This window comes from Triticum aestivum, chromosome 4A, assembly GCF_018294505.1.
Source record: "Triticum aestivum cultivar Chinese Spring chromosome 4A, IWGSC CS RefSeq v2.1, whole genome shotgun sequence".
NCBI classification, from domain to species: domain Eukaryota; kingdom Viridiplantae; phylum Streptophyta; class Magnoliopsida; order Poales; family Poaceae; genus Triticum; species Triticum aestivum.
In genome coordinates this window covers 153,039,200-153,111,288 of record NC_057803.1, presented here as the reverse complement: position 1 = coordinate 153,111,288, position 72,089 = coordinate 153,039,200, and positions in this window count along the sequence as shown.

Below are 72,089 nucleotides of genomic sequence, written 5' to 3'. Positions count from 1 at the left end.
GGGCATGGAGAGTAATACGGACAGCACGCCGTCTGTCAAAGATTAGTCGATACTAGAGAGGTGATTCATTCCTCTCAACAAACTGGTGGTGAACCATAGCATTAAAGTCTAGGTAAGCATAGGTAATTCAATATCATCTTCACGTATGGCTATACCAAGAAAATTAGCTATGCGGGTTGCATAAATTCCACCAAAGAAATCCGTTAAATCTATTAAGATGCAACCTACGTGCAACAATGGCTCCCAAATTATAAGATTTGTCTCCTAACACAGCACTCCTAAGAATACTGAGGTCAAGAACACACATATGACATGCTTCATCTTTACCATTAATGCATCTGCCTATAAAGAGAGCAAAATAATGTATAGCAGGAAGTTTGCAAACTAGATGACCCCCCTGTTGTGTTCCCAGTGCCAAATATTCTCAAATATTCTAGAAAAAATCATATTTAAATTTCAGGGCATTTGGAGAACTTTTATTTTCAGGGTATTTTTATATTGCATGAATAATCAGATAACAGACAGAAAAATACTTATTTTTATTTTATTTAATATAAACAACAGAAAGTAAAAGTGGGGTACGGAAGGTTGTGCCTTCTAGTTTCATCCATCTCATGCTCATCAAAAGGAATCCACTAACAAGGTTGATCAGGTCTTGTTAACAAACTCATTCCGAATATCATGGAACCGGAGAAATTTCGAATAACACTATGTTACCTCAACGGGGATATGCACATCCCCAATAACAAGAATATCATATTTCTTCTTGACAGTAGGAAGAGGAAATTCAAAACCTCCAAATATAATCGATGGAATTTTTCCAATAGAATTGATACTGTGGACTTGAGGTTATTTCCTCGGAAAGTGTACCGTATGCTCATTACCATTAACATGAAAAGTGACATTGCCTTTAGTGCAATCAATAACAGCCCCTGCAGTGTTCAAAAAGGGTCTTCCAAGAATAATAGACATACTATCGTCCTCGGGAATATCAAGAATAACAAAGTCCGTTAAAATAGTAACGTTTGCAACTACAACAGGCACATCCTCACAAATACCAACAGGTATAGCAGTTGATTTATCAGCCATTTGCAAAGATATTTCAGTAGGTGTCAACTTATTCAAATCAAGTCTAGGATATAAAGAGAGAGGCATAACACTAACACCGGCTCCAAGATCACATAAAGCAGTTTTAACATAATTTCTTTTAATGGAGCATGGTATCGTTGGTACACCGGGTTCTCCTAGTTTCTTAGGTATTCCACCCTCAAAAGTATAATTAGCAAGCATGGTGGAAATTTTAGCTTCCGGTGTCTTTCTTTTATTTGAAACAATATCTTTCATATACTTAGCATAAGGATTCATTTTGAGCATATCAGTTAACCGCATACGCAAAAGGATAGGTCTAATCATTTCAGCAAAGCGCTCAAAATCCTCATCATCCTTTTTCTTGGATGGTTTGGGAGGAAAAGGCATGGGTTTCTGAACCCATGGTTCTCTTTCTTTACCATGTTTCCTAGCAACAAAGTCTTTCTTATCATAACGTTGATTCTTTGATTGTGGTTTATCAAGATCAACAGCAAGTTCAATTTCTACATCATTATCATTGCTAGGTTGAGCATCATCATGAACATTATCATTAACATTATCACTAGTTTCAGGTTCATTACCAGATTGTGTTTCAGCATCAGAAATAGAAATATCATTTGGATTCTTAGGTGTTTCAGTAATAGGTTCACTATAAGCATGCAAAGTCTTATCATTTTTCTTTTTCTTCCTTTTAGAAGGACTAGGTGCATCTACATTATTTCTCTGAGAATCTTGCTCAATTCTCTTAGGGTGGCCTTCAGGATACAAAGGTTCCTGAGTCATTCTACTAGTTCTAGTAGCCACTCTAACAGCATAATCATTATTCTTACTATTCAATTCATTGAGCAAATCATTTTGAGCTTTAAGTACTTGTTCTACTTGAGTGGTAACCATAGAAGCATGTTTACTAATAAGTTTAAGTTCACTTTTAACATTAGCCATATAATCACCCAAGTGCTCAAGCACATTTGAATTGTATTTCAATTATCTACCAAAATAAGCATTAAAATCTTCTTGCTTAGCCATAAATTTATCAATATCATCTAAGCATGGGCTAGCAAACTTAGTAAATGGGATTTCAGCTTTATCATATCTATAGAGAGAATTTACCTTTACTACCTGTGTCGGGTTATCAAGACCATGTGTTTCTTCAATAGGTAATGGATTAAGATCATATGTTTCTTCAACAGGCGGTAAATTAAGACCGTGTATTTCTTCAATAGCAGGTAAATTCTTAACATCTTCAGCTTTAATATCTTTTCTTTCATAGATTTCTTTGCCTCTTGCATATCTTCAGGACTGAGAAATACAATAGCTCTCTTCTTCGGAGTTGGTTTAGGAATAGGCTCAGGAACTGGCTCAGGAGGTGTCCAATTATTTTCATTTCTCAATATATTATTCAATAGGATTTCAGCTTCATCTGGTGTTCTTTCCCTGAAAACGGAACCAACACAACTATCCGGGTAATCTCTGGAAGCATCGGTTAGTCCATTATAAAAGATATCAAGTATTTCATTTTTTTAAGAGGATGATCAGGCAAAGCATTAAGTAACTTGAGAAGCCTCCCACAAGCTTGTGGGACACACTCTTCTTAAATTTGCACAAAATTATATATATCTCTTAAAGCAGCTTGTTTCTTATGAGCAGGGAAATATTTAGCAGAGAAGTAATAAATCATATCCTGGGGACTATGCACACAACCAGGATCAAGAGAATTAAACCATATCTTAGCATCACCCTTTAATGAGAACGGAAATATTTTAAGGATATAAAAGTAGCGAGTTCTCTCATCATTAGTGAACAGGGTAGCTATATCATTTAATTTAGTAAGATGTGCCACAACAGTTTCAGATTCATAGCCATGAAAATGATCAGATTCAACCAAAGTAATTATATCAGGATCAACAGAGAATTAATAATCCTCATCAGTAACACAAATAGGTGAAGTAGCAAAAGAAGGGTCAGGTTTCATTCTAGCATATAGAGATTGCTGATTCCATTTAGCTAATAACCTCTTAAGTTCGTATCTATCTTTGCAAGCTGAAGAAGCTTCTTTATCAAAAACATAACCCTCAGGAATAACAGGCAAGTCTTCATCATCAATTTCATCAGTATTATCAGATTCAATATTTTCATTCTCTCTAGCCCTAGCAAGTTGTTCATCAAGAAATTCACCAAGTGGCACAATAGTATCAAGCATAGAAGTAGTTTCATCATAAGTATCATGCAGAGCATAAGTGGCATCATCAATAACATGCGACATATCAAAACGAATAGCAGAAGCAGGTTTAGGTGTCGCAAGCTTACTCATAACAGAAGGTGAATCAAGTGCAGAGCTAGATGGCACTTCCTTACCTCCCCTCGTAGTTGAGGGATAAATCTTGGTTTTTGGATCTCTCAAGTTCTTCATAATAATAAGCAGATATAAATCCCAAGTGACTCAAAGAATAGAGCTATGCTCCCCGGCAACGACACCAGAAAATAGTCTTGATAACCCACAAGTATAGGGGATCGCAACAGTTTTCGAGGGTAGAGTATTCAACCCAAATTTATTGATTCGACACAAGGGGAGCCGAAGAATATTCTCAAGTATTAGCAGCTGAGTTGTCAATTCAACCACACCTGGAAACTTAATATCTCCAGCAAAGTATTTAGTAGCAAAGTAATATGATAGTAGTGGTAACGGTAGCAAAAGGTAATGATAGCAAAAGTAATGTTTTTGGTATTTTGTAGTGATGATAGCAATAGGAATGGAAAAGTAAATAAGCGAAGAACAATATATGGAAAACTCGTAGGCAATGGATCAGTAATGGAGAATTATGCCGGATGCGGTTCATCATGTAACAGTCATAACCTAGGGTGACACAGAACTAGCTCCAGTTCATTGATATAATGTAGGCATGTATTCCGAATATAGTCATACGTGCTTATGGAAAAGAACTTGCATGACATCTTTTGTCCTACCCTCCCGTGGCAGCGGGGTCCTTACGGAAACTAAGGGATATTAAGGCCTCCTTTTAATAGAGTACCGGAACAAAGCATTAACACATAGTGAATACATGAACTCCTCAAACTACGGTCATCACCGGTAAGTATCCCGATTATTGTCACTTCTGGGTTAACGGATCATAACACATAATAGGTGACTATATACTTGCAAGATAGGATCTAGAACTCTCATATATTGATGAAAACATAATAGGTTCAGATCTGAAATCATGGCACTCGGGCCCTAGTGACAAGCATTAAGCATAGCAAAGTCATAGCAACATCAATCTGAGAACATAGTGGATACTAGGGATCAAACCCTAACAAAACTAACTTGATTACATGATAGATCCCATCCAACCCATCACCGTCCAGCAAGCCTACGATGGAATTACTCACGCACGTCGGTGAGCATCATGAAATTGGTGATGGAGGATGGTTGATGATGACGATGGCGATGAATTCCCCTCTCCGGAGCCCCGGACAGACTCTAGATCAACCCTCCCGAGAGGTTTTAGGGCTTGGCGGCAGCTCCGTATCATAAAACGCGATGATTCCTTCTCTCTGATTTTTTTCTCCTCGAAACAAAATATATAGAGTTGGAGTTGGAGTCGGAGGAGCTCCAGGGGGCCCACGAGGTTGGGGGCGCGCCTTAGGGGGGCAGGCACGCCCCCACCCTCGTGGACAGGTGGTGGCCCCCTGGCCTTCATCTTTTTCAAGTATTTTTTATATTTTCCAAAAAGTTGCTTCGTGAAGTTTCAGGTCATTCCGAGAACTTTTGTTTTTGCACATAAATAACACCATGGTAATTCTGCTGAAAACAGCGTCAGTCCGGGTTAGTTCCATTCAAATCATGCAAGTTAGAGTCCGAAGCAAGGGCAAAAGTGTTTGGAAAAGTAGATACGACGGAGACGTATCAACTGACAAGAGCAATGCAGTGCCCAATATTTTTGTGAGATCCTTGTTGGGGAACGTAGCAGAATTTTAAAATTTTCTACGCATCACCAAGATCAATCTATGGAGTCATCTAGCAACAAGGGAGAGAGGAGTGCATCTACATACCCTTGTAGATCATGAGCGGAAGCGTTCAAGAGAACGGGGTTGATGGAGTCGTACTCGACGTGATCCAAATCACCGAAGATCCTAGTGCCGAACGGACAACACCTCCGCGTTCAACACACGTAAGGAGCGAGGACGTCTCCCGCGCCTTGATCCAGCAAGGAGGAGGGAGAGGTTGAGGAAGAGGGCTCCAACAGCAGCACGACGGTGTGGTGGTGATGAAGCTGCAGTACTCCGGCAGGGCTTCGCCAAGCTCTTATGGAGGAGGAGAGGTGTTGGGGAGGGGAGGGGCTGCGCCTTGGATGTTGTCTGTAGCCCTCCCCTCACCCCTCTATTTATCAGGGAAAGGGGAAGGGGGCCGGCCCCCTCTAGATGAGATCTAGAGGGGGGGCGACCAAGGGAAGGGGGGCTTGCCCCCCAAGCAAGGGGGCACCCCCCCTTAGGGTTTCCCCCAACCCTAGGCGCATGGGCCCTAGGGGGGTGTGGCGCCCCAGCCCACTTGGGCTGGTTCCCTTCTCCATACAACCCATAAGGCCTTCTGGAAGAGGTGGACCCCCGGAACCCCTCCGGTGGCCCCGGTACAATACCGATATGCCCCCGAAACTTTCCGGCGACCATATGACAACTTCCCATATATAAATCTTTACCTCCGGACCATTCCGGAACTCCTCGTGACGTCCGGGATCTCATCCGGGACTCCTAACAACATTCGGTAATTACATACAAGTCTTCCTAACAACCTTAGCGTCACCGAACCTTAAGTGTGTAGACCCTACGGGTTCGGGAGACATGCAGATATGATCGAGACGACTCTTCGGTCAATAACCAATAGCGGGATATGGATACCCATGTTGGCTCCCACATGCTCCACGATGATCTCATTGGATGAACCACGATGTCGAGGATTCAATCAATCCGTATACAATTCCCTTTATCAATCGGTACGTTACTTGTCCGAGACTCGATCGTCGGTATCCCAATACCTTGTTCAGTCTCGTTACCGGCAAGTCACTTTACTCGTACCGTAATGCATGATCCCATGATCAACCACTTGATCACATTGAGCTCATTATGATGATGCATTACCGAGTGGGCTCAGAGATACCTCTCCGTCATACGGAGTGACAAATCCCAGTCTCGATTCGTGCCAACCCAACAGACACTTTCAGAGATACCTGTAATGTACCTTTATAGTCACCCAGCTACATTGTGATGTTTGGCACACCCAAGGCACTCCTACGATATCCGGGAGTTGCACAATCTCATGGTCTAAGGAAATGATACTTGACATTCAGAAAAGCTACAGCAAACGAACTACACGATCTTTGAGCTAAGCTTAGGATTGGGTCTTGTCCATCACATCATTCTCCTAATGATGTGATCCCGTTATCAATGACATCTAATGTCCATAGTCAGGAAACCATGACTATTCTTTGATCAACGAGCTAGTCAACTAGAGGCTCACTAGGGACGTGTTGTGGTCTATGTATTCACACATGTATTACGATTTCCGGATAACACAATTATAGCATGATGTAGCGACCAGACCTCAAACAGTCTGATCTCTGTGCTCCGGTGTCATCCCTGGATCAGTAATGCTGACACCACACAGTAATCGGAGGATTTATAACAGAGTAGCAATCACACACTTATTACATCGAGTGTCTCAAAAGAGAACTTATTACAATAAATATGGCTTAAGGCCATCTAAATACGATAACAGCAGAAGGCTTGGAAGATAAGTGAGTCCATCAACTCCAACGGCATCACTGAGTATAGAACCACGACCTAAAAAAATCCTTAATCGTCGTCTGAAAAGTCTGCAACATTAACGTTGCAGCCCGAAACGGGTCAGCACATGGAATATGCTGGCAATGTAACACATAGAGGGTAATGGAATGAAACAGCTATACTATATGCATATTTGGCTGGTGGAAAGCTCTATGGTTACAGCTTTGCGTAAAGCCAATTTTTCCCTACTTCAAAGGAATATAATTTATTTTTCTATCATGGTAGTTGTTAAACATTGAGAATGGTTGACAGCATTCTCAATCCCAATTAAGCATCATCATTAAACAAAACCCAACAAAATTAATTTAGATTAACATGTTGAGATTCACATGAAAATCCATGTACTAGATACTCAAGATGTCCATAACCGGGGACACAGCTAATCATGATTAGTTTATTACACTCTGTAGAGGTTTGTGCACTTTTCCCCACAAGACTCGATCGCCTTCGTTTGGTTTCTCGCACTACAAGGTGTTTGAGAAGACGGATGACCGAGACATAGTCTTTCAGAAGCGCTAGCACCTTACGATCGGGTAGACCGTACCACCTACATCCCCTACATCTACTAGTCTACCACTGTAAGAGTTCGCATGACTTAGTCAACTATGATAGATCCCATAATAGCTTGTGGCTGCACACGGAAGTTTCTAGCATGAATAATCTCATGATCCCTTTGAGCCTGGGTGGCGGCCCAAAAGAAAACAGGCAAGTCCTGGAATACCCAGGTGCCTCAATCCACCCAGATGTGTGTTTAAGTTGCCACCTTAGATAAACCATTAATTAACCAGACTCACATCTGTCATGGATATCACTCACCCAATCCATGTCTACTAGCATAACATGGCATAATAAGCAAACGTAGAAGTAACTCCCAAAGGTTTGATAATAAACAGGTAATAGGTACTACCTCAACTACTTCCCATCCCACAATTTAATTAGATCCTAATCATGCAATGTGTGAGGATTGATCTAATGCAATAAAACTGGGTAGTAGGAAAGGTATGATCAAAGTGTTACTTGCCTTGCTGATGATCCGAGAAACCTAGCGATTCGAAGTAACAAGCGGCGCACTCCGAGTATTCTATCACAGACAAACAAACCAGCATACAATAAGTACTCATATAATGCACGGGTAAAACTCAAATAAGAGATCTAACCAGAAGGTTCAACTTAAGAACTCCGATTGGCAAAAAGAATCAAATCGAACGAAGCAACGAAAGTCAAACGGCGAAAGAAAACAACTTCGTTCTACTAATCTGGATCTAGGGCAAATTTTTTAGTAGCAAAATCTTGTTTAAGTTGGTTGAACGGATAGAGGGTTTCGAAACGAAACTCCAGGCACTTGAATCGTCTGATTCCAATGAACGAGCGAAAAGATATACTAAAACAAAAATCGGATCAGGAATCGCGATCTGAAAAATCGCGGATTTAATCCGAGAAAAAGAAAAACGACGAACGTTCGCTAGAACGAACAAAAGGACGAACCCTCGCTATTTAAATAAACCGGAAAAACCGATCTATTAAAAAATGAATCTAAAAAAACCGACGGAAAACCGATCGGTTTTCTAAAAAAAATCAGGCACGGATTTCGAGGCAGCGGCGAACCTCGGCGAGCGTGCGGGCGGGGCGACGTGTGGGCGGCGGCGGCGAGCGGCGCGGGCGGGGCGGCGGCTCCGGCGGGGCGGCTCAGGGCTAGGGTTCCCCTGGGGCTGGGCCGGCTTATAAAGCCACCTCGGGCCGGAGTCCTAGCCGGACACGGCCCGTAGGTCGGTTCGTTTTTTATTAACGCATAGAAGAAAAATAAAAAGAAATACTAAACGGACTCCAAAAATTCTGAAATAAATTTTCCGGGGCTTGTAAAATCAAGCCGCACAAGGTGAACATTTATTTAGGACCTAAGTGCAATTTTGAAAAACGCACATTTTTCCTAAATTCAAATAAAACACCGAAAAACTCCGAAATAAAATCGTATTTGATTTTATTATTTGATCCTCAATATTTCTTTATTTTTGGAAATTCATTTTATTCCCTCTCTCATATTTTTGTAATAGAAATAATTGATGATAAAATAAATAAAATCAAATGATCCTATTCTCAAAATTTGAGAAAACTCAAATATGAAAATAACGAAACCCCCAACTCTCTCCGTGGGTCCTTGAGTTGCTTAGGATTTATAGGATCAACCAAAATGCAAAATAAAATATGATATGCATAGATGATCTAATGTATAACATTCCAAATTGAAAATTTGGGATGTTACAAACCTACCCCCCTTAAGATGAATCTCGCCCTCGAGATTCGGGTTGGCTAGAAAATAGGTGAGGGTGGTCCTTGAGAAAATCTTCCTCTCGTTCCCAGGTGGCTTCATCCTCCGTGTGGTGGCTCCACTGAACCTTGCAAAACTTGATAACCTTGCTGCGAGTAACTTGGCTGGCAAGCTCGAGAATCTTAACTGGTTTCTCCTCATAGGTCAAATTGTTATCCAACTGAATAGTTTCCAATGGCACTGTGTCTCTCAAAGGTATGCCAGCCATCTCCGCGTGGCACTTCTTTAACTGAGAAATGTGGAACACATCATGAACTCCTGACAATCCTTCGGGTAATTTCAACTTGTAGGCCACTTCTCCCATATGCTCCAAAACTCGATATGGTCCTACAAATCGTGGCGCTAACTTCCCTTTAACTCCAAAATGATTTGTTCCCCGAAGTGGAGATACTCGAAGATAAGCTCTATCTCTGACTTCATAAATTGTCTCCTTGCGTTTAGAATCTTCATAACTTTTCTGCCTGGACTGGGCTATCCTGAGCCTATCGCGAATCAACTTCACCTTCTGTTCAGACTCTTTAATCAAGTCAGGACCAAACAACTGGCGGTCTCCAACTTCGTCCCATGACAACGGTGTCCTGCACCTCCTTCCATACAAAGCTTCGAAAGGGGCCATCTTCAAACTGGTTTGGTAACTGTTGTTATAAGAGAACTCTGCATATGGCAAATTGTCGTCCCAACTAGATCCATAATCTAGCGCACAAGCTCTCAGCATATCCTCCAAAATCTGATTGACTCTCTCGGTCTGTCCATCTGCCTGTGGATGAAAAGCTGTACTGAATTCTAGCCTGGTTCCCAAGGTTTCGTGCAACTGCTTCCAGAACTTTGAGGTAAACTGGGTTCCTCTATCTGATACGATACTCCTTGGAACTCCATGCAAACATATGATCCTGGTCATGTATATCTTTGCCAACTTAGCACTGTTGTAAGTGGTCTTTACCGGGATGAAAGGAGCTACTTTCGTCAATCGATCAACTACAACCCAAATTGTGTCATAGCCTGAACGGGTCCTGGGTAATCCCGTGATAAAATCCTTGCCTAGCTTATCCCACTTCCATTCGGGTATCGGCAATGGTTGTAACAATCCTGCTGGCTTCTGATGCTCTGCCTTTACTCTCTGACATACATCACAAACTGCTACATACTCCGCAATATCCTTCTTCATTCCGGTCCACCAGAAAATATCCTTCAAATCCAAATACATCTTGGTATTTCCTGGGTGAATTGAATATGGTGAATCGTGTGCCTCTTGCAAAATCAACTTCCTGATCTCCGGGTCATTGGGCACGTAAACACAGTCTTCAAACCATAGGGTGTCGTGCTCATCCTCACAAAATCCTTTAGCTTTTCCTTTACTAAGTTTCTCCTTTATAGCGGCAATCTCTTTGTCAGTCCTTTGAGCTTCTCTGATTCTATCCATCAAAGTTGACTAAATCTCCAATGCGGCTACATAGCCTCTCGGAACTATTTCCAAACATAGTTCACGAAGATTTTCTACTAACTCCTTGGGTATTTCTCCCATCATTAACGTATTGCCATGGCTCTTACGGCTTAAGGCGTCAGCTACTACATTAGCCTTTCCGGGATGGTAATGCAATTTCATATCATAATCCTTGATGAGCTCCAACCATCTCCTTTGCCTGAGATTCAACTCCTTCTGTGTGAAAATGTACTTCAAACTCTTATGATCCATGTACACCTCACAATGGTTTCCAATGAGGAAATGCCTCCATGTTTTCAAAGCATGCACTACGGCTGCTAACTCCAAATCATGCGTGGCATAATTCAACTCATGAGACTTCAGTTGTCTTGAGGCATATGAAACAACTCTCCCTTCCTGCATAAGCACTGCTCCAAGTCCTCGACGTGAAGCGTCGCAATACACCTCATAATCTTTGGTCTGGTCTGGCAAAATCAACACTGGTGAGGTAACCAAACGTTTCTTCAACTCTTGGAAACTAGCCTCACATTCCTCCGTCCATATGAACTTGGTATCTTTCTTTAACAACTCAGTCATAGGCTTCACAATCTTTGAGAAATTCTCAATAAATCTCTGGTAGTACCCTGCGAGTCCAAGAAAACTCCGGATCTCCCCAACGGTAGTTGGTGCTTCCCACTTGGTCACGGTATCAACTTTAGTGGGATCAACTGCTATACCTTCTCCAGATATAACATGTCCGAGGAATCCTACTTCCTTCAACCAAAACTCACATTTGCTGAACTTGGCATATAATTGATGTTCTCTGAGCTTTCCAAGTACCAAATGCAAATGTTCCTTATGTTCCTCTTCATTCTTTGAGTAAACCAGGATATCATCAATGAACACCACGACGAACTTATCCAGAAACTCCATAAACACTTTGTTCATCATGTTCATAAAATAGGCAGGTGCGTTAGTCAGACCAAATGACATAATGGTATACTGGTACAGCCCATACCTGGTGGTAAAAGTTGTCTTCGGAATATCCTGTTCTTGAATCTTCAACTGGTGGTATCCTGATCGCAGATCAATCTTGGAAAATACCTTAGCTCCTTGCAATCGATCGAACAGATCATTGATCATCGGCAGTGGGTACTTGTTCTTGATCGTTACTTCATTCAATCCTCGATAATCAACAACCATCCTTAACGATCCATCCTTCTTCTCCACTAGAAGTACTGGCGATCCCCAAGGTGAAGAACTTGGGTGAATATATCCCTTATCCAGTAACTCCTTAATATGCTTCTTAATTTCCACCAAATCCTTTGCTGGCATCCTATATGGTCTCTTTGATATTGGCCCTGTGCCTGGCAATAGCTCAATCAAAAACTCAATATCTCTATCCAGTGGCATGCCTGGCAACTCCTCTGGAAATACTTCAGGGAAATCCCTTACACTGGTACTTCCTCCTGCACAACTCCTGTTAGGAAATTTACTTGAGTCCTCTTTGGCACATGCCGGGATACATACTTGATCCTTCTCCCTTCTGGGGTGGTAAGCAAAATTGACTTACTAGCACATTCAATATTCCCTTCATACTTTGATAACCAATCCATGCCTAATATCACATCCAATCCTTGGGATTCCAATACTATTAGGTCTGAGGGAAAAACATAGTTACCAATCCTTAATGGTAACCGATCACGCCATAGACTAGCCATATATTCTGCTCCAGGCAAGGTTACTAACATGGATGACCTAAGGGCTTGGGTTGATAGGTTATACTTATCCACAAATCCCCTTGAGATGTATGAATGCGATGCACCAGTGTCAAAAAGAACGAGTGCAGTAAATGACTTAACCAAAAACTTACCTATTATTGCATCAGGCTGAGCTTTAACCTCCTCCACGCTAACGTGGTTCACCTGTCCCCTGTTGAAAGGGTTCGGCTTCTTCCCAGAACTTCCATTGCCATTTTGGCCTTCAGGACATTCATTGGCATAGTGTCCGGTCTTCTGACACTTAAAGCAAGTGACTTGGCTCAGGTCCTTCTTGGCTGGGGTTGATGGGTTGGTGCGATTCTGGCCGTTGCTTGCTCCATTGCCATTACCACTCTTGGTGCCATTGTGATTATGCGAGCTACCTCCTCCATGGATATGCTGAAAATGTCCTCCCGGTCTAGGGGTAAAACGTGGCTTCTGCTGAGCTCCTGAAGTGTACTTTCCTTGTCCATACTTCCTCTTGCGATTCTCAATTTTCTGCTGCTTCCCTTCAATCATAAGAGCATGATCTACCAACTCCTGGTAGTTGTTGAAGGTGGCTACCATCAACTGCATGCTCAACTCATCATTAAGTCCTTCCAGAAACTTCTCCTGCTTAGCTGCATCCGTAGCGACATCATCTGGTGCATAACGTGCTAACTTACTAAAAAGTCCTCCACATACTGGCCAACTGTCCATCCTCCTTGGCGCAAGTTGCGAAACTCACGCTTCTTCATGGCCATAGCTCCTGCTGAAACATGGGCAGTACGAAAAGCCTGCTGAAACTGGTCCCATGTGACAGTGTCGATAGGGAAAGTGGCTGTGAAATTCTCCCACCATGATGCTGCGGGTCCTTCAAGCCGATGTGCGGCAAACTTCACCTTCTCTACATCTGTGCATCTTGCTGTGGTCAACTCTCTAGCTGTCTTGCGGAGCCAATCATCTGCTACTATCGGCTCGGTGCTACTGGAAAACACTAGCGGATTCAACCTAAGAAAACGGGCTAAGTGGTCAACAGGTGGTGGTGGTGGTGGGTTGTCGTTGTTGTTCCCCTGATTCTGATTCTGGACTAGCAACTGCATCAATGTGTTCTGCTGCTGGATCAACTGGATGAGCTCCGGTGGAAAGGCAAATCCGGGGTCACGTCTCAGAGGCATCTGAGGGGTTTAGAAAAGATGAGATGTAAGAATAGAGGGGGTCTAAAGAGAAAACACTAACCATATGCACATGAGGCAAAAACAAATAATTCACTTCATTCAATCAAACAAGGGCATACAATCGATCTATCTATCACAAAAGTGCTCGGACTACTATATTTACATGGTGGACTACTACTACTAATGAGGTGGTCTACTAGAAATATTCTTCGGTTGCAGACTCCATGATATCAGCTCCAGCTTCATCAACATAGTCATCATCGCTACTATCTGGATCCGAGTCGGTGTCGTCAATGTTGATGTAGTCTTCCGGGCTAATCTCCTTGGGTTCTTCGTCTTCCTCCACTGGTGTAGGGCCTCCCATAAATATTCCAATCTTCTTGATTAGGTTGTCATTCTTCTCCACCAATACTTCAATTTCCTCTTCATAATCTTCACATGTAGCCTTGAGTTCTTCCTCCAGTTCCTTGATTCTAGTCTTAGCCTTCTTCAGATCTATCATGTCGGCACACATCTGGTTCTCCTGTCGTTGAATGTGCTGGTTTAACTCCTGGATAAAAGCTGCGATTGATCTATCCTTCCTGGTGCTGATCATCTCCCAGTGCTCATCTCAGCGCCCACAAATCTGGTAGATAGTGTCCTTGGGATCCTTGCGGTAGACTTCTCCAATGCGTCCCATGGCGATGTGAGCTGCCATGCTCTTTCCTAGACTCCAAGTTGGTGCATCAAAAGAAAACTCTATGGGCTTAGTGACTGGCATGAACGTCCTTCCTGGAACTTGAACTTGAATCATCCAGCGCTCTTCTTCAGGTAAAGTGGCATTGTAGGTTCCGGTGAAGCTTGGTACTCCTATATTCAGGTATCTAGTGACTTCCTTCAAGTGACGTCCAAAGGGTGTATCTTCATCCGGTTGCGTGAACTTGTTCCTTGCATCCGCCATCCTAAAGAGTAGAAAAGATGAGAAGTCAGAAGAGAAGAGAGTGAAAAGTGATCTAGGTCTTTTAGCTTAGTGGTTATGTCCTATAGTCAGCGTGTGCTTTGATACCATCTCTGTAGCGACCAGACCTCAAACAGTCTGATCTCTGTGCTCCGGTGTCATCCCTGGATCAGTAATGCTGACACCACACAGTACTCGGAGGATTTATAACAGAGTAGCAATCACACACTTATTACATCGAGTGTCTCAAAAGAGAACTTATTACAATAAATATGGCTTAAGGCCATCTAAATACGATAACAACGGAAGGCTTGGAAGATAAGTGAGTCCATCAACTCCAACGGCATCACTGAGTATAGAACCACGACCTAAAAAACTCCTTAATCATCGTCTGAAAAGTCTGCAACATTAACGTTGCAGCCCGAAACGGGTCAGCACATGGAATATGCTGGCAATGTAACACATAGAGGGTAATGGAATGAAACAGCTATACTATATGCATATTTGGCTGGTGGAAAGCTCTATGGTTACAGCTTTGCGTAAAGCCAATTTTTCCCTACTTCAAAGGAATAAAATTTATTTATCTATCATGGTAGTTGTTAAATATTGAGAATGGTTGACAGCATTCTCAATCCCAATTAAGCATCATCATTAAACAAAACCCAACAAAATTAATTTAGATCAAAGTGTTACTTGCCTTGTTGATGATCCGGGAAACCTAGCGATTCGAAGTAACAAGCGGCGCACTCCGGGTATTCTATCACAGACAAACAAACAAGCATACAATAAGTACTCATCTAATGCACGTGTAAAACTCAAATAAGAGATCTAACCAGAAGGTTCAACTTAAGAACTCCGGTTGGCAAAAAGAATCAAATCGAACGAAGCAACGAAAGTCAAACGGCGAAAGAAAACAACTTCATTCTACTAATCTGGATCTAGCGCAAATTTTTTATTAGCAAAATCTTGTTTAAGTTGGTTAAAGGGATAGAGGGTTTCGAGATGAAACTCCAGGCACTTGAATCGCCTGATTTCGATAAACGAGCGAAAAGATATACTAAAACGAAAATCGGATCAGGAATCGCGATCAGAAAAATCACGGATTTAATCTGAGAAAAAGAAAAACGATGAACGTTCGCTAGAATGAACGAACGGACGAACGCTCGCTATTTAAATAAACCGGAAAAACCGATCTATTTAAAAAAAACTGAATCTAAAAAACCGATGAAAAAACCGACGGAAAACCGATCGGTTTTCTAAAAAAAACTGGGCACGGATTTCGAGGCGGCGACGAACCTCGGCGAGCGTGCGGGCGGGGCGGCGCGTGGGCGGCGGCGGCGGGTGGCGAGCGGCGCGGGCGGGGCGGCTCGGGGCTAGGGTTCCCCCGGGGCTGGGCCGGCTTATAAAGCCACCTTGGGCCGGAGTCCTAGCCGGACACGGCCCGTAGGTCGGTTCGTTTTTATTAACGCAGAGAAGAAAAGTAAAAAGAAATACTAAACGGACTCGAAAAATTCCGAAATAAATTTTCACGGGCTTCTAAAATCAAGCCGCACAAGGTGAACATTTATTTGGGACCTAAATGCAATTTTGAAAAATGCACATTTTTCCTAAATTCAAATAAAACACCGAAAAACTCCGAAATAAAATCTTATTTGATTTTATTATTTGATCCTCAATATTTCTTTATTTTGGGAAAGTCATTTTATTCCCTCTCTCATATTTTTGTAATAGAAATAATTGATGATAAAATAAATAAAATCAAATGATCCTATTCTCAAAATTTGAGAAAACTCAAATATGAAAATAACAAAACCCCAACTCTCTCCGTGGGTCCTTGAGTTGCTTAGGATTTCTAGGATCAACCAAAATGCAAAATAAAATATGATATGCATAGATGATCTAATGTATAACATTCCAAATTGAAAATTTGGGATGTTACACATGAACAATAGACAATTATCATGAACAAAGAAATATAATAATAACCATTTTATTATTGCCTCTAGGGCATATTTCCAAATATCCTATGATCCTTTGAGCAAGGAGATTCATCTGAAATTAGTTTTCATACAAGAGAGAAGGTAAGGCACATGCAGAAATTTAGGAGTTCAAATTTTGAATTGATATCATAGACGGTACCTGACGCTGGGCTCTCAGCAGTTCTAATAGGGGTTTGGCCAGTGGAGTAGGGGTAAAGTGTGGTACAGTTGGGCGTGTGTTCTCTATTGCTGCTGATCTATCGGATTTAACAGGTATCACTACCTTTTCCAAATACCTAGTTTGTACTCCTTGAGGATCTGCACTCACCCTCTTCCTTTTGGACATCTATTACGAAAGAACAACATTTGACTGGAAAAACATAGTGTGACGACACATGGAATAAGTACCGAAAATGGATTGGTATGGCATATACTCATATATGATGCTTAAACTAAGCAGATGGTGTAACAAAGTAGAAGTAATGCAAGAGGTCAGATGCAAAATACGTGTGACCAATACAACCTTGCCAAGTTAGAGCAAGCACCTTGATGGGTGAATAAGATAGGCCATCCTCCACCATGCCAAGTTTGTTAGCCAGTGGATTGTTCCGCAATATTCCTCTCGTGCGCCCATTCTCATATTCATTTTGATAATGTTCAATACCTGACATGCATGAAAACATAAAAACAAGTGAGATTATCTTTGTAGTGCAGAAGTGATTCTAATCCAATATTGCCTCCCTGTAAACACCTTTGTGCTATCTCTGCAATTCTTCTGAGAGATGCCATGCATGTTGTAATTTGGTGTGTGCATTAATATAATGTGGCCTACTACTCAAAATATGAGAGCTCCAGAAGTGATGATACTTCGCAGATGATAGCTTCAACATATAGTAAAGAAGAACAAGTCGACCTGACTTGACAGATTCAAAATATACTAAGGGAGAACAACTCGACTTGACCAGCCAACCGCAAATGTCTCTGCTACTCTCCCCAACAAGGAACATACTTATTAAAGAAGAGAAGATGATCATCTTAAAGAAGAGCAGACGAGCAAGCAGATTGAAGATATTACAAGTCTTTCTATACAATGTCGGTTGCCCACCCATGATGAACCAGAGCGCACAGAGAAATACCATTCCTTCTGGTGTCTCCATATGTGGCTCACATGCATTTCGAAACTAAAGTAGGAACATTTAGCTGACCAATTAAACATCTCCCAGTTTTACTAATATCAACATAACATCATATTTGAATTTGTACAACTAAGCTTGTTTAGCTCTATGGGTGGAGCAGTGCTATTACGACACAAACCACGTAGGTTGATCGTGGTCATCATAAAATGGGGAAACCGTAAGCATGATGAGTATAGTAGTGAGCGTGGTAGTGGGATGGCAGATCTGAAGCTGCAAAACGCACAAAGGGTAGGTAGCAACCGATGTTTGCTTTGAAATAACAACTAAGATTTGGTATGGACAAGAAAGTACAGCAACAAGTGACAAAGAAATGCAATTCTGTTATCTCTCTATATGTCGCGACCAATTAATGTGTCTGTCAACTAATATCAGTATCATATCACAATCATATTTGAACAACTAAGATTTGGAATTTTGAGTGTTGTGTTGTTTAGCTTGAAGGGTGGAGTAATGCTAGTACAATAGAAAGCACCTACGCAGATCATAGTAGAGTAGATAAAAGGGGAAAACCCTAAGCATCAAGAGTAAAATCAGGAAAGTGGAACTAGCTGGACCAGTGGGTGGTGCACATGCTTTTCGAAATGAATATAGGAACATTAGGTAACCAATTAAATGTTCTCTATTTAAGTAATATGAGCATCATATCAGATTCGTATTTCAACACCTAAGCTTTGGAATTATGAGTGGCATGTTGTTTCGCTTGATGGGTTGAGGTCTTGAGGACCAGTGCTAGCACGACATGAAGCACGTACGATGATGGTAGTGAATATAAAGGGGGGAAACCATAAGCTTTACGAGTATAGTGACCGTGCCATGGCGGATCTGAAGGTGCAAACCAGACAAAGCTACTTTGTAACCAATGTTTGCTTTCAACTAGCCAATACGATTTGGTACAGACAAGAAAAGTACAGTAAACAATTTACGATCTATTTTCTGGGTGAGACCAATAACTTAAGCACATATGGAAGGTTACTACCTCTCTCGCGACGCCGTGTAGGCCCCTGCTGATACGTTGAGGGTGCTGCGGATACGATCGCTGTCAGCAGTGCCAAAGAATACTTTAGACGGCAGACAGCCGGGTCGGGGGATAAATCCTGTTGCCGTGGACGAGGCGGACGTAGGAGCGGCAACGACAAGGTGGACGATGGCGCCGATGACGCGATGAAAGGATCCTGGTCCGGCGCTGTGGCTAAGAGACGTCCATCTCTTGCAGTGGACGACGAGGTAGGGGTAGCGGCTCTGGCAAGGTGGAGGATGGGGTGGCGGACGGAGGAGGCTGGCGGCAGTGGGGAGGTTTTTGTGGCACCGACGGTGAATGAATGGGGAAATGGAGGGGGAGGGGGATCTCAAACTTTGGGACGCGCTTGTCTGAAATGTGGAAAAATTACAAAATTACCCCCCATTTAAAATTTGGGACATCACGTCGGTTGGGGATATGACGGTAATCTCGCATCTCCCAAATATTTGCCGGTAGCGATTTTGGGTGAGGAGAGGGTGTTTTGCCGCCCATGGTTGGCGCCCACGGTGTATGAACGGGGCTGACAGGTAGGGCGGTTGTGTCACGTCTGAGGAAGTTACACATCTGCCCCTATTTAAAATATTTGCCTACATCGATTTCGGACTAGAAGAGTTTGTTTTGCCGCCCACTGTGTATGAATGGGGAAATGGAGGGAGAGACACATGTCTTTCGGACGAGCTTGAATCAAATGTGTTTTTCCGCCCACGTTTGGTGCCCATCATGTATGAATGGGCTTAGAGGCGGTCGTGTCACGTCTGATTGAAGTTACTAGTCTACCCCTATCGACAGTAGTGTAAGTCTGGTCGATTAGGATGTCAAGTGTCAGGGGTAGACAGTTATTTCCATCTCGCAAACACTTGCTTCGGGCAGCCCACAAATGATAGTGGGTGTTTAGCCGCTTCGTTCAAAACTTGGGAGAATTAGCATTCAGGCTTACCCTGGGCCCTGGCAACTAAATTCAAATGCAAATTGTATTCAATTACGAATATCCATAGACAATTCTACATTTTATTATTTATTTCTTCAAAACCACGACAAAAATTTATTCCACCTTTATATATGATTATGACTTGGAAATGCCATGATCTTCGAATTCAGTAGGTTGGATACACCTTGAGTCAAATAGTTATTTCATCCAATATAACATGCTCACATGAACCTTATGTCAATCATACAAGTACTGAGGATTACCTCGCCTAAAAAATTCGGATCATTACAACACATGGACAACATACAGGGTCTTACAACATAATCCATTCAAAGACATGACACAACATGCAAGTACAATAATCTAATGACAATTTCAACTGGTATCTAAGAAGAACTGGGATTACCCTGGGCTTTAGTTAGCAGAAACAGCAGGACCTCCTCCGTCTTCAAATGCAACATTCTTACTTCCTCCAATTCTTGGGTTGCTTGCATAATGCGTACAACTAATTGCCTAATTTCTAGCCTCAAGATCGAGATTACCTCATTCATGGCAGCCACACCATCTCTTTCTGCCTCTAGTAGAGCCTCAAGAACTATAATATTTGTGCTCAGACTACTCTCCAGCGGTGTTGCCTCTGAACTGCTACCATCTGGTAACATGGATGGCACACTGCTTCCACAAATAGATTCTGGGGTTGTACATTGTGTCCTAGTGTGAACGACATCCTGAAAGGTTTCCACTGGACATAAGTAAGAGATAGTTATCACATGATCCAGGCAGTAAGCTTACATGGTAGACGACATACGAATTATTGCCGAGCATGGCAAGCTATATTTAAATGGCTCGAAGCAGCATCAACTGAAAAGAAATTAAAATGGTAAGATAAAACTAGGGATGTAAGTGGCAAATAAATGACATCCGCCAGTCCCATCAAGTTAGTTTTTGCTAGCGCCCTAGTTCATTTCCTTTAAAAAACAAAAACTCTTTTGAACTATCATACCACTAGTGGACTTTAATTGGGATTAAACGGTACCCAGTTGACATCCCTAGTTGAAAGGGAGTGTACCACCGCTGTATTTAAGTTGCCAAGGCATCTAAGCAGTTGAAATAATCTAAGAAAGCACTTAACAATGTGGCCTCATATAAACTACGAAGACAATCTTGTGATGATGTTCATAGGAAAAGGTATGGAGTCAAATGAACTAGGCATGCATTTATTTACGATAGTACAGCAGGCACTGCTGACATATAGGCCAACTCAGGTATAGCCTAACAAGTAACAAACAAGCATTCAGATCAAGCAATATAGCAAAGCAGGCAACTAAACTATTTGTAATTCTGTAGGATTATAGGTTGAGGGCACAAGCCAAGAAAGCAGCCCACACGCATTACATTTCACACGTACTAAAATACACTGGCTTACCATATGTTGCTGTGAGCCTCGCTGCTGTTGCAATATTCTTTGAAGATATCGTTAGCATCCCGTGGTTGCAAATCTAGTTGTTATAGTTTATTCTGCACCCTCTATTTAGGTAAAATTAATTTTAATCGCATGCACTGGTTCGAATTGATCATCAATGGTTCATCTAAACTAATGAAAGAAGGGTGTGTGCTTACCCAATAATATATGTGCTTCACTCTATTTTTATGCTTGTTCGAGGTGCCAACCCCAAAAGAACAAATATTTTGCTTGATTGGGTTGGCAGCTCCATAATCAATAGAAGCATCAAATTAGTCATGCAACTTGGGAAGATCAGGAACACACAAAAAAGTAATGAACAGAGGCTCGAAGCAGTGATGTAATAGCTAGCATAAGAAAATGTAGGGTAAAATGAACAAAAAGCAGCGGAACCACATGCTGGTTTGCTGATGTGTAATTAAGCATAGAGAACATGAAGCAGTCTGATGGAACCAACATGTGGCATCAGAACAACACCATTATCATAAATATAGCATACAAGTAAAATAGTAGGCAATGATATCTAGGAAGTACAGTAATACTTAGGACAAAACTAAAGCATTGTAACTATATGTACACTGGTTTGTAATTTAGCACATATAACATGTTCACTTCCAGAAGTATGGCCCTACAAGTGCAAGCAGAATAACACGTCTCATGAAAAATTGAATGATGCCCTGAAGAAATTCAAAGGTGCGGTGCTTATGCTAAGAAAGTGAGCGTAGGCGCTGGCCGTTTGATAATAGTAGCTGATTCTCGATGGCGTATGGGTATCGTTGTCACACTTGATAGCTAAGGATCGTCGATGGTGCTCGTGTTGCGGTTGAGTTTGCGCCGACTATCGCTATTGCTGAAGTGGCTCCAGTGCTTCGGTTGCGATGCCTGTCGACATACAAGAAAGCTCATCTGTGGTAAGTGAACAGTTCCATGATAAAGAGAAAAACCAAAGGAGTACAAATGAAAATAAACTGATTAGGCTGCAGCGTCAGGAAAGCAGGCTGGTGGAGTTGAATATGACGTATGTGGAGTGGGTCCAGTGCAGTGGACGAAGGCATCGGCGGGCGAGGTGTACAATGCTTTCGCTGAGGCGGATCTGTTGCGGCGGACGAGGGCTTGTATGAAGGGCCAGCGATGGGGCGGGCGAGGGAGTGAGTGAAGGGCCTACATTGTGGTGGACGAGGGCGCCGGTTAAGCAGATCCGGTGCGGTGGACCATGATGGCGGTCAAGGAGATCTGGAGCGGTGGACAAGCCAGTCGCTGAAGCGGCTCCGGTGAAGTGGTGAGTTGGTAGTTGGGGGTTCCAAGGTGCGGAAGGTAGATTCGGCGGGGTGTGAGGTCCACCACTGCGACGGAGGACTAGATTCGGCGGCTTGCCATGGTTGGGGGGTCGGGGAGGGGAAGGGTTCCGGGGAAGAATGTTGGGGGCAAAGAGGGGAAAACAATGGAGTTACCAAAGCAGCCCTTTTCCGTTCATGCGGCAGGGGTAAAACAGGAATATCACAGGGCTAAACTTTCGGGCGGCAGATATTTCGACGGGAGTGGGAAGTTTAAAAGCTTTTGGCGCTTGAAATTATAAGTGTTCTGCTCTTGTACGGCCGACTATGATATCATGGCCAAGAATTTATTTGTTTTCCATGCAAAAAAGTGCAAGTTTTGAAAATCAATGTCTCCAACTCGAAACTTAGATTGTTCATTCAATTCAAATATGGATCATTGATCTAGTACAAGCAAATACCATCATACGGTCCAATTCAAATGAAATTCCAAATGTGTTTATCCTAAATATGATGACAAAAGCAAAAATACATATGTGTATGAATAAAGTGGATGATTATAAAGTTTGAACATGCCCGTATGAGTATATCTCTAGGTTTGATATATGAATTTGAAATCATGAAATCCCGGCTTAAATAATGTACCTCCGTTTAAATGAATTACAAAAACTAATGATAGAGTCGAATTCCAAAATTCCAATCTTAGGTTTGTAATTCTGGTACTTCAAGGTATATCATGCATGTTCAAAAGTATCGTCATCTCATAGTCCAAACTGTGAAACAAATTGATCAACCATGGGTGCACACACTATTGACCATATATATCTCAATTACGGTAAAGTTCGTCAAATATAGACACCTCACTCTTTATCTGAAGCCAACCCCCCCCCCCCCCACACACACACACAAGTCGTTCTCTCCCCCAGACACGAACACACGAGCACATTAACACCCCCCTTTCTTCTAAAGTCCAGACCCCAATATAGGTCTCTATCACTTTGTCTCTCGGGCATGCACACATCTCTTCCCCCACTCTCTAGGTCTCCCGGCATCTCTATTTCCCAAGCACACACATTATGTAGAGTGTATCTTTCCCATACACACAAAACGTCGCCCCCAAACGTCTATCTCCCTAGTTATGTGGTTCTCGCACACTCACCTCACACACCACCTGAAGGAAATATGCCCTAGAGGAAATAATAAAGTTATTATTTATTTCCTTATTTCATGATAAATGTTTATTATTCATGCTAGAATTGTATTAACCGAAAACATAATACATGTGTGAATACATAGACAAATAGAGTGTCACTAGTATGCCTCTACTTGACTAGCTCGTTAGTCAAAGATGGTTATGTTTCCTAACCATAGACATGAGTTGTCATTTGAGAAATGGGATCACATCATTAGGAGAATGATGTGATTGACTTGACCCATTCTGTTAGCTTAGCACTTGATCGTTTTAGTTTACTACTACTGCTTTCTTCATGACTTATACATGTTCCTATGACTATGAGATTATGCAACTCCCGATTACTAGAGGAACACTTTGTGTGCTACCAAACGTCACAACTTAACTGGGTGATTATAAAGGTGCTCTACAGGTGTCTCCGATGGTACTTGTTGAGTTGGCATAGATCGAGATTAGGATTTGTCACTCCGATTGTCGGAGAGGTATCTTTGGGCCCTCTCGGTAATGCACATCACTATAAGCCTTGCAAGCAATGCAACTAATGAGTTAGTTGCGGGATCATGCATTACGGAATGAGTAAAGAGACTTTCCGGTAACGAGATTGAGCTAGGTATTGAGATACCGACGATCGAATCTTGGGCAAGTGACATACCGATGACAAAGGGAACAACATATGTTGTTATGCGGTTTGATCGATAAAGATCTTCGTAGAATATGTAGGAGCCAATATGAACATCCAGGTTCCGCTATTGGTTATTGACTAGAGACGTGTCTCGGTCATGTCTACATAGTTCTCGAACCCATAGGGTCCGCACGCTTAACGTTTGGTGACGATCAGTATTATGAGTTTATGTGATTTGATGTACCGAAGGTAGTTCCGAGTCTCAGATGTGATCACGGACATGACGAGGAGTCTCGAAATGGTCGAGACATAAAGATTGATATATTGGACGACTATATTCGGATACAGGAAGTGTTCCGGGTGATTTCGGAGAAAACCGGAGTGCCGGAGGGTTACCGGTACCCCCCCGGGAGAAGTAATGGGCCACATGGGCCTTAGTGGAGAGAGAGAGAGAGGGCCGGCCAGGGCAGGCCGCGCGCCCCTCCCCCTCTGGTCCGAATTGGACTAGGGAAGGGGGCGGCGCCCCCCTTTCCTTCTCCCTCTCCTCCTTCCTTTCCCCCTCCTAGTAGGAGTAGGAAAGGGGAGTCCTACTCCTACTAGGAGGAGGACTCCTCCTCCTGGCGCGCCCTGCAAGGGCCTGCCGGCCTCCCCCTTTGCTCCTTTATATACGGGGGCAGGGGGCACCCTAGGACACACAAGTTGATTGTTCCAAGCCGTGTGCGGTGCCCCCCTCCACCATAATCCACCTCGATCATATCGTAGAGGTGCTTAGGCGAAGCCCTGCGTCGGTAGTAACATCATCACCGTCATCACGCCGTCGTGCTGACGGAACTCTCCTGTGAAGCTCTGCTGGATCGGAGTACGTGGGACGTCATCGAGCCTAATGTGTGCTGAAGTCGGAGGTGTCGTACGTTCGGTACTTGGATCGGTCGGATCGTGAAGACGTACGACTACAACAACCACGTCCTCATAACGCTTCCGCTTACAGTCTACGAGGGTACGTGGACGATACTATTCTCTCTTGTTGCTATGCATCACCATGATCTTGCGTGTGCGTAGGAATTTTTTTTGAAATTACTACGTTCCCCAACAATGGCATCTGAGCCAGGTTTATGCGTAGATGTTATATGCACGAGTAGAACACAAGTGAGTTGTGGGCGATACAAGTCATATTGCTTACTAGCATGTCATACTTTGGTTCGGTGGTATTGTTGGATGAAGCGAACCGGACCGACATTACGCGTACGCTTACGCGAGAATGGTTCTACCGACATGCTTTGCACACAGGTGGCTGGCGGGTGTCAGTTCTCCAACTTTAGTTGAACCGAGTATGACTATGCCCGGTCCTTGTTGAAGGTTAAAACAACACTAACTTGACGAAATATCATTGTGGTTTTGATGCATAGGGAAGAATGGTTCTCTCTCAGCCCGTAGCAGCCACGTAAAACTTGCAAAAACAAAGTAGAGGACGTCTAACTTGTTTTTGCAGGGCATGTTGTGATGTGACATCGTCAAGGCATGATGCTATATTTTATTGTATGAGATGATCATGTTTTGTAACAGAGTTATCGGCAACTGGCAGGAGCCATTTGGTTGTTGCTTTATTGTATGCAATGCAATCGCCCTGTAATTGCTTTACTTTATCACTAAATGGTAGTGATAGTCGTAGAAGCAATATTTGGCGAGACGACAACGATGCTACGATGGAGATCAAGGTGTCGCGCCGGTGACGATGGTGATCATGACGGTGCTTTGGGGAAGGAGATCAAAGGCACACGATGATGATGGCCATATCATATCACTTATATTGATTGCATGTGATGTCTATCCTTTATGCATCTTATTCTGCTTGATTGACGGTAGCATTATGAGATGATCTCTCACTAAATTTCAAGGTACAAGTGTTCTCCCTGAGTATGCACCATTGCCAAAGTTCGTCATGCCAAGACACCACGTGATGATCGTGTGTGATAAGCTCTATGTTTACATACAATGGGTGCAAGCCAGTTTTGCACACGCAGAAATACTCGGGTTAAACTTGACGAGCGTAGCATATGCAGATATGGCCTCGAAACACTAAGACCAAAAGGTCGAGCATGAATCATATAGTAGATATGATCAACATAGTGATGTTCACCATTGAAAACTACTCCACTTCACGTGATGATCGGTCATGGTTTAGTTGATTTGGATCACGTAATCACTTAGATGATTAAAGGGATGTCTATCTAAGTGGGAGTCCTTAAATATGATTAATTGAACTTTAATTTATCATGAACTTAGTACCTGATAGTATTTTGCTTGTCTATGTTGTTGTGGATAGATGGCCCATGTTGTTGTTCCGTTGAATTTTAATGCATTCCTTGAGAAAGCAAAGTTGAAAGATGATGGTAGAAATTACACGGAGTGGATCTGTAACTTGAGGATTATCCTCATTGCTGCACATAAGAATTACATCCTGGAAGGACCACTCGGTGCCAAGCCTGCTGCGGGAGCAACGCCAGATGTTATGAACATCTAGCAAAGCAAAGCTGATGACTACTCGATAGTTCAGCGTGCCATGCTTTACGGCTTATGTAACATCCCAAATTTTCAATTTGGTATGTTTTACAATTTTAGCTAAGCATCTATGCATATTGTTTGAAATTGAGTGGCTTTTGATTTTTTTTCAGAGGCAATTGAGTTTCTTTTTTGAATTTGAACATGATTGGCAATTGAAATTTATTTCAAAAAAATGCCTGACAAATACTTGAGCAAAAGTATGAGATAAGTAAACATGACACTCCAAAAATGTCAGAAGAAAGATATGGCCAAAAAGTTTGAATTCAAATTTGAATTTTATTTGGGATTTCCAGAAAATGTTTTTTTAGTTTGTGTTTTGCCTCTGGAAAAATGTCCACGTTGTAGGATTTTTTCCCCTGAGAATTTCGATATATATATATATGACCTATATAAAAGTACTACAAATTTCTTTATATTTTCTTTTTCCTCTCTGCCTTAATTCAAAAAGAAAAAGAAAACCCCCGAGCTGGCCAGGCCAACTGGCCCAGCCAGCCACCCGACGCGGCCCAGCAGCGAGCCGAGCCGCAGCCCAGCCGCGCGCACGCCCGAAGCCTCTCGATCTCGGTCACCCGATCGCCCCCTCTCTGCTTTCTCTCTCTAACCACGGGGCCCGCGCCATCCCCAACCTCCCGATCCTCCCACGCCAGAATCTCGCTCGCACTTGACGCCCTTGACGTCTGCGCTCTCCCAAAACCCTACCCCGAGCCTTCCCCTCGCGCAAGAAACCTGCCCTATAAAAGGTCAGGCCTCTCCTCTTCCGACCCCCCCCCAAAACCTATCCCAACTCCACCCATAGCTCACGCCATCACCGTTTCGATCTCGCTGCCGCCACTACAGTTCATCGCCGCCACCGCCGCCTGTGAGTAACCCCTCGACCTCCAAGCTCCACCACGCGAACTGCCTCATCCTCCCACACCCCTGACATCCTTTTGATCTCCCTCAACGCCTACAGGAAGCCGCCCGAGCACCGTCGCTCTTCGCCGAAGATGCAGCTCACCAGGACCCCACCGTCGACGTCCCGACCGTTTACGTCGTCCCCGAGCGACCTTGACATCACCACCGCCTCCGCAACACTCCGCCGCCTCGCCCCGACATCTTCGCCGACCTCCCTGACCCCCGGAGCCGCTCCCCGCCGTCCGATCTGCTATCCATGGCCTAGATCACACGAAGAGTTTTTTTAGTAAATTGGTTTAGTTTCAGTTTGTTCCCGGTTAGGTTGGTTTATTTTAAGTTGCGGTTTTGTTAGACCGACCGCGTGGTTTATTTCTATTTAGCCGCGGGCACAATTTAGTTAGTTTCGCTTGATCGTTAGATAGGCCCAGTAGCGCGTGTTGTTTTTTTGTTTAGTTTTATTTTTCATTTCTGTTTTTATCAGAATAGTTTCTGTTTTGGAAAATCTATATATTTTAGGTTGTTTTATATTTTTAGTTGATTCTTTTTTTGTTAGTTTAACAATTTCTTGTAGTTTCTGCAGAAAATAGATTCGGCCATGTTTAAGTTTATAAAAATAGTTTTATATTAATTTTAGTCAGATTAGTTTTTCTACTATAAATTGAGCTAGAATTATTATTTTTAGGTGATTCTTTTTGTCCCTGCTTTGTTTTGACCTTGCCTAGCAGTAGGGATTTATTTGGGTATTTTTAGTCTTTATTAAAATTAGTTTTACCCAAAAATAAGCTTTTCTAGTTTTTTAGCTTGCTGCTGTTTTCTGTTGTTCTAGTTAATTTAGGATTTTATTTTACCTCTATTATAGTTTATTTTAGATTAGTTTCTATAGTTACCAAGGGTGAAATTTTATTTACAGAAAAATAAAATGTTTATTTTATTTTCTTGTTAGTTGTTGGTTTGGAGTTCTTCGAGTTTTCTTTGGTTTTGGTTTGAGTGCTTGTGTGATTTCCTTTAGCTTGCAGTTATGATATTTAGTGGAATATTTATTTGTGCTATTGTTTGACTCGATAGAATTTCCGGAGTGCGAAGCTTGCTATCTCGAGTCACTAGCGTTTGAAGACCGTCAGCCAGGCAAGTCATTTGATCATGTTTTACAATACCTATGATTTTGTTGCATTAGAATTATTCCTCCCCACCATGCATGCAATAGGAGAATTTTAAGTTAGTTCTTGAGTAGTATCATGAGGTAGGATGAACCCAATACCCCTTTACCATTGCCCGAGACAATGTAGTTTACTTTGCTATGCTCGTAGACGGGGTTGGTTGAGAGATTCATAGGGGAGATGTGAGAATCAAGATGATGACAACCCCATGACTTCAAGCTCAAGGTGGACTTCAAATTCATTACTGGGTGGAGGACGGTTGACGGGCACCCGGGAGGAATCAGCGGATGGCTGGGATGCATGGAGAAGCGCCATGACATCTTGCAGAAAGCTTCACCCAGCCATGAAGAGACGGATGGATACCCCTTGACTGGAAGCTTACTTGTGCAGCCGCAAGCCATTATGGGCTCTGGCTGGGTTGACCTTAGGCGTGACTCTGGACGGACGGTGCCAACAGATGTAGAAGAATGATAGGACATGGATGGGCACCGACAGTGCCCAGAGAAACTCTACGGAAGACCCTCTTTCGTTCGTCCCGTCTTCAAACACCAGGCAGTGCGAGGACATAAAGGAGGGAACGAATCTTGCGGGTAAAGTTCACAAGACTCTGCAAAGTAACAACCCAATCGATTAGCCGTGTCCCCGGTTACGGACAGATGAGCCTCTGGAAATTGGAGTAATTCGGAAATCTCAACACTAAACATAATTAATTAATTGATGGGTTATTTAATGATTTCGGGTATGAGACACTGGTTGGCGGAACCATCTCATTAACAACCAACATTTTCTAGAAATTGCAAACAAGTCATTTGTTGTAGGAAAAAACTGGCTTTTTTGCAAAAACATAAAACTTAGAGCCCCATAGCCAAATTGCATATAGTGTTAGCAATTTTATTGTTGTTCTCTCTTCATGACTTGCCGGCATATTCAAAATGCCAACCTACACGGTTGCAACGTCTTATGTTGCAGAGGAGTTTTCCGACTAGGAGTGAGGCTACGATCCACGCTTGGCGATTGCCCTTTGGAGTCGGATGGACTCGCTATTCATCTACGCTTCCGCAGCTTTATTTAGTTTATTTCTCATGAGTTGGCCTTCGGCCGAATTTATTATGATGTAATAAAGACTCGATATGAGAATCGTGTAATAAATTCAGGTGTGACTGAACTTTGAATCTTTTCATCAATGTACTGTGTGTGCCAGCATGATCTTGGGATGGTACAGCTACACAGAGACTTGACCGATTTTGGGTCGGGTCGTTACAGCTTAGAACCGGGACTTCAACGATGTTTTGAACGTCACGGAGCATATGAGATGTTCCAGGAGTTGAAGTTAATATTTCAAGCAAATGCCTGAATTGAGAGATATGAAGTCTCCAATAAGTTCTACAGCTGCAAGATGGAGGAGAATAGTTCTATTAGTGAACATATACTCAGAATGTCTGGGTACCATAACCACTTGACTCAACTGGGGGTTAATCTTCCTGTTGATAGTGTCATTGACAGAGTTCTTCAATCACTGCCACCAAGCTACATGAGCTTCGTGATGAACTATAATATGCAAGGGATGGATAAGACGATTCCTGAGCTCTTCGCAATGCTAATCAAGAAGGAGCATCAAGTGTTGATGGTCAACAAGACCACCAGTTTCAAGAAAAAGGGTAAAGGGAAGAAGAAAGGGAACTTCAAGAAGAACGACAAACAAGTTGCTGCTCAAGAGAAGAAACCCAAGTCTGGACCTAAGCATGAGACTGAGTGCTTCTACTACAAAGGGACTGGTCACTGGAAGCGGAACTGCCCCAAGTATTTGGCGGATAAGAAGGATGGAAAGGTGAACAATGGTATATGTGATATACATGTTATTGATGTGTACCTTACCAAAGCTCGCAATAGCACCTGGGTATTTGATACTGGTTCTGTTGCTAATATTTGCAACTCGTAATAGGGACTACAGATTAAGCGAAGATTGGCTAAGGATGAGGTGACGATGCACGTGGGACATTGCTCCAACGTTGATGTGATCACCGTCGGCACGCTACCTCTACATCTACCTTCGGGATTAGTTTTAGCCCTGAATAATTGTTATTTGGTGCCAGCATTGAGCATGAACATTATATCTGGATCTTGTTTGATGCGAGACGATTATTCATTTAAATCAGAGAATAATGGTTGTTCTATTTATATGAGTAATATCTTTTATGGTCATGCACCCTTGAAGAGTGGTCTATTTTTAATGAATCTCGATAGTAGTGATACACATATTCATAATGTGGAAGCCAAAAGATGCAGAGTTGATAATGATAGTGCAACTTATTTGTGGCACTGCCGTTTAGGTCATATTGGTGTAAAGCGCAGGAAGAAACTCCATTCTGATGGACTTTTGGAATCACTTGATTATGAATTACTTGGTACTTGCGAACCATGCCTCATGGGAAAGATGACTAAAACGCCGTTCTCCCGAACTGTGGAGCGAGCAATAGATTTGTTGGAAATCATACATACTGATGTATGTGGTCCGGTGAATATTGAGGCTCGCGGCGGGTATCGTTATTTTCTCACCTTCGCAGATGATTTGGGCAGATATGGGTATATCTACTTGATGAAACATAAGTCTAAAACATTTGAAAAGTTTAAAGAATTTCAAAGTGAAGTGGAAAATCATCGTACCAAGAAAATAAAGTTTCTATGATCTGATCGTGGAGGAGAATATTTGAGTTACGAGTTTGGTCTTCATTTGAAACATTGCGGAATAGTTTCGCAACTCACGCCATCCGGAACACCACAGCGTAATGGTGTGTCCGAACATCGTAATCGTACTTTACTAGATATGGTGTGATCTATGATGTCTCTTACTGATTTACCGCTATCATTTTGGGGTTATGCTTTAGAGACAGCTGCATTCATGTTAAATAGGGCACCATCTAAATCCGTTGAGACAACGCTGAACTATGGTTTGGCAAGAAACCAAAGTTGTCATTTCTTAAAGTTTGGGGCTGCGATGCTTATGTGAAAAAGCTTCAACCTGATAAGCTCGAACCTAAATCGGAGAAATGCGTCTTCATAGGATACCCAAAGGAGATTGTTGGGTACACCTTCTATCACAGATCCGAAGGCAAGACATTTGTTGCTAAGAATGGATCCTTTCTAGAGAGGGAGTTTCTCTCGAAAGAAGTGAGTGGGAGGAAAGTAGAAGTTGATGAGGTAACTGTACCTGCTCCCTTATTGGAAAGTAGTCCATCACAGAAACCAGTTCCTGTGACACCTACACCAATTAGTGAGGAAGCCAATGATGATGATCATGAAACTTCAGATCAAGTTACTACCAAACCTCGTAGGTCAACCATAGCAAGATCCGCACCAGAGTGGTATGGTAATCCTGTTCTGGAGGTCATGTTACTTGACAATGATGAACCTACGAACTATGAGGAAGCGATGATGAGGCCCAGATTCCGCAAAATGGCTTGAGGCCATGAAATCTGAGATGGGATCCATGTATGAGAACAAAGTGTGGACTTTGGTTGACTTGCCCGATGATCGGCAAGCCTTCGAGAATAAATGGATCTTCAAGAAGAAGACTGACGCTGATGGTAACATTACTGTCTACAAAGCTCGACTTGTTGCGAAAGGTTTTCGACAAGTTCAAGGAGTTGACTATGATGAGACCTTCTCACCCGTAGCGATGCTTAAGTCCGCCCGAATCATGTTAGCAATTGCCGCATTTTATGATTATGAAATTTGGCAAATGGATGTGAAGACTGCATTCCTGAATGGATTTCTGGAAGAAGAGTTGTATATGATGCAACCTGAAGGTTTTATCGATCCAAAGGGTGCTAACAAAGTGTGCAAGCTCCAGTGATCCATTTATGGACTGGTGCAAGCCTCTCAGAGTTGGAATGAACGTTTTGATAGTGTGATCAAAGCATATGGTTTTATACAGACTTTTGGAGAAGCCTGTATTTACAAGAAAGTGAGTGGGAGCTCTGTAGCATTTCTAATATTATATGTGGATGACATATTGTTGATTGGAAATGATATAGAATTTCTGGATAGCATAAAAGGATACTTGAATAAGAGTTTTTCAATGAAAGACCTCGGTGAAGCTGCTTATATATTGGGCATCAAGATCTATAGAGATAGATCAAGATGCTTAATTGGACTTCCACAAAGCACATACCTTGATAAAGTTTTGAAGAAGTTCAAAATGGATCAAGCTAAGAAAGGGTTCTTGCCTGTGTTACAAGGTGTGAAGTTGAGTAAGACTCAATGCCCGACCACTGCAGAAGATAGAGAGAAAATGAAAAGTGTTCCCTATGCTTCAGCCATAGGCTCTATCATGTATGCAATGCTGTGTACCAGACCTGATGTGTGCCTTTCTATTAGTTTAGCAGGGAGGTACCAAAGTAATCCAGGAGTGGATCACTGGATAGCAGTCGAGAACATCCTGAAATACCTAAAAGGACTAAGGATATGTTTCTCGTTTATGGAGGTGACAAAGAGCTTGTCATAAATGGTTACGTCGATGCTAGCTTTGACAGTGATCCGGACGATTCTAAATCGCAAACCAGATACATGTTTATATTGAATGGTGGAGCTGTCAGTTGGCGCAGTTCTAAACAAAGCGTCGTGGCGGAATCTAAACAAAGCGGAGTACATAGCTGCTTCGGAAGCAGCAAATGAAGGAGTCTATATGAAGGAGTTCATATCCGATCTAGGTGTCATACCTAGTGCATCGGGTCCAATGAAAATCTTTTGTGACAATATTGGTGCAATTGCCTTGGCAAAGGAATCTAGATTTCACAAGAGAACCAAACACATCAAGAGACGCTTCAATTCCATCCGCGATCAAGTCCAGGTGGGAGACATAGAGATTTGCAAGATGCATACGGATCTGAATGTTGTAGACACGTTGACTAAGACTCTCTCACGAGCAAAACATGATCAACACCAAGGCTCCATGGGTGTTAGAATCATTATTGTGTAATCTAGATTATTGACTCTAGTGCAAGTGGGAGACTGAAGGAAATATGCCCTAGAGGCAATAATAAAGTTATTATTTATTTCCTTATTTCATGATAAATGTTTATTATTCATGCTAGAATTGTATTAATCGGAAACATAATACATGTGTGGATACATAGACAAACAGAGTGTCACTAGTATGCCTCTACTTGACTAGCTCATTAGTCAAAGACGGTTATGTTTCCTAACCATAGACATGAGTTGTCATTTGAGAAATGGGATCACATCATTAGGAGAATGCTGTGATTGACTTGACCCATTCCGTTAGCTTAGCACTTGATCATTTTAGTTTTCTGCTATTGCTTTCTTCATGACTTATACATGTTCCTATGACTATGAGATTATGCAACTCCCGATTACCGGAGGAACACTTTGTGTGCTACCAAACGTCACAACGTAACTGGGTGATTATAAAGGTGCTCTACAGGTGTCTTCGATGGTACTTGTTTAGTTGGCATAGATCGAGATTAGGATTTGTCACTCCGATTGTTGGAGAGGTATCTCTGGGCCCTCTCGATAATGCACATCACTATAAGCCTTGCAAGCAATGCAACTAATGAGTTAGTTGCGGGATGATGCATTACGGAATGAGTAGAGAGACTTGCCAGTATAACAATATTGAGCTAGGTATTGAGATACGAACGATCGAATCTCAGGAAAGTAACTTACCAATGACATAGGGAACAACGTATGTTGTTATGCGGTTTGACCGATAAACATCTTCGTAGAATATGTAGGAGCCAATATGAACATCCGGGTTCTGCTATTGGTTATTGACCGGAGACCTGTCTTGGTCATGTCTACATAGTTCTCGAACTCGTAGGGTCCGCACGCTTAACGTTCGGTGACGATCGGTATTATGAGTTTATGTGATTTGATGTACCGAAGGTAGTTCGGAGTCTCAGATGTGATCACGGACATGACGAGGAGTCTCGAAATGGTCAAGACATAAAGATTGATATATTGAACGACTATATTCGGATACCAGAAGTGTTCCGGGTGATTTTGGAGAAAACCGAAGTGTCGGAGGGTTATCGGAACCCCCCTGGAGAAGTAATGGGCCACATGGGCCTTAGTGGAGAGAGATAGGGCCGGACAGGGCAGGCCGCGCGCCCTCCCCCTCTGGTCCGAATTGGACTAGGGAAGGGGGTGGTGACCCCCCTTTCCTTCTCCCTCTCCTCCTTCCTTTCCCCCTCCTAGTAGGAGTAGGAAAGGGGAGTCCTACTCCTACTAGGAGGAGGACTCCTCCTCCTGGAGCGCCCTTCAAGGGCCGGCTGGCCTCCCCCTTGCTCCTTTATATTCGGGGGCAGGGGGCACCCTAGGACACACAAGTTGATTGTTCCAAGCCGTGTGCGGTGCCCCCCTCCACCATAATCCACCTCGATCATATCATAGCGGTGCTTAGGTGAAGCCCTGCGTTGGTAGCAACATCATCACCGTCATCACGCCGTCATGCTGACGGAACTCTCCTGTGAAGCTCTGCTGGATCGGGGTTCGTGGGACGTCATCGAGCTGAACTCGGAGGTGCCGTACGTTCGGTACTTGGATCGGTCGGATCGTGAAGACGTACGACTACATCAACCGCGTTCTCATAACGCTTCCGCTTACGGTCTACGAGGGTACGTGGACGATAATCTCCTCTCTCGTTGCTATGCATCACCATGATCTTGCATGTGTGTAGGAAGTTTTTTGAAATTACTACGTTCCCCAACACCACCCCACTACAAACAATCACACTTTGTCTCCTTGTGCACCACTCTCATCTTTCTATCTTTCCCACATGCGGACTCGCCCAGCTCCTTGCCTGTATACATATATGCCGTGATTCTTTTCATAGCTCCCTAATGGATCATCATTCTCAATCTCGCACGTTGTTCTCTACACCATCTATTCTAGATCTCCCATGAAGTCCCTATCACACACACGATGACTCGCTTCCCTTGCGTCCCCGTACATAGGCCACTTTCGAACAACATCAACATTGGCTCCCTATCTATACGCCACTTCTGCACACAAATGACCCCTCTCTCTCCCCCTCTCTTCCTCTCTCTCTCTCCCCCCTCTCTCTCTCTCTGTGTGTGTGTCACGCCCAATATGCGACTCTATCCCAAAGGAACTCGAAGGTCCCACCATGGATAGAAGCGCGTATTGGAGACGCTTTTGCAAGGTGGATATCATTACATCATACCATTACATAATAGTTGGGGATACATACAAAGCGCATACAAATGCCACATTAATACATCAAACATCATATATGAGAACAACATCCGACTATGAATGAAACACAAACCGAAACTCAAACAACGTCCACCCTGCTAGCCCAGGCTGCCAACCAGGAACCTAACCCAAGATCAACGAAGAAGACGAAGAACTCCAAAACAAGCAAACATCGCTCTCACGTCATGATCATCGCATTACCAGTACCTGCAACTGTGGTGTAGTAATCTGTGAGCCACGAGGACTCAGCAATCCCATTACCATGGGTATCAATACTAGTAAAGCTTAAAGGGTAAGGAAGGGGTAAGGTGGTGAGGTTCCAATAGCGACTAAGCAAAGTATGGTGGCTAACTTACGAGTGCAAGAGTAAGATGAGAAACTACACAAACGATCGCAAACTAGTAATGATCAAAAAGTGATCCTGAACTACTTACGTTCAAACATAACCCAACCGTGTTCTCCTCTTGAACTTCCCCGAAAAGAGACAATCATGGTTACGCACGCGGTTGGTGTATTTTAATTGGGTTTACTTCAAGTCCACTACAACCGGATATTAACAAATTCCCATCTGCCACATAACCGCGGGTACGACTCTCGAAAGTTTAAACTCTGCAGGGGTGTCCCAACTTAGCCCATGACAAGCTCACTATCCATGGAGACAATCCTCCATCGCGGGACCCTCCGATCAGGCTCGGAATCCCGGTGCACAAGACATTTCGACAATGGTAAAACTAATCCAGCGAGACCTCCGGGCATGCCGACACCTAGATAGTAGCCGCGCGTATCTCGTCTCAGGCCACGTCCGGATGGGTCAGTCTATAGGTATATACCAAATACCTCGAGTTTCCCCGAGGCGGCCCCGCAGTCTGCCCGTTTGGTACCAACACCATCAACACTCTCCCCCCTGCTATGTAGAAAGAATCCTCGGGTTCATGACGCCCTATGCCAATTAATTATTTAGTTCAAGTATTATCATGGCAAATGTTAAAACCAATGTTCGGCCTTGCTGGAAGAGTTTTATTCAAAGCGAAATGTCAAGAGGGGCCCATAAACCCTCACCGTGTTATGGACACAAAAATCAAGGACCATAACACCGGTATGATGGAAACTAGGGCGACAATAGTGGAACAAAACACCAGGCATAAGGTCGAGCCTTCCACCCTTTACCAAGTATATAGATGCATTAATTAAATAAGAGATATTGTGATATCCCATGATATCCATGTCCCAACATGGAACAACCTGCAACTGCACCTGCAACTAGCAACACTATAAGAGGGGCTGAGCAAAACGGTAACATAGCCAAACAACGGTTTGCTAGGAAGGGTAAAAAGGTTAGAGGCTATCATTGCAATTTGGGAGGCTTGATAAACAAGTGGTATGTAGCGTGACATAGTGATAGCATCGAGACAACTAGCATAGCAAAGATAGTAGTGAGATCCAAGGTGGCGGTCATCTTGCCTGAAATCCCGCTAGGAAGAAGAACGCGTCCATGAAGAAGACGATCCCACGTAGTCGAACGAATCCTCACAATCGCAACGAAACAGGAACTACCGAGAACGAGCACAACCGGAAAGAAGCAAACAACATGGTAAACACACAACACAAGAACATGGCATGATGCTCATACAAGTATGATGCATGACAAGGCTACATGATGCTACTCATGGAAAGAGATGATGCATACAAGAACATCACATCAAAGCAAGTTTAAATGAGGCCAAAATCAACACATAACACTTTCAGAAACTCCCCATGCACAAATTTAGAAATTGGTCAAGATCTGAACAAAAAATTAAGTTAAAGTTTTTAAACAACAAATTAAAGTGCACCAAGATGATCTACATGGTTTTCTAGTCAAGTTACACATAAAGTTCATTTAATTCGGAGCTACGACCTAGAAGATATGAGCAAAACAAGTTAAACATGGCATCGATGCAAAAACAAGCAAAACAACATCACAAACACTCCAAAACATGGATGCAACAAGGTAACATGAAACTACATGCAAAACTAAGCAAGTTTCATATAGAGCATGCTCAAAACGGAGCAACAGTTCAACACATACACTCAAAACAAGTTTCAAATACAATCTACCCAAAACAGCAACTAAGCATTTTGCAGTCAAGGAAACAACATGCTACAGGAAACATATAGACGCAAACTTGATATGAACTCAAAGTATAGATTACATGCTTCAAATAACATTAAGGTTCAAGTTCATAGGCATCAGGATTAATCCAAGATGATCAATGCAAAAAACAACTTGATCACACAGATTATGACTTAGTGAAAAACAAAGCATATGCATGAGCAGAGTTTATACGATGGCATGTTGGAGGCAAGAAGTAATTAAGCTATAGTACAAGAACATGGCAAGCAAAAGCATGACATGCTTGTACATAACATGGACATCAAAACATGTCAACTAGGCATCTCCAGATTATGCATGAAATTGATGGTAGCATCAAGATAACATGGCAACACAATGTAACATTTACAGACTTAGCAAAAAATCACCAAGTCTTAGAAAACAACAAACATCAAGTACCCTACTTTGCATGCTTGTGCTAGTCACCACAAGGCACATAAAAATACATGGATGGCACCACTATAAAGATGGCATGAAGATGCTCCAAAAACATGTTGACATGATACTCAAAAGATAAACACACAAAATGCTATGAAAAAGACAAATCAGCAAGTTACAACAATTTTCAGCAGATTATATCATTTAGCACTTTTGCAACAATGATTAAGGCATCAAGATTAATAGTAACATGCAAACAAACTACATCACCATGTAGAGCACTCAGAGATGAACAATTTGATATATCATACATGCAAAATGGAGCAATATGCACAATGTTATGCCATGATGGAGATGCACACATAATATGATTTTTCTAGGGACTTAGAGAAAATTCAACCTCGCGAAAAACTAGACGAGGTCATGCGGGACGAGCAGATCCGGGACGCGGGGGGCGTTTGGTTGGTGGAGGTGGTGGATCTGGTCCACCTAACCAGATCCGGGCGGGGGAGGACACCGGGGAGGGAGGCGGCGGTCGGCGACGTCGGCAACCTCCGACGAGGTGGCATGGTGGATGGGGAGGCGCGGGGTGACGAGATTCGGCGGGATTCGACGCCGGCGTGGCTGGACGGCGAGGCGAGGCGGAGCAGCAAGGTCGGTGGCACGGCGGCGGAGCACGACGGCGGCGAAGGTGTGGGTGGCGTGCGGCGGAGGAGCGAGCGGCGCGGGCGAGCAGGCACGGGGACGCGGCTCGGGCCCAGAGCCGGCCCGGGGCGGGCCGGTCGTGGGCCGAGCGGGCTGTCGCGGTGGGAGGCTGGAGACAGCGACGTGGCGGTTGCAGATTAGATGAGGGCAGCGGCTAGACGTGTCCGGCCATCGGCGGACATGTCCGGCGGCGCGGAGGAGGTGGGAGCTAGGGTTTCGCCCGAATAATGCAGGGGGGCCTTTATATAGATTCTGGGAGCTTGGAGAGGGCTATTAAGGTGCGGTTTTCGCCCACACGATCATGATCCAATGACGGAGAGCATGGAGGGGGTTTAGATGGGCTAGTGGTCTGTTGTGAAGGGGTGTTGGGCTGCAAAGAGAAGGAGGGTTTCAGTTAACGCGGTTAACCGTTGGGGCATCAAACAACCTCCAAATGGAACGAAATTTGACAGGCGGTCTACCAGTGATGTACCAAGACCACTCGACAAATCTCGGCCCATTCCGATAATGTTTTTCTCCCTCTCACAAAATGAGAGCTGGAAGGTGCGGCGGGTGCATGCGAGTGTCGGATATCGAAACAGACAACAGAGAGAATGACCGGATGCAAGTTTTTTTTAAAACATGCAGTTGCAATGCACATGATGACATGTCAAAGATGCAACACGCAAGCAAATGACATGGCAACGACAACGAATAACTAGAAGACACCTGACGCATCGGACTCGGGGCATTACTCTCTCTCTCTCTCTCTCTCTCTTCGTCGCTAGCTCTCTCCCTCTATCTCTCTCTCGCTCTCACTCCCCTCTCCCACACACACTCGATGTCTCTTCCAAATAGTCTGCTCCCCGCCCGCACCCATGCTATCCCGCTACAACACATGCCTTTGTCTCTCTTTGACACACATGCCACACCATTCCCCCTTCCCTATACTAGGTTTACATCATTAGTGGTCTCTCTACTCCACATACACACACTCCCTCTCACACACAAATGCACGCACAAACACACACAGACACGCGCAAACACCCATCTATCTGGATCCTTCTTTTAAGACACACACCTTTGCATATTCTCTCCAGCTGTAGGTATGTATATACCCCCCTCTCTAGCTCAGATGCACACCAAAATTCTCCATCTCTCTAACTCACACATCTCTGCCCATGTACACATGTGTATCTCACACACTCACTCTCTGATTATGTCTATGTGTCTCCACATTACACAACACAAAGCCCCACGTACATGTCTCTCTCTATCCTCCACACACGGAGACACAAAGAATCTCTTATCATTGCCTCAGTCTCTACACATATCACACACGCACAATGTCTCTTTCTCTCTCGCACACATGCTCAACAAAGGTTTTCCCGTGAATAACTTACCGTCTATTCATCAACAATCGTGGCAGTACGGCGAACACAAGACGCGAACAAGAATAAATCTACACGTGCGTAGACCACCTAGTATGACTACTAGGACTAGAGCAAGCCGAAAGCGCGCCGCCATCACCCCATCCTTACCGGCGACTGGAAAACCTTTGTTTTACACAGTCGAGAAGTCATTGTGCTAAGGCCCCACATGCTGAGCCATTGAATAGAATGTAGATCCTAATTCACGGAAACAAGTATCGATAATACGTTTGTATCTCCATACTTATATTTCTTCTCTTATAAAAAATCGAGTTGGCGATGATGGTACACATGCCATCTTGCAATATAGACCGTCCGATCTATATCTGACGGATAGAAATTAAACTAAAAGATACCCGCACCTCTCTCCACATTTGCAGACAAGGCCTTCCCTCGTTCATCCTTATCTCCAACAACCTCATTGTTCAGCAATTAAAAAAGGAAGCCTCTGGAACAACTGGCATGTTGGTCGCTGCCGGCGCCGTCCATCCCCATGCCTCTGCTTAGTCCGACCACCAATCACCACCACGCCCCACTCCTCTTCACCTTATCTCCTCTTTCTCGAGATATCATTAGTTTTACAGATGGGATTACTCCAGCATGGGTCAATCACAACAGGTGTTTTATAAAAAAAATGCATCTTGATGTTCCGTGCAATGCACGAACATCTTGCTAGTACTCCTACAAAAGACTTAGTTGGTGATGATAGTGTGTCTGCCATCCGTCATTTCTGACCATTAGATCTACATCTAACGACTGTGAGGTAAGTTGTTTCCTTTTCTCACCAACATCCCACTTCTCTACCAATTTGTAGAAAAACCCATAATTAGTATCTTAAAACCAACCACATCCCTCCCTCACCTCACCAAAACAACCCAAGGAATGCATTCTGGTGAAACATAATATATCTCTAGTGATATATGTATACCAAAATTAGAGTGTTTCTATAAAGTTTGTGAATAAGTATTATTCTAATTATGATCCGTTGCAACGCACGTGAACATTGCTAGTATTTCCATCCATGCAAAAAATGCTAGTATTTCCATAGTTTCGAGTTTTCCATCAAGATATTAGTCACTCATGGTTGATATTTAGTTTCAATCATGTACACATAGGCACTATGTAACTAGCATTGCTTATTGGCTTCCAAAGCTTAACTTTCACTCCTACTTACAGTATGTAGAGTATTTAAAAAAACTACCACTTTCAACCAGCCCTAGGAAGAAACTATTGTACAAAAATAGCAAAAACATACCAAAAATTTCTTAATCCGCGCCAAAAACTACTACTTAGTGCCGAGTAGGCTCGTTTAAACCCGTTTATGACAGGGTTGGCCCACATGTCCGTGCTGACGAGGCAGCTTAAACCAACACGTTTTGTTTAACCATTGACACGAGGGACCCACATCTGACCTTCTATCCTGTTATTCCCCCTCAAATCATTATTTTTTTTGAACATTACTTCAAACAGTATTGATGCGTGTTCATCGGTGGCGCCGGTGATGAGAGAGTTGGCCGCCGCTCTGCCGGACGGGCCGGACACCGCGCTGGCCTCCGCACGGGTTGGCAGGCTGGCCCGAGCAAGCCGTCATGCTAGCCTTCGCTCGAGACAGATGGTCGGCTTAGTGCGGCGTGCGTGAGCAAGTCGCCGCATCGCCATGCCAATCTAGCTAGCAAACCTTGTAGACAAGCAGCTGGATGCATCCAGCAGGGTGTGTGCTATCTTGGCTAGCTAGCGGTCGCGAGCATCGGGTGTAGCTGGCATCCGGGCTGCCGCAAGATGGGCTCCGCACCGCCGGCAGTTTTGACCTTGCCTTCTGCCGGCGGTGGTAGCTGCGTCCCATGGCCAAGGATGACTAGGTGGACGAGCCGGAGGTAGGAGGTCACTCGGGGATTTTTGTGCATACTGACATGTAGGTCCCACAAGTCATAACGTCTAACTTTCCGGTCTAATAGAAAGAATTGACTTAAGGGGCAGCATGGGTTGAAACATGCCTGTAATGGCACTTTGTAGAGTAGTCGTTTCTTGGTAGGGTTGGTCGGTAAGTGCATGTACAATGGTTGATAAGGTAGTCTTATCTTAAATATGCCATGTATGCAAGTGGTAGTAGTTTCTTGGCATTATTAGTGGTTTCTTGGCATTATCAGTGGTTTCTTGTAAGGAACAATGTACTAGCGACAAAAGGCTATTCTAGGTTGTGTTGTACTCCAACAAGTACTAATAGTGTTCGCCGGAGTGTATAGCTCATTTTGTGGGTTCAATCCCGGCCGAACGCACGACGGCCTTTTAAAAAGTAGTAACTTCACTGCAAGCCAATATTGTACACTGGTAGTTTGAGTTTTGAAGTCAAATGGACGCGTCGCACCACAATCTGGGTGCACTGGATAGCCCAGCCATGTGAACAGGTTTTCCCTCCCATCATCTCATGGCTCGCGTGCTCGCCCTAGCCGCACCTCGCTTACAGCTTCCTCATCAGCTAGCATATTCAAACTAGCACCTCCCAATTAAGCCCGAGGAGCCGAAAAGGCCTGCCGCGGCATTGAGAACTGTGCAATATGGCTCTGTACATAAAGTGCTAGTACTCTACTACTCTGTAGCTTATGGCGTTGCACACATGGAGTTCACTCCATTATCGGCTCTATAAAAGAAATTCATCTTGATGTGATTTTTTTGTTTTAAAATGGAGGCAAAATATTTGCCTCATCTCATTCATAAAGAAGAAACAACTAACAAAGTTCGACAAGATACATTACACCTCCACAAATGGAAGCAAAAATCCTAGTCTCGTTGTATCAAATAACTCAAATGTTCTGCCCCCGTAGTAACTGTCGCTGATAAGCAGGCTGCTAGTGTGTGCATGAGAGAAGTGGCTGAGTAGGCCAGCTACGCGCTTGAATAGAGGATCGAGAGTACCCACTACGAAGGTGTACTTTCCCTGCATTGATAGCATAGCGATGGTTCTGGAGAACAGTAGTACCCTCCACTTCCAACTGTAGCTCCGTGGCCCTGAGATTCAAGAGTTCAAAAGTAGTGCACTATACTAGAAGTACAGTACATCGCACTACTAGTTGAGAAAGTAGTACTAGTACTGCTACAGTACGAGTACGTAGTAAATAATGGCCTCAACCCTTCGCTAAGGAACGGTCGAGGAGCTACAGTTGGGAGGGGCGAGGCCCTATGGTTACTACGCTCTTATCTCCTCCTTGCCAGTTCCACTCCCCCCAAAGAGAAGGCAGTTCGTCGCTGCTCCCATGGATTCGCCAGGCAGTTCTCCTCCTCGTCAGGGCTGGGAGACCTTGGACGACAATCCTCTAGGAGAAATCGCACGCTGCTCCGATGTCCTCGCCGCCGCAAGACTCGGTGCTTCCTGCACCAACTTTTTAAAGACGGTGCTTAAACAGGCTTGGGAAAAGGCCATGCTTGTTGGTCTTCCAAGCGTCCTCGAGGAGAAGGTTCTTCTATGCGACAATCCTTCAAACACTCCACCGCTTCCTAGCCATGGTTGCACGTTGACTCCGCTAGAGTTGCCGACGTTGAGAGGTAGTCGGATTTTGTCTGACGAGAAGGTCAGTCACGGAGTTTGATCATGTAGTACTTAGTTATTCCATTTCCATCCCGTAATTTCTCCGCTGCCCACCGTCTTATATATAGGTCTTGGTCGGTGCCAACGAAGATTGTCTTGCATACCTCCGGCCGGATACCACCATCATTTTGCACAACATCCACAGCAGTGCGGCCGTTCCCGTAGACCCCTTCTCCACCATGGGGATCGGCCTTTCGGACTGGCTGGGCTTGAATACGTATGATGAAGCCTACATGAGATTGAAGAAGATAGCAATTGCAGACCCACCGACAAAGTGACGCGGCTACGACGATTACTATTTCATTGCGGTGTTCGACATAAGGATTGCCATCAATGCAAGAGGCAGTAACGGCAGAGGCTGGCGCATGTTGGCTGCGGCAGATTTGTACCCCTACACGTTCAAAGACGCCGTGCGCCATCTAGGCCGCATCTTCGCGGTGATGAACCAGGGGACTTGTTTCATCTGGTTGCCATCCCTAATGGTACTCCATTATTTTGCAGGGACCAGTCATCCCTCGATCAGAATAAGATCGCCGATCCTGGATGTGCATTTGTATCCGCGGTTCGGTCTAACCTGGAACCTTGTAGCTGACTTCGGCATATTGGTATCAACTATCTTAGCAGTCGTTACCCATAGTACCACTGAGGTGCAACATGGTCACACAATCTACCATGATCGGATCGTCACCATCTACCTAGGTATTCCATTTTCTCATTGTTGTGTGTTGAGTAGTAGAGTAGTAGTACTTGTTAGTTATTTTCTTTTCTTGACTGGGACATGTTTACTGTACTAGTAGTACAATTTAGTATTATACTTTTTAACCCTCTCGCCTTATCTTTTATTGTTGTACTACTCACTAGTACTAGTAGGAGTACTTTTTACCTTGGAGGACGCGTATAGCTAGCTAGGCCCTTGAAGACTTGAACCCACTAGCTCCCACTATTTTTGTTTTTCCGTGTCTTACTATCTCATCCATGTAGCCAAGAGTGGCTATTTATAATAAGTCGGTTCTTTTACTTCCTCTATACTGGAGTAGTACTATTTGCTGCACAGTATTACTGATCGCCATATTTGAGCACAACATTATTATGCATGGACCTTGACTATGTACGTCACCATGTGTCCAGATATGAGATGCCGCGTGTACCAGATGAACGGCGCTGAGTTTGACCTCTGTGATGCTACGTGGGTGCCGAGGAACACTCTTGGAGAGTACTCGCTTTTCATTGAGGACAGCTACCCCATTGTGAAGCAGATGCCACCGTCGATGCACGACACCGAAGGCCTGCCGTTCATGAAGCATGGTTGTGTCTTCAGTGTGCACCGCCGGATGAACGACATGCTGGGACACGCTATCCCTGATTTATGCTGCTTTAGCTTGGATGAGTCTCCATCGTGTGGAACCGGACTAGAAAGCTACGACAATGATTCCCATTGCCCACTGCTATGGATCATGCCATCCATGAAGAACACCTAGGATTGGGACCTGGAGGAGGACATGTAGCCCATCTATAACGTGTAAGTGGAGTATGGTAAATTGTGAATGGTAGCGCTGTGAATATATGTAGACTAGTCGTGCACAAATTTATGACATGAAGTGGGGATGAACTTGTGTGGCATACTGGCATTTGTACTTTATAATTTATTACCAGTAAATGTGTTATGTGTACGTACAACTTGTGTGGTTGTTGCATGGGCTCCAACACGCTCTTTGAGAAAAAAAGGTGGCACAACTTTGGATATAGGTGACGTGGCGGCATCATACAGTAGCGTCGTTCGCTATAGTTGTAGTATACTCCAACTAGGACGATAACTTCTATAAAACCTTGTGCTTGGCTCTTTGCCTCTTTGGGAGGTTCAACAGTTCATACTCGTGTGAACCTTGCACTTGGCTCTTCGCCTCTTCGGAAGGTCCAACAATGATGATACTACAGTACAATATGCTTCTGGCAATCTGACACCGATTGAACTATTGCGCGTCCACTGCGAGGGTGAGGGCGAGGGAGAGGGAGAGGGCACTATAGTCAAAACCCTCTCCTCGTCCTGTGAGACACCGCACGCGTGGGCGAGGGAGAGGCGTAGTAAGCAAGCTTCTCCTCATTCGATGAGTTGACGGGACACATCAAAGCAGTACTAGTACTAGTCCATACCGCGTCCTTTCTGGTTAATATGGCTTAATTTGAAACGAGAAAAATACACTGGCGATTAATGTATGTAACAATATGCTCTTTAAGGTCACTATATAGTTTTGCGGTGATTATACGATCACTAGCTCATCGTAGAGCACCGTATTGCACCCTACTGACCAGCCACATAGTCGACGTGGCACTTTGGTGACTGGTTAAATTGTCACCTGGTTTTTGGGTCCCACCTGTTAGTTGACAGAGCAAAGAAATCAGTTAAACAAAACTTTACGCACGCGTGACAGGAGTCCAACCCTTAGCGCGAACCACCCTGGCTGTGTATGTGAGTGCATGCACGTGTACTCCCTCGGTCTTCCGACAAAGAGTGTACATCGGCTAAAAAACAAAGAGTGTATATCTACACTTCCAATGCATTTAGCCTTTAATCTAATCGGCATTGATTGACTAATGCACCAACTTATGCTCTAGCTATAGTCTACATGTCTATCCTTAATTACAGCATGCAACAACCTTCATTTAATCTTCATAGTGGGAGTAAATTCAGCAGTAACACCCAGTCCAACTCATCAAATTTGCTTATGTGGGAATGAGTTAATGAGGAGAGAGGTAGTTTGAGTAACTTAGCTAGTTACTGTAATGTCACATGTCCCAATGCAATATGAGTCTATAACCTAGTAATAAATGAAGATTTGCATGTTACCACACTTATGTTACTACCCACTGTAAAGGTAGTAACATAGTCTAGGGATATGTGTATGTTACTACTCCCTCCATCATAGTTTATAAGGCACACTTCCGTTTACATGCATTTCCAGAATATGTGAGGTTTAAGGCGCGTTGGCATTTACTATTTAGAGTAGTTAATTAGACTAGTATACTAGGCAGGCGTACTTGGCCGCATGCATAGTGGGAACGGGTGGGTGTGCACACGGGTGGGAATTGGTCTCCACCACTGCATGCATGCGGACGGCTCATTTACTAGCCGGGTGGTTTACTATGCATTGATTTCTCAGCTAATTAGGCGTTGTGCTTTAATTTACGCAGGTATTTTTCAGTTGAGAGGAAAGGAAACTAGAGCCAATCGTGGATCACCTTGGTCCCAGAGATTCCTGATGTGCGCCTTATAAACTGTGACGGGGGGAGTAGTGTATGTTACTCTCCACTGTGGGTAGTCTCAATGGTCGCATGCACACATAAGTCTGCTACTTTTGGGCGTTAATTATGCCCTGGTTAATGTGTAAATCTCTATATGTATAGTCTTTCACGGACATAGGGAGTAGATTGAGCACTTGAGCGTGAGCATGTGTGTTGCGTCGTGTGCTGTGTGCCGCATGGGTGCGTGAGTATTGTGTGCGTCCATGTGTACGTGTGAGTGTTGCATATTGCATGCATGCATGCATGAGGCTTTTACTCCCTCCCATTGAAATGTTGATATTTCAAGCTTCATTAAAACATTGCATGCAAGAATTAAGAGATAACTCACCAATGCGTGTAAAAGTTCTGGTCATTTGTTCCTGACGCATGTATTCCAATTAATACGTTCGTAAAGACAATTTTCTTGGGGGAAATGAGCCCATTATTGAGTAATTTTGGAAAAAATATGCAGGCACTCATCATTTACTAATACATTGGTTGATGATTTTTTATTGACCTGTATATAAACCTCCGTCCTGATTTAATGGTCCCCTTCGTACTTAGTCCAAAATTTTGACCGTAAATTTAACTAACAAAGTGTCAATGCATGTCACAAAAAACTATACCATTGAAAACTATGTTCAAATATGAATCCAGTGACATGATTTTTGGTGAAATGCATTAACATTTTATTAGTTAAATACTCCCTCCGTCTAGGTGTATAAGTCACTTTAAGAAAACCAAATAATCCCAAAACACTTAGGCGTGGTGCATTAACTCCCACCTTGTTTCTTGACATATCAACCAATAAGATATGTGGGCGTGCATGTTTTCAATGACTCGAGACTACCAAACACGACATGCGCTAGTTAGTTCATTGCATGCAATGCTATTAATTAGCAAATAAACATTAAGTTCTCTTGTTTTTCCCTCCTTGGTCACGGTGCACAACCAAAGATGACTTATTCACCTGGACAGAGGGAGTAGATGGTCAAAGTTTGACACAAAATTAATGCATTGGTAAACATAATTATTTGAGGCAAACGAGTGCATTAATTGAGTGTTCTTGCAAACTACAAAAATTATTCCACCACTCACTATCTACCTTGGTTGATGAGATTTTTGAATTGAGCCCTACTAGTACTCCTACATTATTGGCACTAGGTGCCTTGGCCAATGTTTCATCTTGTTGGACAGGATGAGTGTAGGGGCATAGGGATATTGTAGATAGGAAGTCTTCGCGATCCATTCTACCCCATCTCGGTGAGAGTGTAACATCCCAAATTTTCAATTTGGAATGTTATACACTAGATCATCATTGCATATCATATTTTATTGCATTTTGGTTGATCCTAGAAAATTCTACGAAACTCAAGGACCCTCGGAGAGAGTTGGGGATTTCATTATTTTCATATTTGAGTTTTTCTCAAATTTTGAAAATAGGATCATTTGATTTTATTTATTTTATCTTCAATTATTTCTATTACAAAAAAATATGAGAGAGGGAATAAAATGACTTTCCCAAAATAAAGAAATACTGAGGATTTAATAAAAAAATCAAATAAGATTTTATTTTGGTTTTATTTGCTATTTTATTTGAATTTAGGAAAATTACGCGTTTTTCAAAATTTCATTTAGGCCCCAAATAAATGTTCATCCTTTGTGGCTTAATTCTACAAGCCGGGGAAAATTTATTTCAGGATTTTTGCAGTCCGTTTAGTATTCCTTTTGTTTTTTCTGAGCATAATTATTTTAAAAAAAAGTCCGAACCGACTCTGGGCCGTAACCGGCCAGGACTCTGCCTGGCCGGGCCTTTTTATAGCGCCACCGAGGCCCGAGGCCAGCCCAGCCGCGCCCCGCCCCAAACCCTAACCCTAGAGCGCCGCCGCCGCCCCACGCCGCTGCCGCCGCCCCCGCCGCCGGACCGCCGCCGGAGGTAGCTTTTCTCGCCGCCGGTTTTTTTTTAAAACTGATCGGTTTTCCATCGGTTTGTTCAGTTTTTTAGTTTCGGTTTTTTTAATAGATTGGTTTTTCCGGTTTATTTAATTAGCGAGCGTTCGCCCGTTCGTTCGTTTTAACGAATGTTCGTCGTTTTTCTTTTTCTCGGATTAAATCCGTGATTTTTCTGATCGCGATTCCTGATCCGATTTTCGTTTTAGTCTAACTTTTTGCTCGTTTATCGGAATCAGGCGATTCAAGCGCCTGGAGTTTCGTCTCGAAACCCTCTTTCCGTTTAACCAACTCGAACAAGTTTTTGCCACTGTAAAAATTGCCCTAGATCCAGAATAGTAAACGAAGCCTGTTTCTTATGTCGTTTGTCTTTCGTTGCTTCGTTCGATTTGATTCTTTTTGCCAACTGGAGTTCTTAAGTTGAACTTTCTGGTTAGATCTCTTATTCGAGTTTTACCTATGCATTAGTTGAGTACTTATTGTATGCTTGTTTTTTGCGTTTGAGTACCCGGAGTGCGCCGCTTGCTACTTCGAATCGCTAGGTTTTGCGGATCATCAGCAAGGCAAGTAACACTTTGATCATACTTCCAACTACCTAGTTTTTATTGCATTAGATCAACCAACACACATTGCATGATTATGATCTAATTAAATTGTGGGTTTGGGAAGTAGTAGATGAGGTAGTACCTATTACCTGTTTTATTATCAAACCTTTGGGAGTTACTTCTATGTTTGCTTATTATGCCATGCTATGCTAGTAGACGTGGATTGGGTGAGTGTATCCATGACAGATGTGAGATTGTTAATTTAATGGTTTATCTAAGGTGGAAACTTAAATACACATCTGGATGGATTGAGGCACCTGGGTATTCCAGCGATTGCCTGTTTTTCTTTTGGACCACCACCCAGGCTCAAAGGGATCATGAGATTATTCATGCTAGAAACTTCCGTGTGCAGCCACAAGCTACTATGGGCTCTAGCATAGTTGAGTAGGTTATGCGAACTCTTACAGTGGTAGACTAGCAGATGTAGGGGAAAGTAGGTGTAACGGTCTACCCGATCATAAGGTGCTAGCGCTTCTGAAAGACTATGTCTCGGTCATCCGTTTCTCAAACACCATGTAGTGCGAGAAATTAAACGGAGGCGATCGAGTCTTGTGGGGAAAAGTGCGCAAACCTCTGCAGAGTGTATAAACTAATCATGGTTAGCCGTGTCCCCGGTTATGGACATCTTGAGTATCTAGTACTTGGATTATCATGTGAATCTCATCATGTTACTCTAAAATTAATTTTGTTGGGTTTTGTTTAATGATGATGCTTAATTGGGATTGAGAATGCTGTCAACCATTCTCAATGTTTAACAACCACCATGATAGTTAAATAAAATTTATTCCTTTGCAGTAGGGAAAAATTGGCTTTACGCAAAACTGTAACCATAGAGCTTTCCACCAGCCAAATATGCATATAGTATAGCCTTATTCTTTCATTGCTCTCTATGTGTTATATTGCCAGCATATTCCATGTGCTGACCCGTTTTGGGATGCAACGTTAATGTTGCAGACTTTTCAGACGATGATTAAGGTGCTTTTAGGTCTTGGTTCTATACACAGTGATGCCGTTGGAGTTGATGGACTCACTTACCTTCCAAGCCTTCCGCTGTTATCGTTATTAGATGGCCTTAAGCCATATTTACTGTAATAAGTTCTCTTTGAGACACTCGATGTAATAAGTGTGTGATTGCTACTCTGTTATAAATCCTTCAAGTACTGTGTGGTGTCGGCATTACTGATCCAGGGATGACACCTGAGCACAAAGATTGGACCGTTTGAGGTCTGGTCGCTACAAGATGGTATCAGAGCACACGCTGACTGTAGGACACGACCACTAATCTAAAAGACCTAGATCACTACTCACTCTCTTCTCATTCTGACTTCTCATCTTTTCTACTCTTTTAGGATGGCAGATGCAAGGAACAAGTTCACGCAACCGTATGAAGATACACCCTTTGGACGACACTTGAAGGAAGTCACTAGATATCTGAACATAGGAGTACCAAGTTTCACCAGAACCTACAACGCCACTCTACCTGAAGAAGAGCGCTGGATGATTCAAGTTCAAGTTCTAGGAAGGACGTTCATGCCTGTCACTAAGCCCATAGAGTTTTCTTTTGATGCACCAACTTGGAGTCTAGGAAAGAGCATGGCAGCTCACATCTCCATGGGACGCATTGGAGAAGTTTACCGCAATGATCTCAAGGATACTATCTACCATATTTGTGGGCGTCGAGATGAGCACTGGGAGACGATCAGCACCAGGAAGGATAGATCAGTTGCAGCTTTTATCCAGGAGTTAAACCAACACATTCGACGTCAGGAGAACCAGATGTGCGCCGACATGATAGATCTGAAGAAGGCGAGGACAAGAATCAAGGAACTGGAGGAAGAACTCAAGGCTACACGTGAAGACTATGAAGAGGAAATCGAAGTATTAGTGGAGAAGAATGACAATCTGATCAAGAATATCGGAATATTCATGGGAGGCCCTACACCAGTAGAAGAAGACGAACAACACAAGGAGATTTGCCCGGAAGACTACATCATCATCGACGACACTGACTCAGATCCAGACGATAGTGATGATGACTATGTTGATGAAGCTGGAGCAGATATCATGGAGTCTGCAACCGAAGAATATTTCTAGTAGACCACCCCATCAGTAGTAGTAGTCCACCATGTAAATATAGTAGTCCAAGCACTTTTGCGATAGTTAGACCGATTGTATGCCCTTGTTTGATTGATTGAATGAAGTGAATTGGTTGCTTTTGCCTCATGTGCATATGGGTAGTATTTTCTCTTTAGACCCCCTCTATTCTTAAATCTCATCTTTTCTAAACCCTCAGATGCCTCCGAGACATAACCCCGGATTTACCTTCCCACCGGAGCTCACCCAGTTGATCCAGCAGCAGAACACATTGATGCAGTTGCTAGTCCAGAATCAGAATTAGGGGAACAACAACAACAACAACCCACCAGCACCACCACCACCTGTTGATCACTTAGCCTATTTTCTTAGGCTGAATCCGCTGGTGTTTTCCAGTAGCACCGATCCGATAGTAGCAGATGATTGGCTCCGCAAGACAGCTAGAGAGTTGACCACAGTAGGATGCACAGATGCAGAAAAGGTGAAGTTTGCCGCACATCAGCTGGATGGACCCGCAGCATCATGGTGGGAGAATTTCACAGCCACTTCCCCTGTCGACACTGTCACGTGGGACCAGTTTCAGCAAGCTTTTCGTACTGCCCATGTTTCAGCAGGAGCTATGGCCATGAAGAAGCGAGAGTTTCACAACTTGCGCCAAGGAGGACGGACAGTTGGCCGGTATGTGGAGGACTTTATTAAGTTAGCACGTTATGCCCTAGATGACGTTGCTACGGATGCAACTAAGCAGGAGAAGTTTCTGGAAGGACTGAATAATGAGTTTAGCATGCAGTTGATGGTAGCAACCTTCAACAACTACCAGGAGTTGGTAGACCGTGCTCTCATGATTGAAGGGAAGCAGCAGCAGATTGAGAACCGCAAGAGGAAGTATGGACAAGGGAAGTACAATTCAGGAGCTTAGCAGAAGCCATGTTTTACCCCTAGACCGGGAGGACATCTTCAGCATACCCATGGAGGAGGTAGCTCGCACAACCATAATGGCACCAAGGATGGTAATGGGAATGGAGGAAGCAACGACCAGAACCGCACCAACCCATCAACCCCAGCCAAGAGAGACCTGAGCCAAGTCACTTGTTTCAAGTGCCAGAAGACCGGACATTATGCCAACGAATGTCCTGAATCACAGAATGGTAATGGCAATGGAAGCTCTGGAAAGAAGCCAAACCCTTTCAATAGGGGACAGGTGAACCACGTTAACATGGAGGAGGTTGAAGAGTAGCCGAATGCAGTAATCGGTAAGTTTTTGGTTAAGTCATTTACTGCACTTGTTCTTTTTGATACTGGTGCATCACATTCATACATATCAAGGGAATTTGTGGATAAGTATAACCTGCCCACCAAAGTTCTTAGAACACCAATGTTAGTAAGCTCACTCGGAGTGGAGTATATGGCTAGCCAAGGATGTTTTCAAGTGCCATTGAGTATAGGTAGGCATGTGTTTCCCGCGGATTTAATCATTTTGGAATCACAAGGTTTGGATATAATTTTGGGTATGGATTGGCTGCCGATGTATGGAGGAAACATCGATTGCGCCAGTAAGTCAATTTTGCTCACCACCCAAGAAGGAAGAAGGATCAAGTATGTATCCCAGCATGTGCCAAAGAGGAATCAGGTAAATTGTTTAACAGGAGTTGTGCAGGAGGAAGTACCAGTGGTGAAGGATTTCCCGGATGTATTTCCAGAATATTTGCCAGGCATGCCACCGGATAGAGATATAGAGTTTTTGATTGAGCTTTTGCCAGGCACAGGGCCAATATCAAAGAGACCATATAGGATGCCCGCAAAGGATTTGGTGGAGATTAAGAAGCAGATTAAGTAGTTACTGGATAAAGGTTATATTCGCCCAATTTCTTCGCCTTGGGGATCTCTAGTACTTCTAGTGGAGAAGAAGGATGGATCATTAAGGATGGTTGTTGATTATCGAGGATTGAATGAAGTAACCATCAAGAACAAGTACCCACTACCGATGATCAATGATCTGTTTGATCAGTTGCAAGGAGCTAAGGTATTTTCCAAGATCGATCTGTGATCAGGATACCACCAGTTGAAGATTCGAGAACATGATATACCTAAGACGGCTTTTACCACCAGGTATGGGTTGTAAGAGTATACCGTTATGTCATTTGGTCTGACTAACACACCTGCATATTTTATGAACATGATGAACAAGGTGTTTATGGAGTTTCTGGATAAGTTCGTCGTAGTGTTCATTGATGATATCCTGGTTTACTCGAAGAAGGAAGAGGAGCATAAGGAGCATTTGCGTTTGGTTCTTGGAAAACTCAGAGAACATCAATTATATGCCAAATTTAGCAAATGTGAGTTTTGGTTGAGGGAAGTTGGATTTCTCGAACACGTTATATCTGGAGAAGGTATATCAGTAGATCCCACTAAGGTTGACACTGTGACAAATTGGGAAGCCCCAACAACGGTTGGAGAGATCCGGAGTTTTCTTGGACTCGCAGGATACTACCGAAGATTCATTGAGAATTTCTCAAAGATTGCGAAGCCTATGACGGAGTTGTTAAAGAAAGATACCAAGTTCATATGAACTGGAATGTGAGGCTAGTTTCCAGGAGTTGAAGAAACGTTTAGTTACCTCACCAGTGTTGATTTTGCCAGATCAGACCAAGGATTATGAGGTGTATTGTGACGCTTCACGTCGAGGACTTGGGGCAGTGCTTATGCAGGAAGGAAGAGTTGTTTCCTATGCCTCACGACAACTCAAACCTCATGAGTTGAATTATGCTACGCATGATTTGGAGTTAGCAGCCATAGTGCATGCGTTGAAGACATGGAGACACTTTCTCATTGGAAACCATTGTGAGGTATACATGGATCACAAGAGTTTGAAGTATATTTTCACGTAGAAGGAGTTGAATCTCAGGCAAAGGAGATGGTTGGAGCTCATCAAGGATTATGATATAAAAATGCATTATCACCTCGGAAAGGCTAACGTAGTAGCTGACGCGTTGAGCCGTAAAAGCCATGTCAACACCATAATGACGGGAGATTTACCAAGGGAGTTAGCCGAAAATCTTCGTGAGCTATGTTTGGAGATAGTTTCGAGAGGCTATGTAGCAGCATTGGAGATTCAGTCTACTTTGATGGATAAGATCAGAGAAGCCCAGAAGACTGACAAGGAGATTGCCTCTATAAAGGAGAAAATGAGAAAAGGAAAAGCTAAGGGATTTCGTGAGGATGCGAACGATACCTTATGGTTTGAAGACCGTGTTTATGTGCCTAATGATTCGGAGATCAGGAATTTAATTCTGCAAGAGGCCCATGATTCACCATATTCGATTCACCCAGGCAATACCAAGATGTATTTGGATTTGAAGGATATCTTCTGGTGGACCAGAATGAAGAAGGATATTGCGGAGTATGTAGCAGTTTGTGATGTATGTCAGAGAGTAAAGGCTGAGCATCAGAAGCCAGCAGGATTACTACAGCCATTGCCGATACCCGAGTGGAAGTGGGATAAGTTAGGCATGGATTTTATTACAGGATTACCCAGAACTCGTTCAGGCTATGAATCGATATGGGTTGTAGTCGATCGTTTGACAAAGGTAGCTCATTTCATTCCAGTGAAGACTACCTATACCAGTGTAAAGTTGGCAAAGATATACATGACCAGAATCGTATGTCTACATGGAGTTCCAAGGAGCGTTGTATCAGATAGAGGAACTCAATTTACCTCAAAGTTCTGGAATCAGTTGCATGAAACTTTGGGTACCAGACTAGAATTTAGTACAGCTTTCCATCCGAAGACAGATGGACAGACCGAGAGAGTTAATCAGATTTTGGAGGATATGCTGAGAGTTTGTGCGCTAGATTACGGATCTAGTTGGGATGAGAATTTGCCATATGCAGAGTTCTCTTACAACAACAGTTATCAATCCAGCTTGAAGATGGCCCCTTTCGAAGCCTTGTACGGAAGGAGGTGCTGGACCCCATTGTCTTGGGATGAAGTTGGAGACCTCCAGTTGTTTGGTCCGGATCTGATTAAGGAGTCTGAACAGAAAGTAAAATTGATTCGCGATAGGCTCAAGGTAGCCCAGTCCAGGCAGAAGAGCTACGCAGATTCAAAACGCAAGGAGACAGTTTACGATGTCAGAGACCGAGTTTATCTTCGAGTATCACCACTTCGAGGAGTTAAGCGCTTTGGAGTTAAGGGAAAGTTAGCGCCATGTTTTGTAGGCCCATACAAAGTTATGGAGCGTATGGGAGAAGTAGCCTATAAGTTGGAGTAGCCCGAAGGATTGTCAGGAGTTCACGACGTATTCCATGTTTCCCAGTTGAAGAAGTGCCACGCAGAGATGGATGACATACCGCTGAGAGATATAGTGCCACTGGAAGCGATTCAGTTGGACAGTGATTTGACCCATGAGGAGAAACCAATTAAGATTCTAGAGTATGCCAGTCGAGTCACCCACAGCAAGGTTATCAAGTTTTGCAAAGTTCAGTGGAGCCACCACACGGAGGATGAAGCCACCTGAGAGCGAGAGGAAGAATTGCTGAAGAACTACCTTCACCTATTTTCTAGCCAACCCAAATCTCGAGGGCGAGATTCATCTTAAGGGGGGTAGGTTTGTAACATCCCAAATTTTCAATTTGGAATGTTATACACTAGATCATCATTTCATATCATATTTTATTGCATTTTGGTTGATCCTAGAAAATTCTACGCAACTCAAGGACCCTCGGAGAGAGTTGGGGATTTCGTTATTTTCATATTTGAGTTTTTCTCAAATTTTGAAAATAGGATCATTTAATTTAATTTATTTTATCTTCAGTTATTTCTATTACAAAAAAATATGAGAGAGGGAATAAAATGACTTTCCCAAAATAAATAAATACTGAGGATTTAATAAAAAATCAAATAATATTTTATTTTAGTTTTATTTGCTATTTTTATTTGAATTTAGGAAAAATGCGCGTTTTCAAAATTGCATTTAGGCCCCAAATAAATGTTCATCCTGTGCGGCTTGATTTTAGAAGCCGGGGAAAATTTATTTCGGGATTTTTGGAGCCCGTTTAGTATTCCTTTTGTTTTTTTCTGAGTGTAACTATTTTAAAAAAAGTCTCAACCGACTCTTGGCCGTAACCGGCCAGGACTCCGCCTGGCCGGGCCTTTTTATAGCGCCGCCGAGGCCCGAGGCTAGCCCACCCGCGCCCCGCCCCAAATCCTAACCCTAGAGCGCCGCCGCCGCCGCCCCGCCGCCGGACCGCCGCTGCCTCGCCTCGCCGCCGCTGGAGGTAGCTTTTCTCGCCACCATTTTTTTTTGAAAACCGATCGGTTTTCCGTCGGTTTGTTCAGTTTTTTTTAGTTTCGGTTTATTTCAATAGATCGCTTTTTCCGGTTTATTTAATTAGCGAGCGTTAGCCCGTTCGTTCGTTTTAACGAACGTTCGTCGCTTTTCTTTTTCTCGGATTAAATCCGCGATTTTTCTGATCGCGATTCCTGATCCGATTTTCGTTTTAGTCTAACTTTTTGCTCATTTATCGGAATCAGGCGATTCAAGCACCTAGAGTTTCGTCTTGAAACTCTCTTTCCGTTTAACCAACTCAAACAAGTTTTTGCCACTGTAAAAATTGCCCTAGATCCAGAATAGTAAATGAAGCCTGTTTCTTTTGTCGTTTGTCTTTCGTTGCTTCATTCAATTTGATTCTTTTTGCCAACCGGAGTTTTTAAGTTGAACTTTCTGGTTAGATCTCTTATTCGAGTTTTACCTGTGCATTAGTTGACTACTTATTGTATGCTTGTTGTTTGCGATAGAGTACCCGGAGTGCGCCGCTTGCTACTTCGAATCGCTAGGTTTTGCGGATCATCAGCAAGGCAAGTAACACTTTGATCATACTTCCAACTACCCAGTTTTTATTGCATTAGATCAACCCTCACACATTGCATGATTAGGATCGAATTAAATTGTGGGTTTGGGAAGTAGTAGATGAGGTAGTACCTATTACCTGTTTTATTATCAAATCTTTGGGAGTTACTTCTACGTTTGCTTATTATGCCATGCTATGCTAGTAGACGTGGATTGGGTGAGTGTATCCATGATAGATGTGAGATTGTTAATTTAATGGTTTATCTAAGGTGGAAACTTAAATACACATCTGGGTGGATTGAGGCACCTGGGTATTCCAGCGATTGTCTGTTTTTCTTTTGGACCGCCACCCAGGCTCAAAGGGATCATGAGATTATTCATGCTAGAAACTTCCGTGTGCAGCCACAAGCTACTATGGGCTCTAGCATAGTTGAGTAGGTTGTGCGAACTCTTATAGTGGTAGACTAGAAGATGTAGGGGAAAGTAGGTGCAATGGTCTACCCGATCGTAAGGTGCTAGCGCTTCTGAAAGACTATGTCTCGGTCATCCATTTCTCAAACACCATGTAGTGCGAGAAATTAAATGGAGGTGATCGAGTCTTGTGGGGAAAAGTGTGCAAACCTCTGCAGGGTGTATAAACTAATCATGGTTAGCCGTGTCCCTGGTTATGGACATCTTGAGTATCTAGTACTTGGATTATCGTGTGAATCTCATCATGTTACTCTAAAATTAATTTTGTTGGGTTTTGTTTAATGATGATGCTTAATTGGGATTGAGAATGCTGTCAACCATTCTCAATGTTTAACAACCACCATGATAGTTAAATAAAATTTATTCCTTTACAGTAGGGAAAAATTGGCTTTACGAAAAACTGTAACCATAGAACTTTCCACCAGCCAAATATGCATATAGTATAGCCTTATTCTTTCATTGCTCTCTATGTGTTACATTGCCAGCATATTCCATGTGCTGACCCGTTTTGGGCTGCAACGTTAATGTTGCAGACTTTTCAGATGACGATTAAGGTCCTTTTAGGTCGTGGTTCTATACTCAGTGATGCCGTTGGAGTTGGACTCACTTACCTCCCAAGCCTTCCGCTGTTATCGTTATTAGATGGCCTTAAGCCATATTTATTGTAATAGTTCTCTTTTGAGACACTCGATGTAATAAGTGTGTGATTGCTACTCTGTTATAAATCCTTCAAGTACTGTGTGGTGTCAGCATTACTGATCCAGGGATGACACCTGAGCACAGAGATTGGACCGTTTGAGGTCTGGTTGCTACAGAGAGAGAACTATTCAACTAGTCTGCACAGTGAAGTGACAATACACGCTGCAGTAGATGGGACACTTAATTAATAAGCTGAACCAGCGTGTTGGTGTTACTAAATCAGCCTTACCCAATACTGCCATCATGTTTGCCAATGGAGCACGCTTCCGCAAATACGCCTACGCACCTCTCTCCTCCATTAAGTGACATATGGGCCCTCTTGAGGTAGTCCCACATATCATCGGCGTAACTATTTACACTCCGAAGGACGGTATATCCTGGTAGTAGTACTAGGTGAATTAAGATTTAATGCACTTTCTTCCCCGTCTTTCACTCTTCTTCCTCCTCTCTTCCCATCGTCGGCCGCACACCATTTCCCCCCGCTCACTGCTCGCCCGCCCGCGCCATCTTCCTTGGTAGCTCGCGCGTACCATATCCCCCCCCCCCGCTCACTGCTCAGCCACACACGCCATCTTCTTCGCTCGCCCGCCCGAATCGACTTCCTCGCTGGCTCGCAGGCACCGAAAACACCAATCACTCAACACCCTAAAAACCCTATGACAGAACATGTCGGATTTCGGGTTCCGGCAAAACCTTGAGGTTCAAACACTAGGGTGCACACGAAGATCTCCCCCCTCTAGCTCTCGCCCTCACCACAATCTCAAGTCTTAGCGCGTCGAACTCGCAAAACAAAGGGACACAAGATTTATACTGGTTCGGGCCACCATTGCGGTGTAATACCCTACTCCAGTGTGGTGTGGTGGATTGCCTCATGGTCTGAGGATGAATAGTTACAAGGGGAAGAACGACCTCCTGAGGAGAGGTGTTCTTGTGCTTGGCGAGCTTGTGTGGTGTCTGGTGGTATGAATGATCCTCCCTCCTTGCTAAGGTGGTGGCTAGTCCTATTTATAGAGGCCCTGGTCCTCTTCCCAAATATTCAGCAGGAAGGGATCCCACAACGGCCAAGTTTGAAGGGGGGCAACTAGTACTAGTTATCTTGACAAAAGTAGTCTTGGTCGTCATGGCTTACGTCACGGGGACACTGCATGCGCTGGCGCCCGCCTGGCCTTGGTCGTCATGGCTTACGTCATGGGGACCTCGCGAGGTCTCCCTTGCCTTGATCTCTTCGCCCCTCGCGATCCAGCCTAGTGAGGCTGCCCCCGAGGAGGTCTTGCATCGTCCGCCTCCCGAGGCTTGGCCCCTTGCGAGGGTATTGAATGCTTGCTGGTGAAGATCGGTCGCACAAGGCCGTTGGTGGAGCCACACCGTGGGCCGCAGGCAGGAAAGTCTTGGGACCCCCGTTCCCAGAACGTCGATAGTAGCCCCCGGGCCCAAGGCGTGCTCGGACTTGGCTTCAAGGCGAAGCCAAAGGGCAAGTGCAGGGAGCCGCGGGCCCTAACAGTCGACGCCCTTGGTTGACGTGCGGCGGTTGATTGGACATGGGCGTCCCCGCTTCCCCACGCTGCCTCGGCAACTGCCCGACTTGACGAGTCCTTGCTGCATGCAGAAAAAGATAATTATTACTTTAGATCGTGGAGGCCGGCGGTTGGCCTTCCCTTGGCTATAAATGGGAAGGGGGAGCCCCTGTGACCCATCTCTTCCTTCGCTTCTCCCGCTCCTTCTTCTTCCTCGCTTCATCGCTTGCTGCATCAACCATGGCGCCGATACGAAGGTTCTCAACCACGGAGAAGGGAAAGACCCCACTCGACGAGCCCGAGCCACTTCCGCCGAAGAAGAGGTTGTCCCACCATCGCGAAGTAGTCGTGAGGCCGGAGGTGTCGAGGCCATGGTATGAGAAGCCACCTCCTGGCTATTCGCTGCCCCTGTATGCCCAAGCCGAGAGCTCCGGAGGGAGGAGCGGCGAACAACGCCGTCCTCGCCGTGGTCGTGGTCACCGCGCCGCGGTGGCACACGCCGCCGCCCCAGGAGCCCACGTCGCAGACTCCTCGCGCGAATTCGTGCTGTGGGCGATGATGCCTCTGCGCACTTGGATTCACTTCCTGCAGTTCTTCACTGCCGAGATGTCGCTGAGGGCCCCACTCAAGCTTTGGCTGCAGCACGCCGACTACGACGCCCCGGCGATTGGGGCGGAGGTTGAAGCCGTCTCCTCTAGGAGGATCTTCATGACTCGCGGCTGGGACGAGGTCGCTCGAGTCTGTTGTGTAGAAGGCGCCCTCGCCATCCACTTTGAGTACGATGGCACCTCCACGATGTTCTTCAAGGTCTTCAACGAGGAAGGCCGCCACTTGGAGTGCTGCCCTGAAGGGGGTCGCCAGGACGGCGCAGCGGCGGGCGCCGAGCCTGCCGCTGGCCTCGCCAGCAGCTCCTCCAGTGATAGCGGTGACTCCTGGTGGTCCAGCGACTCTCCCGAGCTTGACGACACTCCGGAGACAAGCGACAACAGCTACGTGCCCCTGAGCTCTCGCCGCGCTCGGAGCAAGGCCGCGGCGTCCGGCCACCGCCGTCGCTGATCTAGATGAGGTTGGCGCCGGCCTCCGGAAGCCCACTGTTGATGATGGTGTCGATGGTGTTTGGCGCGCATAGATAGGGCCTCTAGAAACTTCCTTCTTGTGTTCCCTACGAGGAATCAAGACGGACCCCGTGGGGGCGTGTAAAGGGCATGTAATGTCTTTTGTTGATATTATCCTCATTATGAAAATTTGTGAACGCATGTCCTGCTTCGACTCGGTCTCCCCTTTCCAACCCCGCGGCAGCTTGGTGCTCTACGCCGACAGGTCCCGGTCCCCAGGCAGGCTGCAGCCGTCGCTGGTATGCCAGGTCGCGATGCCATGGTCAAGGCCAGGAGGTGAGTGGCCCAAGGTCCATTAAGAGCTCCTGAGGCACGATGCTCAAGAGGTCCCCCTTAGCACGCAAGCAGCCACGTGAGGATGGGAAAGGGAGGCGATGTTGCTGCAGCAGGGCAGCGAAAGGCGAGAATCTTATGCCATAGCGCTCAGACGACCTGGGTGCGGGACTTATCTTGGTAGCCCGGAGTTGCTTCCTCGTGTCGTGCCAGACTCGTGTGTCAACGGCCATAGAGTAGCCAGGTTAGGTCCGTGCAAGCCTCCCCCCTTCTCTGCGCTCTTCTACGTGCTCTACGTCCTCAGGTCCCGGCCCTCGAGTGAGCTCAGCCGCTGCTGGTATGCCAGGTCGCGGTGCCGTGGTCAAGGCCAGGGGGTGAGGGCTAGAGAGCCAATAAGAGCAATTGAATCACGATGCTCAGGAGCCTCCCTTTTAAGCACACGTGAATTGCATGGGAGAAGAGGGAGCCCGCGGTACCGCCCGCTGTAGTCCTCAGGAGGTTCCTGCAAGTTAGCGCGAGGAAGGACACAAAATGACGCTATGGTTGCTGGTCTGCCACTGGTTGCTTCGCAAGGAGGTGAAGGCACTGAGGGTCCAGTGAGGTGACGTGCGCGGGCGGGCCGCGAGCTAGAGCTCGACCGCTCAGATTTGTTAGCGTTGCAGGGACGAACCCGAGCACAAGGGCAGTGCCGGCATGAGAGGCTCCCATGGCGGGCGATAATCAAGCGGGTAGTGACGATAGGTAGCTTATGCATGGAAAGCAAACTAGCTGAGGTAAATGCAAGGATGATACATGCCACTGGGTCGGGCCTGAGCGGCCTGGGGAAGGTGCATCCCGGGGGGCGCCCCCAGTAGGGTAAACTAAAGATGCAAGTGGATACATGCCACAGGGACAGGCCCATGTGACCTGGGAATAATGTAGCCCGGGGGGCGCTCCCAGCTGAATGAACTTGGAAACTGTCACCTGGTTTGGTTGTCGAAGGAGTGTTGGGGTAGCTGAAGGCGCGCGCTGAAGAAGTTGCTCCTCACGAGCCGTCGAGACCCTGAGCCTCGGGAGGCTCTGGGGGCTCAGGCGGCCTCCTGAGGACCGTCTCCATCTCCACCAGGACCGCGTGATGCATGGCTCCTTGGGTCGCCAAGATGCTCCATAGATTGCGCTGGAAGGCGGCTGCGGCGCTCGGCAGGCCGAACGACATGCGCACATAGCTGTGAGGTGGACCCTCACACCGACCAGCACACGAAGACCAGAATCGCTCCTGAGACGCGGCCCTGTTGAGCCCTGGGATGTCGATGCAGACGCGCAGCTCACCACCCTCGCCCGGGTAGGGAGCTACACTAGGTGTCGGGGGTTTGGTGCGACATATGCCAATGGATGGCTTATCATGGTGGGGGCGAGTAGAACGTCGTCGGTGCCTGGAAACGGGATGAGGCGAAGACATGCTCGCCGGCGAATCTTACCCAACTTCGGGGCTCTCCGGGGAGATAATACCCCTACTGCTGCTCTGCGGGGTCTCCGCATGATCACTATGGCCAAGTGTTTACACGGTCGCTCCTTGAGCTGTTTCTGCTGGTAGAAGAGGGCAAGGCTAGCTCTCTCCCTCTATCTGGTATGATCTAGAACTACTGGGATCCCCCCTTGCATGGGTGCCCTAGGGGGTTTATATAGGCCTACCCCCCAGGGGTACAATGGTAATTCGACTGGGCGTGGGCCCAGCCGTCAGTGCCTCCGACCTCAGACTTCTCCGCCGACTGCTGGGGACCGCCGACTAGTGGGCCCCGCCGACTGGTCTGGTACGGAGCCGACAGGCCGCGTCCGCCGCGGGCGGGTCTTGCCGGCCGCTGATTACTGTAGCCGTGCTTCTGATGACACAGGCTTGGTCATGGGGTTGTGGCAACAGCCCCGCCGCCTGGCGGGCGATCACTGTGGCCACTCCCCATCTCATCTTGATTAATGGCGCGTGGGCCCCGGGGGAGGGCTCGGCCGACTCCCCCGGGCTGACTCCCGATGGGTTCGACTGGCGGTTCTCCCGCCGTCTCCCGATGTCTCGCTGACTGGTGGGCCCTGCTGCCTCCAGGCCGTAAAGACAAGCCATCGTGGGAGCAGGACTTGGTACTGTGGTGCTGATGTTAGGGCCGGCCGGGCAACAGTGCCACGCCGCATGGTGACCTTCCCGGGTACGGCGTGCTGTGGCCATGCCTGCCCTTGGTAAGGGGCGGGGACTGGGCTTCACTGTAGCCACGCCCCTGCCCCGTCCCCTTCGATGAGGTCAAGGGTTTGCTGGAGTAGTCGGCCGACTCCCCAAAGCCGGCTTCTCTGGAAGTCGTCCCTGGAACTCGGCCGTGAGCGGGCAGTCGGCCGCCCTGCCGTTGACTCCTCATGAGATGGCTCTTCGCCCTGGGGTCTTGAGGGGCGCAGCCTGCCCCAATGTCCTGAAAGGTCATGGGGCTCGGGTTAGCCTACCAGTGGCCCATTACTCCGACAGTAGTCCCCGAAGTTGGTGAGGCGCCACGGACGATCGACCGAGAAGCCTCAGCAGTTTCTCTTTCCGGGTGCTCAACACATGGTCTTGATTGACTTCTGCCGGGCCGTCTAGAAGGAGTCAGACTTGCTCAACTCGGACTTCACTCAATTTCGACTTGCTCGGTATTTCGAACGTCGCGGCAGGATTTTAAGTGGCGTGCTAGCGAAGCCTCCAGGCCGCCGCCCGTTCGTGGCCTGTCATGCAGGGGCACGTGGCTAGGCCGTCCTGCCAGCCCACGCATGCGACAGGACAGGCCCAGAGGCGGGGCCCGCCACTACCGCGCCTCGGCGCCCAAGCGGATCCGCTGCGGCCCCGGTGGACAGTTGGGATTCTCGTGGAGTTACTGCGTGCAGTAACTTTACATGGATCGTGGGGGTCGTGGGATTGTAGGCGCAGTAAATCCCCACGTCCGCCCCCTCGGCTTCGCAGCCCACGGGGCTATAAGTAGGGGGAAGAGGGGGCACACGTGCCCCTCCTTCCCACTACCCCTCGCTCTCTTCCTCCTTGCTGCTCCTCGCTCTCCTCCTCCTTGCTGCTCCTCGCTCTCCTCCTTGCTCCGCCGCACGCCCAAGCTCCGGCGAATGCCGCGATGATAGCTCACAATGAGTTCCTCCTCCGCTGCCGCGCCTCCCCCAGTGCGTTCCGGCACCTGGGACGGTTCCGAGGTTCACGAAGACCGCATTGAGTTCCTCCACCGGACCCGTCGGCTTCCCGGCAAGGATCGCGTGCAAGTGCGTCTTGCGCCGGCGGGGGAGATTTCCCCCGCCCCACAGGAGGGCGAGCGGGTCATCTTCCGCTCGCACTGCCTGCGCGGGCTGGGGCTGCCGGCGAGCAGCTTTTTTCGGTCTTTTTTGGAGTTCTACGGCCTCCAGCCGCACCACCTCACCCCCAACACGATGGTGCTGCTGTCCGCCTTCGTGGCCTTGTGCGAAGGCTTTCTCAGAGTCCTCCCCACCCTCGAGCTCTGGGGGGAGTTGTTCTTCTCCAAGCTCGGCACCCAGGCTGCGGGCGTGCTGGCTCAATGTGGCGCCTTCATCGCCGTGCGAAGGTCAGGAGCTGACAACCCCTTCCCCTCCATCTCGCTGATAAAGTCGGTGAAGATGTGGCAGAGATCCTACTTCTACGTCAGGAACATCGCCACGAGGGGCGACTGGGTCAATCTGCCGGCTTTCGAAGCCGGCCCGCCGGCCGGGAGATTGCCCAACTGGTCGTACCGGGCCAAGTCGCTGACGCCTGCGGGAGCCGGCGCCATCACGCGACTCCGAGTGCTGACGCAGTCGGAGGGTCTGACTGGTCCGGACCTGCTGGTCGCCTTCGTCTTGCGCCGAGTCCTACCACTCCAAGGCCGCCCTCACATGATATGCCAGATGAGCGGGCACCGCGACCCGAGTCGGATGTGCACCAAGGACATACCTCACGAAGAGGTGGCCTTCATTGTGAACTACCTCTCGGACAGCAGGCTCCTGGAGGACTGGCGATTCTGCAAGGAGCCGTACTCCCGCGCCAACCCCCCGCCCGTGGTGAGTCGCCTTTCTTTTCTTTCTTTAGATTGTCTTCTTCTTGCCGAGTTTTGTTTTGATCAGTCGGTTTTGGTTAGAATCCCCTTCATCATCCACCAGCCGGCACCTTAGGGCCGGCCCGTGAGTTCGTCGCCGACCGGGCGGAGAGCGACGTCGACGACCCTGATCTGGGGGCAGTGGCTCTGGAAGACAACGCCGAGGGAGGGGAGGGACAGCAGGCGACTTCAGGCCATCGGCTACCTTCGCCGACTGGCCTGAAGACAGCACCGAGGGAGAAGTTGCCCCTCGCCATCGGCATGGAGCCAGCCAGCCTGGCGCAGGCTCTTCTGCCACGCCGGGCGCTCCAGGCGGCGGGAAGAAGCGCAGGCCCGTGCCGACCTGGTTCGGCAGTCGGCCGAAGAAGCCCAAGGGCTCGACTACGGCGACCCGGCGGGACGAGGCAGCCGCGAAGGCCATCCGCTTCCGTAAGGGAGTGAAGAAGCCGCCGTTGATCTCCGCATAAGTATTCTGTCTTCAAAGTTTTATTCTTCCTTCGTGATTTGTCTGAGTCTCTGCTTGCCCCTCTTTTTTCAGGGCTCCCCTCTCTCTTGAGCGGGTCGCCGCCGCCTCCGTCATGGGGTCAGCAGAGACATCCGCCACCACTCGGCGGATTGACCCCGCTGCTGACCTCCGGGAGGCGACGGAGCGGAATGCGCAGGAGAGGCGCAACGAAGAAGAGGCCCTCCGCCTGGAGAAGGCGGAGGCCGACAGGGCGGAGGCCTCCGCTAAGAAAAAACTAGCGGAGGCCGAAACCGCCACCGCGGCAAAGCAGCAGGCTGAGGAAGCCGCACGCCGCCAGTCGGCCTTGCTTGTCACCCCGCTGAACTCCGCGCTGCCGCCTCCGGAGTTCACGGGGCCAACTAGAGAAGCTGGCGGGGAGAACCTCGTCGAGGAGAGGGAAGGCGGCGACCCCTCTACTCCGGACGCGCACGTTCCGCCGCCGCCTCCGCCGCCGTCTGAAGGCGCGCAGGGTGAGCAGCCAGCGGACCCTCCGGTGCCGCCGACCGAAGACGAGGCCGTGCGAGGCTGCTCCTCCAAGTCGGCTCACCAACGCGCCGTCGTCTGGAGAAGGGGACTTCGGCACCCCACCCCCTGGAAGCCGGCACCGCCAGCTCGGCGGCCCCAGACGCCGAAGCGACGAGCACCGCACCTGTTGGGTGGGTGCGAGGAGGCGGCACAGGGCCGCTGAACTGGGTGCTCCTGGGCGTCCAAGCGAAGCTCCATGCTGAGGGTGATGCTCTCTAGAGTTGTACCAAGGCGTTCCTGGCGTCGCGGGCAGCCGTCCGGGTATGTTTTCTTTTTCTTTGGTCTTCGTTTTCTTGCTCCTCTCTGTGGGGGCGCGCCAGCGCACCCACTGGGTGTAGTCCCCGAGTTTCGGGCCGGCTGCTGAGCAGGCGGCCCGGAACTCCAATTGATGAACTTCTGGGTACTAACTTTGTCTGACATGCTTGTCGCAGGATTACCACAACCTCCGCGTCACTGCCTTCAACCGTAACGTTGAAGAGCTGGGCAAGCGGACCGCCGAGTTGGCGGAGAGCCGGAGTAAGTCCCCCCCCCATCTCTTTTTTTCTCTACGGGGGCGCGCTAGCGCACCCGCGGGCTGTAGTCCCCGAGGTTCGGGCCGGCCGCTGAGCAGCCAGGCCAGATCTCCCCGGTGACCTACTTTATTGACGACTGTTGTCTTTCTTCCTTTCCTTCAGGAGCCAACGCTGCTCTTCAACAGCAGCTGACCGAAGCCAACTCCGCCCTGCGCGCCAAAGGGGAGGAGTGCAGCAATCTCGCCGCAGAGTGCTATCTGATGGCCACTCAGTTGGCAGAGCAGAAGGAGCTGCTTGTGAAGTCGCAGAGGGAGGCGGAGGAGACGGAAACCGCCCTCTTGGCTAAGTTCGCGAGCGAGCACTCCTCCTGGTCTGACAAGGAGGCGCTGCTGTCCTCCGGCTTCCACGAGATTGAAGACATCATTGATGGTGACTCCTGGTTTTTGACTTGCTCCTTCGTTTCTTCGTGTCTGTGCAGACTTCTTCCCTGGGCAGTGGCAGGCCGCCATCCAAGCCATCGAGGCTGACCGTGAAGGTCGGAGGGCGGAGGGCACAGAGATCGCCGCCGATGCCCCCTGAACTCTTGACGAGCACATCCTGAGCATCGAGGCTCGCCTCCGGCCGGCTCACCGGATGCTGCGCCGGCTCCAGCGCGCTGGTGCCCAGGTGATTGCCGCCCTTTGGCCGGATGTGCAGGCTCCGCGCACCCCCAGCCTGACGGCCAACTGGCTGGAGGTCGCGGCTGGTCGTCTTGAGGCCTGGAAGGGCTCTTCGGCCCGGGCTGGAGCGCGCCAGGCCTTGGAGTTCGTCAAGGCATGGTACCCAGGGATGGATCTAGACCGGTTGGCCACACTTCGGTCGGAGGCCCAGCCGGAGCTGGCGGCTACAGAAGACGCCCTCGTCAAACGTGTTGCGGCGATTGCCGAGTACACCGACACTAGCATCTTCATCCCCGAGCGGTCTGAAGACGGCGAGGAGGTACCGCCGGAGTGGTTTGGGATGAACCCAGACTACAGCGAAGACTCGGCAGAGGTGATTGGCTCCAGCGTCGAGGAAGAGGACGAAGCGGAGGATGGAGGCGAGGCGGAGGCACCAGAAGACGGAGCAGACGGCCAGCCTCAGCCCGACCGTGCCTCCAGCAATGAGCCGCGTGCAACCGAGTCGACTGCCGCCGGAGGTGATCAAGCCGAGACTAGCCAGTCGGCTGCCCCGACGCCTGACGCTGGCGCCTCCTCCGAACCTCCGAATCCGTCTGCTGCCTCCTAAGCCGCCACTGTATCTTTTATTTTATCTGCTTCAGTAGTCTTTGAAGAACTTGTTAATTCGTACAATTCCACCGGCGGGGTGTATTTTGAACCTCTACTCGACAATTCGGCCAAGGGCCTATGTTATGTGTGTGTGTATATATATATATATATATATATCTTTTCTTGCTCATTGTTCTTTTGGCTTTTTCCTTTGTCGCTTTCCCTTAGTTGCCTGCCTTGCCAATCGGACAGCCGCTCTGCGGACTGTTGCTGGATCAAGTGCTAGGCTACTTTGGGAAAGCAAGTACTTAGCCGATTTCAAGATTGTTTGAGCAAGTTGGATAGAAGGCGACAATCCGACTGTCCGAGAGTCGGTTTGCGAGAAAGGCTGGAAGCCATCTTGAGCTATGTTTTACGTTTTGAGTCCTTAGCCATTTTTCATGTGAACACCCATTCTACCTTACCTCTGCCCACCGTACAGTCGCTCTGCGAGCTGCGGCTTCTGACAGAAGAAGGTTTAGGTGTTACGCACTACTTGTCCGGCTGCATGAAGCATTTCATAGTGCAAGGCGGCAAGTCCTCGGGCCGACTTGTCGAACCCGGTGCCAAGCGGCATGAAAAGAGTAACATACTTGTAGGCATAATTTTTATCATACAGACAAAAGAGGGAAGTCCCCGAGCTCGTCTCGGGGGGCCCGAAGTCTTGGTACTTTGATACAAAAGGTAGCGCGGTACATACTGCATCAACTGTAAAATCTTCGGAGGAGATTTGCATTCCATGGCCGCTCTGTCTCCTTGCCGGAGTCGTCCCTCTTGCGTGCTCGGGGCTTCTGAGCGTCGGTCAGGTAGTAGGAATCGTTGCCCAGTACTTTGCTGATGATGAAAGGGCCTTCCCAAGGCGCCGACAGCTTGTGCTGGTCGGATGTTCGCTGGATCAGCCGGAGCACAAGGTCGCCTTCTTGGAAAGATCTTGGCCTGACCTTCCTGTTGTGGTATCGGCGCAGGCTCTGCTGGTAGATGCTGGACCGGCTAAGTGACAATAGCCGGCCCTCTTGCAGCAGATCGATGATGTCTTGTCGTGCTTCTTCTGCTTCCTCCTTGGTGTACATGGTGACTCGTGGGGAGTCAAACTCTATGTCCGTTGGTATGACGGCTTCGGCACCGTAGACAAGGAAGAAGGGTGTGAAGCCGGTTGACTTGTTTGGAGTCGTGCGCAGACTCCAGAGGACGGCTGGCAGCTCATCGAGCCAGCAGCCAGCCGAGCGCTCCAGAGGCTCGATCAGCCGAGGCTTGATGCCGGACAGGATGAGGCCGTTTGCTCGCTCCACTTGGCCGTTTGACTGCGGATGGGCGACGGACGCTAGGTCCAGTCGGATGCCCTGTGTTGCACAGAAACGGGCCAAGGCGCCTTTGGCAAAATTTGTGCCGTTGTCGGTGATGATGCTGTGTAGTATGCCGTACCGAATTGTGATATCGGTGATGAAGGTCACGGTAGTTGGACCGTTCAGTTTCTTAATTGGCTTCGCTTCCACCCACTTGGTGAACTTGTCCACTGTGACAAGTAGGTGAGTTAAACCACCTCGTACTGTCTTGAATGGTCCCACCATGTCTAGACCCAAAACTGCGAAAGGCCAGGCAATGGGGATGGTCTTGAGCGCAGAAGCCGGCTGGTGCGGCTTGGAGCTAAACTTCTGGCACCAGAGGCATCTCGGCTACCGATGATCTCGGCAAGTGGGGCCATGCAGACCACTGTGATTGGATGCTCTTGAAAGTAAGGCTTCAATTTCTTGGCAGCAAAGTGTACGCCATAGCACATCTTCTGGTAGTGGGGGTAGTTTTGCTTGGAGGTCGACAGTACCTCGCTCAGGTAATATACTGGTCTCTGGACAGGCAGCGCCTTGCCTTCCTCCTTGCGCTCCACTACCATGACTGTGCTGACTACTCGGCTGGTGGCAGCGATGTACAAGAGCATAGGTTCCTTGGGAGTCGGAGCCGCCAGGACGGGTGGAGTAGTCAGCATCTTCTTCAACTGGTGAAAAGCTTCATCCACCTTATGGTTCCACTTGAAAAAAGTGGTCTTCTTCATGAGTTGGTATAAGGGGAGAGCTTTCTCGCCCAGCCGACTGATGAATCGGCTGATGGATGCTAAGCAGCCGGTGAACTTCTGCACATCCAGCAGTCGGCTGGGTACCTCCATTCTCTCGATGGCCTTGATTTTTACTGGTTTGCATTCTATGCCGCATTCGGAGACCAGGAAACCTAGCAGCTGGCCGGCTGGTACTCCGAAGACACACTTCTCGGGGTTGAGCTTGATCTGGAACCGGCGCGGGTTCTCAAAGGTCTCTTTGAGGTCTTCCAGCAGTGTTCCACGCTTTTCCGTCTTCACTACCACGTCGTCCACGTAGACATGGGCATTCCTGCCGAGCTGCTTGAGGAGGCACTTCTGCATGCAACGCTGAAAGGTGGCGCCGGCATTCCTTAAGTCGAACGTCATGGTGAGGTAGCAGAATGCTCCAAATGGCGTGATGAAGGCGGTCTTCAATCTGTCAGCCGGGTTCAGCTTGATCTGGTGATATCCTGAGTATGCATCCAAGAAACTCAACAACTCGCATCCGGCTGTGGAGTCTATCACCTGGTCAATTCTTGGTAGAGCAAATGGGTCCTTGGGCAGGCCTTGTTGAGGCTCGTGTAGTCGATACACATTTGCCACTGCTTGTTCTTCTTTAGCACCAGGACCGGATTTGCTAGCCACTCCGGGAAGAAAACTTCCATAATGAAGCCGGCTGCTAGGAGTCGGGCTATCTCTTCTCCGACAACTCTTCTCTTTTCTTCTGATAAGCGGTGCAGGGGCTGCCTGACTGGCTTTGCATCAGATCGGACATGTAACTTGTGCTCGGCGAAATCCGTCGGTACACCTGGCATGTCCTTGGGAGACCATGCAAAGATGTCCTGATTCTCACGGAGGAAATCGATGAGCTCGCCTTCCTATTTGCTGTCGAGGTTTGCACCTACGACGGCGTACCTCTCTGGGTGCTCCGGATCCAAGGGTATCTTCTTCGTCTCTTTGGCCGGCTTGAACGAACCTTCGTCTTCCGACTCCT